The sequence below is a fragment of the Hordeum vulgare genome, chromosome 1H, assembly GCF_904849725.1.
Source record: "Hordeum vulgare subsp. vulgare chromosome 1H, MorexV3_pseudomolecules_assembly, whole genome shotgun sequence".
Taxonomy (NCBI): Eukaryota; Viridiplantae; Streptophyta; class Magnoliopsida; order Poales; family Poaceae; genus Hordeum; species Hordeum vulgare.
The window spans coordinates 394,103,910-394,175,998 of record NC_058518.1 but is presented as its reverse complement, the minus strand read 5'-3'; the positions used below and the strand labels follow the sequence as shown (position 1 = coordinate 394,175,998).

The 72,089-nt window shown below is 40.8% G+C and overlaps 3 protein-coding genes across 8 annotated transcripts; 1 reads left to right on the top strand and 2 right to left on the bottom strand.

Annotated features, from left to right (window-relative positions):
• The first annotated feature begins 32,733 nt into the window (after positions 1-32,733).
• Positions 32,734-33,658, top strand: LOC123399560 (multiple organellar RNA editing factor 2, chloroplastic-like). The gene is made up of 3 exons (XM_045093965.1): positions 32,734-33,068; positions 33,168-33,262; positions 33,627-33,658. Exons 1-3 carry the CDS (start codon positions 32,734-32,736, stop codon positions 33,656-33,658), a joined length of 462 nt encoding a protein of 153 aa, XP_044949900.1.
• An 18,565-nt stretch (positions 33,659-52,223) lies between these two features.
• Positions 52,224-56,920, bottom strand: LOC123439956 (AP-3 complex subunit mu). The gene is made up of 8 exons (XM_045116570.1): positions 56,762-56,920; positions 56,522-56,627; positions 56,135-56,245; positions 54,905-54,994; positions 54,187-54,434; positions 53,398-53,607; positions 53,090-53,297; positions 52,224-52,863 (listed from the first exon to the last, which is right to left on the bottom strand). The coding sequence occupies exons 1-8, from the start codon at positions 56,794-56,796 to the stop codon at positions 52,618-52,620; spliced, it is 1,254 nt and encodes a 417-aa protein (XP_044972505.1). The 5' UTR covers positions 56,797-56,920; the 3' UTR covers positions 52,224-52,617.
• A 911-nt stretch (positions 56,921-57,831) lies between these two features.
• On the bottom strand, positions 57,832-63,646 carry LOC123439926. 6 transcript variants are annotated; one of them, XR_006630231.1, is made up of 5 exons: positions 62,009-63,646; positions 61,306-61,921; positions 60,849-61,187; positions 60,618-60,763; positions 57,832-60,491 (listed from the first exon to the last, which is right to left on the bottom strand). XR_006630231.1 is itself a non-coding variant. In XM_045116540.1 (3 exons), the coding sequence occupies exons 1-2, from the start codon at positions 63,629-63,631 to the stop codon at positions 60,871-60,873; spliced, it is 2,643 nt and encodes an 880-aa protein (XP_044972475.1). In that variant the 5' UTR covers positions 63,632-63,646; the 3' UTR covers positions 57,832-60,763; positions 60,849-60,870. The 6 variants fall into 6 exon arrangements, 3 of the variants coding, with proteins under 3 accessions (XP_044972475.1, XP_044972482.1, XP_044972495.1); XR_006630226.1 differs by having other exon boundaries at positions 61,306-63,646; XM_045116540.1 differs by having other exon boundaries at positions 57,832-60,763; positions 61,306-63,646.
• Positions 63,647-72,089: the final 8,443 nt, after the last annotated feature.

Below are 72,089 nucleotides of genomic sequence, written 5' to 3'. Positions count from 1 at the left end.
GCCATAGGGTTGTCTTTAAACTAACGTTTGTGCTTGCAGATGCTTTTACTATATCGCTAGGTTGTAGATGTAGTAGTAATAGCATAGATAGAAGGACAACCTCAATGGTGGCACGATGATGGAGATCATGGTGCAGCGCCGGTGACGATGGAGATCATGCCGGTACTTTCGTGATAGAGATCAAGAAGCACAAGTTCATGGCCCTATCATGTCACTTATGATTCACATGTGATGTTAATCCTTTTATGCACCTTATTTTGCTTAGAACGACGGTAGCATTATAAGGTGATCCCTCACTAAAATTTCAAGATAAAATTGTGTTCTCCCCAGCTATGCACCATTGCGACAGTTCGTCGTTTCGAGACACCACGTGATGATCGGGTGTGATAGACTCAACGTTCACATACAACGGGTGCAAATCAGTTGCACACGCGGAACACTCGGGTTAAACTTGACGAGCCTAGCATGTACAGACATGGCCTCGGAACGCAAGAGACCAAAAGATCGAGCATGAATCATATAGTTGATATGATCAACATGGAGATGTTCACCATTGAAACTATACTCAACTCACGTGATGATCGGACTTGAGTTAGTGAATTTGGATCATGCGACACTCAAATGACTAGAGGGATGTCTATTTGAGTGGGAGTTTATTAGTAATATGATTAGCTAAACTCAATTGTCTTGAACATAGTCTAAGTAATCTTTGCAAAATTTTATGTTGTAGATCAATGGCTCGCGCAGTAGCAACCCTGAATTTTAGTACGTTCCTAGAGAAAGCTAAGCTGAAGGATGATGGAAGCAACTTTGTTGACTAGGCTCACAATCTGAGACTTATCCTCCAAGCTGGCCAAAAGCAATATGTGCTTGATGCATCGCTAGGAAATGCACCACCCGCTACAGCAGACCAAGATGTTTTGAACGCTTGGCAAGCACGTAAGGATGACTACTCACTAGTTCAATGTGCAGTTTTGTATGGCTTAGAACTGGGACTTCAAAGACGTTTTGAACGTCATGGAGCATATGAGATGTTCCAGGAGTTGAAGTTTATCTTTGAGAAGAATGCCCGAATCAAGAGGTATGAGACCTCCGATAAGTTCTATGCTTGCAAAATGGAGGAGAATTCGTCTTTCCGTGAACACGTGCTCAGAATGTCTGGGTACTCTAACCGTCTAGTTGAGTTGGGGATGGAATTCCCGCAAGAAGCTATCACTGACAGAATTCTTCAATCACTGCCACCTAGCTATAAGAGCTTCGTGTTAAACTATAAAATGCAAGGGATGAATAAGTCACCCGGCGAGTTATTTGCGATGCTGAAAGTCGCTGAGTCAGAAATCCAGAAAGAACATCAAGTGTTGTTTGTCAATAAGACCACTAGTTTCAAGAAAAACGACAAAGGCAAGAAGGGTAACTCCAAGAAGAGTGGCAAAGTTGTTGCTTCTCCAACGAAGAAACCCAAGGCTGGACCTAAGCCGGAAACCGAGTACTATTATTGCAAGGGGACTGGTCTCTGGAAGCGCAACTCCCCCAAGTATCTCGCCGATAAGAAGGCGGCCAATGCCAAACAAGGTATATATGATATACATGTTATTGATGTGTACCTCACCATCTCTCGTAGTAGTTCCTGGGTATTTGATACCTGTTTTGTTGCTCACATTTGCAACTCAAAACAGGAACTGTAGAATAAACGAAGGCTGGCGAAGGATGAAGTGACGATGCGCGTGGGACATGGTTCCAAGGTTGATGCGGTCGCCGTCGGCATGGTCTCACTTCAGTTACCATTGGGATTAGTGATGCACTTAAGTAATTGTTATTTAGTGCATGCGTTGAGCATGAACATTATATCTGGATCTTGTTTATTGCGAGATGGTTACTCATTTAAGTGAGAGAATAATGGTTGTTCTATTTATATGAGTAATATCTTTTATGGTCATGCACCCAATGTGAGGGGTTTGTTCATATTGAATCTCGATTCAGATGACACTCATATCCATAACATTGAGACCAAAAGATGTATAGTTAACAATGATAGCGCCACTTTCTTTTGGCACTTCCGCTTAGGTCATATTGGTGTTAAGCGCATGAAGAAACTCCATGCTGATAGACTTTTGGAGTCACTTGATTTTGAATCACTTGACACATGTGAACCATGTCTCATGGGCAAGATGACTAAGACTCCGTTCTCTACAACAATGGAGCGTACAAGTGACTTGTTGGAGATCATACATACTGATGTGTGCGGACCAATGAGCATAGAGGCACGTGGAGGATATCGTTATTTTCTCACCTTCACTGACGATTTGAGTAGGTATGGCTATATCTACTTGATGAAGCACAAGTCTGAAACGTTTGAAAAGTTCAAACAATTTCGGAGTAAGTTGAAAATCATCGTATCAAGAAGATTAAGTTCCTATGATCTGATTGAGGAGGTGAATATCTGAGTTACGAGTTTGGTGCTCACTTAGGACAATGTGGAGTTGTTTCACAGTTGACACCGCCTGGAACACCACAATGTAATGGTGTGTCCGAACATCGCAATCGTACTTTATTAGATATGGCGCGTTCTATGATGCTTCTTACCGCTTTGCCATTATCATTTTGGGGCTATGCATTGGAGGCAGCTACATTCACTTTAAATAGGGCACCATGAAAATCCGTTGAGACAACACCATATGAGCTATGGTATGGCAAGAAGCCAAAGTAGTCATTTCTTAAAGTTTGGGGATGTGATGCTTATGTCAAAAAGCTTCAGCCTGAAAAGCTGGAACCCAAAGCAAGAAAGTGTGTCTTCATAGGTTACCCAAAAGAGAGAGCTGGGTATACCTTCTATCTCAGATCCGAGGGCAAAGTGTTTGTCGCTAAGAACCGAGCTTTTCTTGAGAAAGAGTTTCTCTCGAAAGAATTGAGTGGGAGGAAGATAGAACTTGATGAGGTTGCGGAACCTCTGCTTCAAAAAGATGGTGGCGCAGGGCAGAAAGAAATTTCTATAGAGGCAACACCAGTTGACGAGGAAGCTAATAATGATGATCATGAAGCTTCAGATCAAGTTATTGTCGGAACTCGCAGGTCGACAAGAGCACGTACTACTCCGGAGTGGTACGGGAATCATGTTTTGTCAATCATGTTGTTGGACAATAGTGAGCGTGCGAGTTATGGAGAAGCAATGGTGGGCACATATTCCAACATATGGTTAGAACCATGAAATCAGAGATAGGAACTATGTATGAAAACAAAGTATGAACTTTGGAAGTACTACCTGAAGGTCGCAAGGCTATTCAGAACAAATGGGTCTTTAAGAGAAGACGGACGGAGACGGTAATGTGACCGTTTATAAAGCTCGACTTGTGGCAAAGGGGTTTTCACAAGTTCAAGGAGTTGACTACGATGAGACATTCTCACCCGTAGCGATGCTTCAGTCCGTCCGAATCATATTAGCAATAGCTACATTTTTTGATTATGAAATCTCGCAGATGGATGTCAAAACGGCGTTCCCTAACGGGTTTCTTAAGGAAGAGTTGTATATGATGCAACCCAAAGGTTTTGTCGATACAGAGAATGCTCACAAAGTGTACAAGCTCCAGCGATCCATTTATGGGCTGGTGCAAACATCTCGGAGTTGGAATCAACGCTTTGATGAGGTGATCAAGGCATTTGGGTTTATACAAGTTTTTGGAGAATCTTGTATTTACAAGAAAGTGAGTGGGAGATCTGTAGCATTTCTAATATTATATGTGGATGACATATTGCTGATTGGAAACAATGTAGAGTTACTGGAAAGCATAAAGGGTTACTTGAATAAGAGTTTTTCAATGAAGGACCTAGGAGAAGCTGCTTACATATTGGGCATAAAGATCTATAGAGATAGGTCGAGACGCCTAATAGCTCTTTCACAAAGCACATACCTTGATAAAGTTTTGAAGAAGTTCAAAATGGAACAATCCAAGAAGGGGTTCTTGCATGTGTTACAAGGTATAAAGTTGAGTAAGACCGGATGTCCAGTAACTACAGAAGATAGAGAAAAGATGAGTGTCGTCCCCTATGCTTCAGCCATAGGGTCTATCATGTATGCAATGTTGTGCACAAGACCGAATGTCAGCCTGGCCATAAGTATGGCAGGAAGGTTTCAAAGTGATCCAGGAGTGGAACACTGGGCGGCGGTCAAGAATATTCTGAACTACCTAAAAAGGACTAAGGAAATGTTTCATGTTTATGGAGGTGACGAAGAGCTCGTCGTAAGGGGTTACGTCGATGCAAGCTTTGACACTGATCCGGATGACTCTAAGTCACAAACCGGATACGTATTAATTCTTAACGGGATGCGGTAAGCTGGTGCAGTTCCAAGCAAAGCGTCGTAGCTGATTCTACATGTGAAGCAGAGTACATAGCTGCCTCAGAGGCGGCTAAGGAGGGTGTCTGGATGAAGCAGTTCATGTCAGATCTTGGAGTAGTGCCAAGTGCACATGATCCAATCAATCTGTTCTGTGACAACACTGGTGCCATTGCTCTAGCCAAGGAACCAAGGTTTCACAAGAGGACCAGACACATAAAGCAATGCTTCAATGCCATCCACGATTACATCAAGGAGGAAGACATAAATATTTGCAAAGTGCACACGGATCTGAATGTTGCAGATTCGGTGACTAACCCTCTTCCACGAGCAAAGCATGATCAACACCAGAACTGTATGGGTGTTAGATTCATTACATTGTAAATGACATAGAGATGTGAAGCTAGATTATTGACTCTAGTGCAAGTGGGAGACTGTTGGAAATATGCCCTAGAGGCAATAATAAAATACTTATTATTATATTTCCTGTTTCAAGATAATCGTTTATTATCCATTCTATAATTGTATTGAATGGAAACATAAATGCATGTGAGCCTCGAGTTGACTAGCATGTTGGTCAAGGATGGTTAAGGTTTCCTAGCCATAGAAAAGTGTTGTCACTTGATGACGGGATCACATCATTAGGAGAATGATGTGATGGACAAGACCCATACTATGAATGTAGCATATGATCGTGTCATTTTGTTGCTATTGTTTTCTGCATGTCAAGTATACATTCCTATGACCATGAGATCATGTAACTCACTGACACCGGAGGAATGCCTTGTGTGTATCAAACGTCGCAACGTAACTGGGTGACTATAAAGGTACTCTACAGGCATCTCCAAAGGTGTCTGTCGAGTTAGCATGGATCAAGACTGGGATTTTTCACTCTGTATGACGGAGAGGTATCTCAGGGCCCACTTGGTAATACAACATCACAAACAAGCCTTGCAAGCAATGTGACTACAGAGTTAGCCACGAGATCTTGTATTACGGAACGAGTAAAGAGACTTGCCGGTAACGAGATTGAAATAGGTATAGAGATACCGACGATCGAATCTCGGGCAAGTAACATACCGAAGGACAAAGGGAATATTATACGGGATTAACTGAATCCTTGACATACAGGTTCAACCGATAAGATCTTCGTCGAATATGTAGGATCCAATATGGGCATCCAGGTCCCACTATTGGATATTAACCGGAGAGCGTCTCGATCATGTCTACATAGTTCTTGAACGCAGGGTCTGCACACTTATGGTCCGGTGACGTTTCAGTATAGTTTAATTATTGATGTTGGTAACCAAATGTTGTTCGGAGTCCTGGATGAGATCCTGAACGTCATGAGGGTTTCTACAATATTCCAGATACGAAGATTCATATATAGGAATGTTGCATTTGGCTTCCGGAAAGATTTCGAGCATTACCAGTAAAGTACCAGGAGTGACGAATGGGTTCCAAGGTTTTACCGGGAGGGGCCACTCACCCGGGAGAGGACCTAATAGGGCTATGGGTGGCTCACCAGCCCTTAGTATGCTGGTCAGGCCAACCCAATAACATATTTCGGCCAAAGCAAAAATAAAAGGAAAAAGGAAAAAAGGAAGGAGGCAGACAAGTGGAAAAGGAGTCCTCCACCAAACCGAATTGGAGGAGGACTCCTCCCTCTTGGTTCGGCCGAACCCTCCTACTTTGAGTAGGAGGCAAAACAACCCTCCCTCTTGTTCCACCTATATATAGTGGAGGTCTGAGAGACTTTTTGCACCCCAAGCCATTGTGCAACCCTCTCTCCCTCCACCACTTCATGACACCCCGTAGCTAGTTCAGTACCGCACGTCGAAGCCTTGCCGGAGTAGCTCCACCACCATCAACGCCACGCCGTCGTGTTGCCAAAGAATTCAACTCCCTCTTCGTCTCTCTTACTGGATCAAGAAGGTGGAGATCGTCATCGAGCTGTACATGTGTTGAACGCGGAGGTGTCGTCCGTTCGGTACTAGATCGGGACGGAGTTCGTGCGACGCTTGCGATTCAGATCGCGAAGACGTTCGACTACATCAACCGTGTTTCTTAACGCTTCCCGCTTAGTGATCTACAAGGGTATGTGAATCCGATCTCCCCTCTCATAGATGATCATCACCATGATAGGTCTTCCGTGTGCGTAGGAAAAAATTTGTTTGCCATGCACCGTTCCCCAACACACCCACTCACTCCAATTGGGGGCGGTGACACACCAGGGTGCCACATGCGCCTGGAGGAGGGAAGCTGTAGCAGGGCTCTGAGGCATCTCTTCACCCACTCGCTAGTGGGAAGAGGCAAGGCATGACCGAACACACCTATTAGGACCAGACAATCGGCGACTCCAACACGACAGAGCACTCGTCAAGCAGCCAACCCCTCCATGGTGCCATTGAGTGAGCGCACTACCCTGTGCCACGTCCACGGGCTCGGCATACTGGGCCAAGAGAGAATATGACGGCCAAGGCGGTGGAGGCCCTCATCCGTCATTTTGACGAGCAGCTGTCTGATGCGGACCTGGCTCCCATCATCATGCTCACCCGCCTCGATGTCGAAGCACTAAAGATTGTGTACGGCATGAACGGTCCTGACAGAGAGGCTCTTGGGGCTGCATCTTCCCCATGTTAGATGATCATAGTAGTTTTAAGCTCCGGTGACGGCCAGCGCCCGGCAGGTTCGAGTTAGGATTAGTTATGTGTTGTAGCGGTAGTGCCTACATATGTATAGATGGTTGTGTAGTAGTTTTCCGGCTGGATTTGGGGCCTCTTGGTGGCCACTGGCGGCCCCTCGCGCTGATGGTGGTGTATTTGTCTTTGATCAATTTAATTATTTGTCGCTGGAGCTACATGTGGTGTCCCCATGAGTAACACATCACCATTGATCATGAGCTAGAACATTAGAGGGCTTAACACACCGGCGAGACATGCAATAGTTAGCAATTTGGCGAAGGTCCACAAGCTCGCGATCCTCTTCCTGCAAGAAATAAAGATTGAAGAATGGAGTCGTGTGATACGTCTCCAACGTATCTATATTTTTTATTGTTCCATGATGTTATATTATCATTCTTGGATGTTTTAGGATCATTTTATAACTACTTTATATCATTTTTTGGGACTAACCTATTGACATAGTGCCTAGTGCCACTTGGTTTTTTCCTTCGCACAAAATCCATATTAGATGAGGTCCAAATGCCACGAAACTTTACGGAGATTTTTTTGGACCAGAAGGAAACTTCGGAGCCAAGAATGAGCAGTAGATAAGGCCCAGGGGGGCACTAGACATCAGGGCGTGCAAGAGGCCCCTTGCACAGCCTGGTGTCTAGTGGGGCCCTCGGGAACCTCCTCCATCGCCTTTGAGCTCTATAAATACCCCAATATTTATAAAACCCTAGAGGAGTCAACGAAAATTCGTTTCAAACGCCACAAGTTTCAGAGCCATTAAATCCAATCTAGAGCCCGTTCCGGAGAGGAACACGATCACGGAGGGGTTCACCATCCTCATTGGTGCTCCTTCGATGATGTGTGAGTAGTTCATATGAAACCTACGGGTCAGTAGGTAGTAGCTATCGTTTTGTTTCTCAATACAATGGTCTCTTGGAGATCCGTATGATGTAACTGATGTAACTCTTTCTTTTGCGGTGTGTTTGTTGGGATCCGATGAATTGTGAGTTTATGATCGGATCTATGAAATCATATTCATGCTTGATTATTATAGCCTCGTATTTCTTCTCCTATATTTTTTTTGTCTGGCCAACTTGATCTTTTATATTGCAATGGGAAGAGGTGCTTTGCGATGGGTTTGATCTTGTCGTGCTCAATCTCAGTGACACAAAGAGACATGACATGCATGTATCGTTGCTATCAAGGATAAAACGATGGGGTCTATTCCTACATGAATAGATCTTGTCTACATCACGTCATCGTTCTTAAGGCATTACTCTGTTTCTCCATGAACTCAATACACTAGATGTTTGCTAGATAGCGGTCGATGTGTAGAGTAATAGAAGTAGATGCAGGAAGAAGTCGGTCTACTTGTCTTGGACGTGCTGCATATATACATGATCATTGTCTTGAATATCGTCATAATTATTTGCTCAACACTAATTTGTCTACCCACCGTTTGCTATTCTCTCGAGAGAATTCACTAGTGAAACCTACAGCCCCCGGGTCTACTTCACATCATCTATTTGCAATCTCTACTTTGCTATTTGCGTTTCTATTTTATTTGCTCTTTTATTTTCATATCTATATTACCAAGCAACCCAAAAATGCCTTGATGCATTATATTTGCTATCACTCTTATTTGCATCTATTAATCTATCCATACTTTACCCACGAGGGATTAACAGCCCCTCCACGCGTTGGGTTGCGAGGATTTGCTATTTGTGTCCTGGTGCTGCTTACATAGTCTTGTGGATCTTCCTATTGGATTGATACCTTGGTATCATAACTGAGGGAAATACTCATCGTCGCTGTCCTACATCACCCTTTAAGCTTGGAGGAAAACCAACACATCAGCAAGGAGTAGCAAGATATGTGGCATCGTTGCCGGGGAAGATCAAGTCAAGATTTATCAGGTTCCTACACACAAGTCTCGTCTCCTTTCAATTACGTTATTTTCCATTTGCCTCTCATTTTCCTCTCCCCCACTTCACAAAAATTTGCCTTTTGTTTGGATTTTTTCCATTTTCCTTTTTCTTGCTTGCTTGCTTCTATTGCCTTCATGTCAATACTCGAAAACAGAAAAATAAATAGGAAAAGTAAAGATGTATGGATCCTCATCCACTTGCTAATCTTTTCAAAAGATCTAATTATCTTGAGTCAATTGCTAGTGAGTTGAGTGCTCTTGATTATTTCTGTGAAGTTTTGCCTGAAAATCCTGAATCTGAATATTGTGATGAAGTGTTAAAAGAAGAAATTTATAAAGTGATTCATAATATCTCCTTGAATGAAAAGCATGATTGCAATGATGTTATTATAAATTCTATTAATGTCAATTGTGCTAAAATATGCAAAACTATAAGATCGGGGATGGTAATTTTGTCATGTCCACTACTCATTGTAATGATCATGATTGGGGTGATGCTTCTTATTATCTTTAAAATTTATTTAATCCTCATGATGAATATGATATTAATAATAATGTTGACAATACTATTAAAAGTGGGTATGGAAGAGTGTCAACTTTAGGTAATAATGATCCCACAATTTTGGAAAATTATCTATCTCGTGAATTTTCAAAGTGGGTTTGTAGAGGTCATGACTTTATTTAATGTTAATCCCACTATCTTAGAAGATTATAAGACTTTTATGCATGTGGATCATGAAGAGAATATTTCATGTGATAGCTATATTGTTGAATTTGAATATGATCCTACATGTAATTATTATGATAGAGGTAAATATGGTTATAGAAATATTCATGTTACTAAATTATCTCTCTTCATGTTGAGATTGTTATTGTTTCTTTCTTCTTCCATGCATATGTTAGATATTTGTTGTCTTGATAATTTGTTTACTTATGAGATTCCTATGCATAGGAAGTACGTTAGACTTAAATGTGTTTGTCTTATGCTACATGATGCTCTCTTTGTGTTTCAACTACTATCTTCATGTGAGCATAAACAAAATCTCAAGCCTATCTTAATGGCTTATAAAAAAAGCGCTTGTTGGGAGGCAACCCAATGAATAAATTTTATTTTTCACTTTTGCTTTCTGTTCTTGAGTGTTTGAATAACTATGCTATTGTTATAATTGTGTTTTTTGTGTTTTATTTAGTGTTTGTGCCAAGTAAATCCTTTAGGATCATGTGGGGGCAATAGTTGCTTTAATCCTGTTGAAAAACAAAAACTTTTGCATTGAGTAGAAAAAATCCTAAAAATCACAAAAACATCAAAACTGTCTCACAAAAGGGGGTCGCAGTGACTAGGCCCGGGAGACTATTTACCAAAAACACTGGTCTCCGCAAAGTCGTAAGACCATGTATGTGGGCTAACGCCTGCCGAGTGTCGAAAGGTCGAAGCGATTTCCTCTTGTTCGAGTGTTAAGCAAGCATGTTGCCTGTTGTTGTTCTAGGGTCAGCAAGTAGGAAACAAGGCTTGTCATCTGTCTTCTGTTCCTATCCCCTTCCAAGTTAGAGGATGGTTCATGCCTTTTGAACACAAGATTGATATAGAAATTCCATACATTGTCCTAATTTTTCACAAAAAATTGGAGTTACAGAAGTATGAGCAAATTCGAGTCTTTACAGACTATTCTGTTTTTAGCAGTTTATGTTTTATTTGCGTTATGTGCTTGTTTTAATGATTCTATGGTTTGCATCACGAGGCATAAGCCAAGGTAAAGTTAGAATACAGTAGGTATAATGCAAAAAAATTGGAATAGGTTTTCAACAGTACCTTAGGTAAAGTTTGGTTTTCTTATACTAACGGATCTCACGAAATTTTTGTTGAGTTTAGTGTGGTTGAAGTTTTCAAGTTTTGAGTGGGATCATGAGGGATGAAGGAATAAGGAGTGATAAAATCCTAACCTTGGGGATGCCCCATGGCGGCCCAAGGCAATGTCTAAGGAGTACAAAGCAACTAAGCTTGGGGATGCCCCGGAAGGCATCCCTCTTTCTTTTAAAAACCATCGGTAATTTTACTTGGAGCTATATTTTTATTTGTCACATATCATGAGTTTTACTTCGAGCATCTTGCATCATTTGTGTCTTTGCTTTCTTTGTTGGTTAGTTTGTCATAATAAACCTTGCTGGACACACCCATTTGAGAGAGCTAAATTATGCTATGATTTGTTAGAATCGCTCTATATGCTTCACTTATTTTTTTTGAGCCATGGAATTGCTCATGTACTTCACTCATATCTTTTTGAGCACGGTGGTACTATTATTTTGAAGAATTTTTCTCTCATCCTTCACTTAGATTATTTTGAGATTTGCTGAAATTTTGAAGAAATCCTCTCTTGCTTCACTTATATAATTTTGAGAGTTGAATATTTTAAAGAAACTTGTGCTCTTGTTCTTCACTTGTATTTGTTTGAGAGCTTGTTATTTTCAATGGCAATTTTCTTTAAATGAAAATTAGTTCCAAAGTGATGAATGTCTAGGAAAGATATAATAAAAACTTTCATTAAGACCATGGGATATTAAGCTTTATTCTTTGCAATAGTTTTAAAATATGAAGATGGTAATATGTGAGTTATGTTGATGAGTAATTATGCTCTAGTAAGAATATTGGTGTTAAGGTTTGTGATTCCCTATGCATACACATGAAGTCAATAATTATGCTATGAAATTACATCCTACTTGTGTTGCATTATTCGGTGTTAGTTATGTTTAATGTTATGATTTTTGTTCCTTGGTTGGGAGCTTCTCAATCATTTGCTAGTCTTCACTTGTACTAAGTGGGAATACTACATGTGCATCCAAATCCTAAACCCAAAGTTGTGACAAATGAGTCCACTATACCTACCTATATGTGGTATTTCAACACTGTTTCAAGTAAATTTGCAAGTGCCAACTCTATTTTTCAAAATAAATTTCTGTTTTGTGTGTTACGTACCACTCATGATGCAGCGAGGGGTGGGCGGTATCTTCCATGTTAAAAAGGTTATTCTCAAGATGAGTGTTTATTCACTTGTAATTGCACGAGAGTATGGCGGTAATAGGGATGCGCAGTCCCAAAATGCAAAAAAATATGTTGTCAAATAATAAATTCCTTGGAAAGTGTTGGTATGGACGGTGCCCATGTATACGGCTAGCCGTGGAATGCGAAAGAGTGGTGGAAAAAAGGAACAAACTTTATTTTCAGTTTGGGAACCGCCTATAATTTGTTTAGCATGGAGAATATTGGGAACTCTTAGTCGTTCTCGTTGACAGGAAACGCATGCCACCCTAAAAAATTATCTCAAAAAATTTCACCTTGAGCTCTGGGACCTCTATAAATCCCTGCTTCCCTGTGCAAAGGGCCTATCTATTTACTTTATGAATTTTTTATTCTTTAATTTGAGTCTCCATCTTCTCTTATAAATCACCAACGAAGGAACACCATTATGATACTTGAGCATTGAATGTAGTTAATATTTGAGTGTGTTGCATGAATGGATCAATGATAGAGCATGTTGGGCTAGAGATAACGTTCTTTAGCATTGATATTTTGAAAAACTTAGTTGCTTGTTGATATGCTTAAGTATTGAAATTTCCATGTCAAACTATAGACTATTGCTTTGCATCATCTATAAGTCCACGCTGAAAGAAAAAGAACATGATGAACATGTGAGGCAACATTCCACATCAAAAATTCTGTTTTTATCATTTACCTACTCGAGGACGAGCATGAATTAAGCTTGGGGATGTTGATACGTCTCCAACGTATCTATAATTTTTGATTGTTCCATGCTATTATATTGTCATTCTTGGATGTTTTATGATCATTTGATAGCAACTTTATATCATTTTTTGGGAATAACCTATTGACATAGTGCCTAGTGCGAGTTGTTGTTTTTTGCTGTTTTTTCCTTCACGGAAAAACCATATCAGATGAGGTCCAAATGCCACGAAACATTATGGAGATTTTTTTGGACCAGAAGAAAACTAGGGAGCCAAGAATGAGCAAGAGACAAGGCCCAGAAAGCCCACTAGACATCAGCGTGCACTAGAGGCCCCTGGCACGACCTGGTGTCTAGTGGGGCCTTCGGGCACCTCCTCCACCGCCTCTAAGCTCTATAAATACCCCAATATTTAGAAAACCCTAGAGGGTTCGACGAAAAATCGTTTCAGCCGCCGCAAGTTCCAGAGCCACGATATCCAATCTAGAGCCCATTCCAGAGAGAACAGGATATCAGAGGGGTTCACCATCCTCATTGGTGCTCCTCTGATGATGCGTGAGTAGTTCATATCAGACCTACGGGTCCGTAGGCAGTATCTAGATGGCTTTCTCTCTCGTTCTGTTTCTCAATACAATGGTCCCTTGGAGATCCATATGATGTAACTCTTTCTTTTGCGGTGTGTTTGTTGGGATCCGACGAATTGTGAGTTTATGGTTAGATCTATGAAAACATATTTATGCTTGATTATTATAGCCTCATATTTCTTCCCCGATATTTGGTTTTTTTCTCGCCAACTTGATCTTTTATCTTGCAATGGGAAGAGGTGCTTTGTGATGGGTTCCATCTTGCGATACTCAATCTCGGTGACACAGAGAGACATGACAAGCATTTACCATTGCTATCAAGGATAAAACGATGGGGTCTATTCCTACATGAATAGATTATGTCTACATCATGGCATCGTTCTTAAGGCATTACACCGTTTCTCCATGAACTCAATACACTAGATGCATGCTCGATAGTGGTCGATGTGTGGAGTAATAGAAGTAGATGCATGCAGAAGTCAGTCTATTTGTCTTGGACGTGATGCCTATATACATGATCATTGTCTTGAATACCATCGTAATTATTTTCTCTTCTATCAATTGTCCAAGAGAAATTTGTCTACTCACCGTTTGATATTTTCTTGAGAGAAGCCACTAGTGAAACCTACGGCCCCGGGGTCTACTTCACATCATCTATTTGCAATCTTTACTTTGCTATTTGCATTTCTATTTTATTTGCTCTATAATTTTCAGATCTATATTATCAAAAAACCCAAAAATACCTTGTTGTGTTCTATTTTCTATCACTCTTATTTGCATCTAACAATCTATCCTTACTTTACCCACGAGGGATTGACAACCCCTCCACGCGTTGGGTTCCGAGGATTTTCTATTTCTGTGCAGGTGTTGCGTACATAGTCTTGTGGATCTTCCTACTGGAATGATACCTTGGTTTCATAACTGAGGGAAATACTTGTCGTTGTTGTGCTACATCACCCTTTAAGTTTGGAGGGAAACCAACACATCAGCGAGGAGTAGCATCGTGATTTCACAAGAGAGGTGGGAGGCAGCATGCTAGGGGACTATGTGGTGCTCCCGGCCATTGGGACCATGGGAGGGGCCGCGATCTTCTTGAACAACAGCACAGTCCACCTAGCCACACATGCAATAGGCTTTTTCTCCATCACCATTAACATCTCAGTAGTTGCGTCCCGAGTTAGTTTTTGGCTCACCACGGTCTATGGACCAATAGATGAAAACAAAAAAGATGAATTCTTAGCAAAATTAGCTAGGGTGGCACTGCCAGCAGGTGAGCCGTGGCTGATAAAAAAGGACTTCAACCTCATATACGAGGCCCGGGACAAGAACAATTGCAACATTAACCGCATAATCATGGGCAAAATCCGGGCGGTCATTGATGCAACAGGACTTAGAGAGATCAAGTGCACGAATCGGCGATTTACGTGGAGCAATGAACATGAAAATCCTACGATCGTTAGCATAGATAAGGCAATTCGTGGGCCAAGCGACCTCAACGTTCAATCAGGATATCTCAAAGGTTTGTCTACGAGGGAAGATAAAGATGTTTGTATGGTTGTGATATGTCTCTATCGTATCTATAATTTTTGATTGTTTCATGCTATTATGTTATCATTTTAGGAGACTATTTACGTACTTATCTACCAATTTATATTATTTTTGAGCACTAACCTATTGATCCAGTCCCCAATGCCACTTGTTATTTTTTTGCGTGTTTTTCGACTATTCAGGTTTTTAGTACCAAACGAAGTCCAATTGACCTAAAACTTTATGTGATTTTTTTGTGGACCAAATCAAAACTGTGGAGCATCGGAAGGAGGCAGGAGGGTGCACAAGGGCCCCACAAGCCAACAGGGAGCACCCTAGGGGGCGCGCCCTGAAGGCTTATGGCCCCCTCATGGCTCTCCTGACTCTGTTCTGTGGCCTATAAATTCCCATCTACCCTAAAAATATCGAGGGAGGCCCTGAAACACTTTTTACGCTGTCGCAAGTCCGTATTCCGATGGGAGGCCATCTAGAGCTCCGATACGACACTCTGTTGGAGGGGGGATCGATCACGGAGGGCTTATTCATCAACCTTGCTACCCTTATGCTGATGTGTGAGTAGTTAACCATAGACCTGCGGGTCCATAGCCAGTACCTAGATGGCAATCTCTCCCCCTCTCTCTCTTTGATCTTCAATACAATGATCATCAGATCTTCGTTTTGATCCATATGATGTAACTCTTTTGTATGGTGCGTTTGTTGGGATCCGATGAATTGTGGGTTTATGTTCAGATTATTCATGATAAACATTTGAGTCTCCTATGATATATAATATGATTCTTATGTGCATGATTATGTTAGCTTCGTAATTCTCTCCGAACTATTGAAATAGTTTGGCCAACTAGATTGATATTTCTTCGGTGAGGGAGGTGTGTTGTAGCAGGTTCAACCTGACGAGTTTCTATATCCCAGTGATAGAAGGGGACACGTTGTGTCATTGTGTTGTTGCTACTAAGGGTAAAATGATGGGGTTTATTCGTATTGGTTGAGTTTACTTTGTCTACATCAGGTCATCTTCTCCAAGCATTACTTCGTTCGTCATGAACTTAATACATAGAGAAGCAAGCATAGAAACACTCTTGAAGTGAAGTAATAGTAATAGGTGGAGGCAAGAGTCGGTCTATTTGTTTATGCACGTGATGCATATATTTACAGGATCATTGCCATGAAAATCTCATAACTATCCGCTCTTCTATCAGTTGCCCAACAGTAATTTGTTTACCCACCGTGTGTTATTTTCATGAGAGATGCCATTAGGGAAAACTATGGCCCCCGGGTCTATTCACAACATATTGCTAAAACCTCCAATACGTTGCTGCCATTTATTTGTTTTTATTTTATTTTGCATTTTACAATTATCTACACACCTCATTTGCTTGCAAATAACGAGACCAAGGGGATTGACAACCCTCTTGCCCGCGTTGGGTGCAAGTTGTTTGTTCTTTTGTGTGCAACCGTTGAGGACAATTGTGGTTGCTATTCCTATTGGTTTGATAAATCTTGGTTTCATAACTGAGGGAAATACTTACTCGCAATTTGCTGTGATAACCCGTTCCTCGTCACGGAAAACCCAACGCGGATCACAAGTATCAGGTTGTTGTTCCAAAACAGGCTATGGTGCAATGACAGGCTACAACGGAGGGGATGTGCCAACAACTATTTTTGCCAGTTGTGTATGCAAAATCTGAGTCAGCCAAGCATCTATTGTGGGACTGCACCGAGGCACATGAGGTATGGTCGAAGATTGGGAAATGGCGGGCATGTTCTGCCTTCATATCAAAAGAGAAGTGGTGCAGCGCCTCCTCCACAGGAATCACCCATAGGATCTACGATGACACGCACCCAGCATGGAAGAAGGGAGCCAAGACCCTACTGCTGCTTGATGACCCACAAGTGTAGGGCATCTAACGTAGTCCTTTCGATAAGTAAGAGTGTCGAACCCAACGAGGAGCAGAAGGATCTGACAAGTGGTTTTCAGCAAGGTATTCTCTGCTAGCACTGAAATTATCGGTAACAGATAGTTGTGTGATAAGGTGATTCGTAGCAAGTAGCAAGTAATAATAGTAACAAAGGTGCAGCAAGATGTCCCAATCCCTTTTGTATCAAGGGACAAGCCTGGACAAACTCTTATAGGAGGTAAAGCGCTCCCGAGGACACATGGGAATTTCTGTCAAGCTAGTTTTCATCAAGTTCATATGATTCGCGTTCGCTACTTTGATAGTTTGATATGTGGGTGGACCAGCGCTTGGATACTGCCCTTACTTGGACAAGCATCCCACTTATGATTAACCCCTCTTGCAAGCATCCGCAACTACGAAAGAAGAATTAAGACAAAGTCTAACCATAGCATTAAACTAGTGGATCCAAATCAGCCCCTTACGAAGCAACGCATAAACTAGGGTTTAAGCTTCTGTCACTCTAGCAACCCATCATCTACTTACTACTTCCCAATGCCTTCCTTAGGCCCAAATAATGGTGAAGTGTTATGTAGTCGACGTTCACATAACACCACTAGAGGAAAAACAACATACAACACATCGAAATATCGAACGAATACCAAATTCACATGACTACTTATAGCATGACTTAGCCCATGTCCTCACGAACAAAAGTAACTACTCACAAAGCATAATAATATTCATGACCAGAGAGTTATTGAATAGCATCAAGGGTCTGAACATATAATCTTCCACCAAGTAATCCAACTAGCATCAACTACAAAGAGTAATTAACACTACTAGCAACCTTACAGGTACCAATCGGAGTCGCGAGACGGAGATTGGTTACAAGAGATGAACTAGGGTTTGGAGATGAGATGGTGCTGATGAAGATGTTGATGGTGATGAGTCCCCTCCAATGAGAGGAGTGTTGGTGATGACGATGGCGATGATTTCCCCCTCCGGGAGGGAAGTTTCCCCGGCAGGACGGCCCTGCCGGAGCTCTAGATTGTTTCTGCTCAAGTTCCGCCTCGTGGCGGTGGCGATTCCTCCCGAAAGCCTCCTCTTGATTTTTTCTGGAACTAAACCCTCCTTATAGCAAAAGAGGGGGGACAGAGGGCTAACAGGGAGCCCACAAGCCCCCTAGGCGCGGCCAGGGGGGTAGGCCGCGCCTAGCAGGCTTGTGGCCTCCTGCTCGCTCCCCTCTGGCACTTCTTCGGCCCAGTATTTTTTATAAATTCCAAAATGTATCCTCATTGATTTTCACGGCTTTTGGAGTTGCGCAGAATAGGTATCTCAAACTTGCTCCTTTTTCAGGCCAGAATCCCAGATGTCGGCATTCTCCCTCTTCATGTAAACCTTGCAAAATAAGAGAGAAAAGGCATAAGTATTGTACCGTGAAGTGTAATAACAACCCATAAAGCAATAAATATCAACATGAAAGCATGATGCAAAATGGACGTATCACTGCTCACCTGCTAGGAGATATGGCAGGAGCGGAACAACTACACTTTTCAAAACAAAGTTCCATGCTCCCGCGAAATCATACAAAGGATCAGGGATTCCATCAAGTTATGAAGGATTCAGGTGCAAAGTGTATCGAGAGCTCCTTCAGGGACCCTCCGTGAGAGATTGGCCATAGATAGGGAGGGGTAAACTAGTGTGGTAAACCCCTCCAACAAAGTTTTTGGCCCCTTCGCTTTTTTTATCCTAGGATCCTCACGACTTTTGTATTCCTAGCGTTTTCTGTTAATGATCATGTGAGGCTCGTAATTGCTAGATCTTTTAAAAAACCTTGTCCCTACTTGCACCATTGGATAGGGGCAGTTCAGAAAGCATTTCTGCCGGACAACAAAATTAACACGGCTGTGCCCCGCGTATTACACCCCTTGTATATGTTACGCGTATTACTCTTTGCGTTACTTAGTAAAAATGAAATACCCCCACTGTTGTACGAGTTATAAGTTGCTTAGCCAGCTAATGCTTTTTCACCAGACATGGAGATGCCTAGTGTGTTCACTGATAGATGCTTGATGAACATACAAATGGTTTCCCCCAGGAAACCAAACAACGAGCGTGTCTATCTTTCATCTATCTATCTACTACGAAAATGCCAAACGAATACCAAGCTTCATGGAGGCCTTTATTTGAAAACATCAAAAATTGAAATTTTCAGTTTCATTTTTTTAAATAAATACACATATACCTAGATACATAATGTACATGTGTGCAAATATTCACGTCGAAATATATAAAAATGTGAGCTACACAAAAAGACAAGTCTTGTACTTTTTAGCATATGTACTATTCATCTTTAGAGTCCACGATTTCTCTTTGAGCAGCTTGCAATAAAGGTATTTTATCCTGAATTTTTTTCACACATATACTTTACATCCTTGCATACATGTCGATTTATTTTAATATTTTTTTGAAACTGAAATTTATGAATTTCGATTTTTTTTCAAAATAAAGGGCTCCATGGAGCTGGGTCTTCAAAATGCCCTACTCCTATCTACGATCTACGACCCCTATAAAAGAAAGAGAGTACGAAGATCCAAACAATTAGGAAGGTTAATTAACAATAGATAAAGGTTGGTAATCCTTTGGTGTTTAAAAGAACAAGCCACACAATTACGAACGATGATCACGATCGCTAACTATACCGCCCTCTCGAAAAAACACACATCCCGCACGACTAGATGATGTCTGCTAGAACTACGTCGGCATTTCCCCAAATTGGAAGGGATGATGCAGTATAGTGACGGTAGGTATTTCCCTCAGTGATGAGACCAAGGTTATCGAACCAGTAGGAGAACCTCCTCACACCACGTAAACAACACCTGCACACAAATAACAAATACTCGCAACCCGACGTGTTAAAGGGGTTGTCAATCACTTTCGGGTACGACACCTCAAGATAGGCAAATAACGTGAGGTAAAAGTGGTAGATATGATAAATAGATCGCGGAACAACTAAATTGCAGCAAGGTATTTTTGTATTTTTGGTTTAATAGATCTGAAAATAAAAGCAAAGGAAAATAGATCGCAAAGGCAAATATGATGAAAAGAGACCCGGGGCCGTAGGTTTCACTAGTGGCTTCTCTCGAGAAAAATAGAAACGGTGAGAAAACAATTACCGTTGGGCAATTGATAGAACTTCAAATAATCATGACGATGTTCAGGCAATGATCATTATATAGCCATCATGTCCAAGATTAGTAGACCGACTCCTGCCTGGATCTACTACTATTACTCCACACATCGACCGCTATCCAGCATGCATCTAGTGTATTAAGTTCATGGAAAACGGAGTAATGCAATAAGAACAATGACATGATGTAGACAAGATCTATTTATGTAGAAATATACCCCATCTTGTTATCATAAATAGTAACGATACATACATGTCGTTTCCCTTTCTGTCAATGAGATCAAGCACCGTAAGATGGAACCCATCACAAAGCACCTCTTCCCATTGCAAGATAAATAGATCAAGTTGGACAAACAAAACCCAAATATCAAAGAAGAAATACGAGGCTATAATCAATCACGCATATAAGAGATCAAAGAAGACTCAAATAACTTTCATGGATAAAAACATAGATCTGATCATATACTCAAAGTTCATCGGATCCCAACAAACACAATGCAAAAAGACTTACATCATATGGATCTCCAAGAGACTATTATATTGATAATCAAGAGAGAGAGAAAGGAAGCCATATAGCTACTAACTACGGACCCGTAGGTCTACAAAGAACTACTCACGCATCATTGGAGAGGCACCAATGGACATGATGAAACCCTTCGTGATGGTGTCTAGATTGGATCTGGTGTTTCTGGACTCTGCGGCGGCTGGAATTGATTTTCGTCCCCCTCCTTAGGGTTTCTGGAATATTGGGGTATTTATAGAGCAAAGAGGCGGTGCGGGAGGCCAATGAGGAGGGCACACCGCACCGGGGCGCGTATGGGCCCCCATGCGCGCCCTGGTGGGTTTTGCTCCCATCAGAGCTCCCCTCAGGTGTGTTCCTGGCCCACTGGATGTCTTCTGGCCCAAAAAAATCCACGAAAAGTTTCGCTGCGTTGGACTCCGTTTGGTATTGATTTCCCGCGATGTAAAAAACATGCAAAAAATAGCAACTAGCACTGGGCACTGTGTCAATAGGTTAGTACCAAAAAATGATATAAAATGACTACAAAATGATTGTAAAACATCCAAGAATGATAATATAACAACATGGAACAATAAAAAATTATAGATACGTTGGAGACGTATCAACATCCCCAAGCTTAATTCCTGCTCGTCCTCGAGTAGGTAAATGATAAAAACCAGAATTTTTGATGTGGAATGCTGCCTAACATGTTCATCACATTTATTTTCTTTATAGCATGGACATTTGGACTTTTATATGGTTCAAAGCAATAGTCTAGTTTTAACATGAAGACTTTAATACTCAAGCATACCAACAAGCAACCATGTCTTTCAAAATATCAACACTAAAGCAAGTTATCCCTAGCCCATTATGATCAATCATTGATCCATTCATGAAACACACTCGAATATTAGCTACACCCAATGCTGAAATACGATCATAGTGCCCCCTAGTTGGTGATTTATGAGACAAGATGGAGACTCAAATTCAAAATAAAAATTGCATAAGTAAAAGAAAGGCCCTTCGTAGAGGGAAGTAAGGATTTGAAGAGGTGCCAGAGCTTAAAGCGAAAATTGAGAGATAAAAACATTTTGGGAGGCATACTTTTCCCACCAACGAAAATGACTTAGAGCTCCCAACACTTTCCATGCTAGATACATCATAGGCGGTTCTCAAACAGGAAAAAGTTTATTCCTTTTTCCACCATTACTTTCACTTTCCATGGCTTGTCTGTATCCACGGGTGCCCTCCATACCAACACTTTCCAAGGAATTTATTATTTGACAACAAAAAGTAAATTCATTTTATTTCATTTCGGGACTGGGCATCCCTAATACCTTTGTCGTACTCTCGTGCAATGACAAGTGAATAAACACTCATCGTGAAATAACACATCTAGCATGGAAAATATTGGCCACCCTCACCGCCTTGCGAGCGGTAGAGCAGAAAAAAGAGAAATTTATTTTGAAAATTAGGGATGACATATGCAAATTTTCTTAGAACGGCATGGAAATACCGCATATAGGTAGGTATAGTGGACTCATATGGCAAAACTGGTTTAAAGGGTTTTGGATGCACAAGTAGTGATCATACTTAGTGCAAAATGAAGGCTAGCAAAATGATTGAGAAGCGACCAACCAAGAAACTAAAAAATCTCATACCCAAGCATTAAGCATAAGTAACACCAAATAATGCACCACAAGTAGGATATAAATTTCATTGCATAACTATTGACTTTCGTGCTTGCATAGGGAATCACAAACCTTAACATCAATATTCTTACTAAAGCACAATTACTCATCAACATGTCTCACATACCATATCGTCATATCTCAAAACCATTGCTAAGAATCAAGTTTATTTTTTCTAATGATCTTCATGGAAGTTTTTATTATATCCTCCTTGGATATCGATCACTTTGGAACTATTTTCATATGTTGCTTTTGATAAGCTTAGGCAAATTTAAGTGAAGAACATGAGCATAATTTTTCTTTCTCTCAAAATAATCTAAGTGAAGCAAGAGCTAATTTCTTAAAAAAATTACTAACTCCAAAAAATAAATCTAAGTGAAGCATGAGAGCATTTCTTCAAAAATAACAAAGCACACCGTGCTCAAAAGGATATAAGTGAAGTACTAGAGAAAATCCATAGCATAAATTTTGGCTCTCTCAAAAAGGTGTGTCCAGCAAGGATTCAAGACTTAAAACACAAAGCAAAACAAGCAAAGACTCATATCATACAAGACGCAAGCAAAACTCATAATATGTGACGAAATAAAATATAGTTTGAAGTAAAATACCGATGTTTGTTAGAAGAAAGAGGGGATGCCACTCGGGGGCATCCCCAAGCTTAGTTGCTTGCTACTTCTTGAATATTACCTTGGTGTGCCTAGGGCATCCCCAAGCTTAGCCTTTTGCTAATCCTTATTCCTTCATCCATCGTAAGATCACCCAAAACTTGAAAAACTTCAATCACACAAAACTCAACAAAACCTTCGTGAGATCCGTTAGTATAAGAAAGCAAACCACTACTATATGTACTGTTGCAAACCTATTAATATTTCATTTTTCCATTATATCTAATGTATTCCAAATTTTGTATGGCAAAAACTCATCAAAGAAAACCATAGAATCATCAAAACAAGCACACAACGCAAATAAAACAGAATCTGTCACAAATAGAACAGTCTGTAGCAATATGACTACTTCAAATACTTCTGTAACTCCAAAATTTCTGAAACATTAGGAAGACGTGAATAATTTGTTTATTAATCTTATGAAAAAATAATCAACACAAAATCACTCTTCTGTTAAAAACTAAAAATATTTTCGTGAGCACAAAAGTTTCTGTTTTTCATCAAGATCAAATCAACTTTCACCCAAATCATCCCAAAGGCCTTGCTTGGCACAAACACTAATTTAAACCACAAAACACATATAACCAGAGGTATAATTGTGTATCTTATTGAAAACAGCAAGAAGACAAAAAAGCAAATAGATACAAGTTGGGTTGCCTCCCAAAAAGCGCTATCATTTTATGCCCCTAGCTTAGCATAACACGTAGGATCTAAGTGTTGTCATCGATAATCTTTGCCACTTTAGTAAGGGTCTTCTCAAATCTGGGAGGCTCTTTGCGCTTCCCTAAATTTTCTGGAAAAGAAACCATCTTGAGATCTAAAATATCAAACCATTTATTGCAAAGGTTAATCAAAGTGTTCATACGATTGATACTACCATTGAGATGTTTGAGAGGTTCACTATATTTTTGCAATTCAACCATATGTTTATGCAAATCACCAAGTTTGTCCAAAATTTGGACTCTCTCTCAAGTGAAAGAGAACCCTTTCTTTTGTGGTGGAACTCCCAAAATCCCTTCTAAAATTTCATAGGCAACATTAACATCAAACTCAATAAAATTCCATTTCGTGGAAAAATCCAAGAGTTGTCTATCATGCAAAGCCAATCCTACGTAAAAAATTCAAAGCAAAATTTTTGCATATCCCTTTAGATTGCAAACACGGTAAGACTCCATAAGCCTATACCAAGCATCTTTCAAAATTTCTCCTTGTCTTTGTTTGAAGTATAGATCTTCAAAATTTGGTACCAAAGGAGGAGCGTTCAAACTAGCCATTGTGACAAGAAAACAAGAACACGAATAGATCTGACGAGAAAACGACGAATGAAAAAGAGTGTGAATAAAAAGGAATTTTTTTGTGAAGAAGGGGGAGAGGAAAAAGAGAGGCAAAAGGAAAATTATGTAAATTGCTAGGAGATGAGAGGAAACTGGTTGATGTTGAAGATCCTCCCCGGCAACGGCGCTAGAAATTCCGTTGGATGTCTGCTAGAACTACGTCGGTATTTCCCCAAAGAGGAAGGGATGATGCAGTATAGCGATGGTAGGTATTTCCCTCAGTGATGAGATCAAGGTTATCGAACCAGTAGGAGAACCTCCTCACACCACGTAAACATCACCTGCACACAAATAACAAATACTTGCAACACGACGTGTTAAAGTGGTTGTCAATCCCTTTCGGGTACGGCGCCTCATGATAGGCAAATAACATGAGGTAAAAGTGGTAGATAGGATAAATAGATCGCAGAACAAATAATTGCAGCAAGGTATTTTTGTATTTTTGGTTTAATAGATCTGAAAATAAAAGCAAAGGAAAATAGATCGCAAAGGCAAATATGATGAAAAGAGACCCGGGGGCCGTAGGTTTCACTAGTGGCTTCTCTCGAGAAAAATAGCAAACGGTGGGAAAACAATTATTGTTGGGCAATTTATAGAACTTCAAATAATCATGACGATATCCAGGAAATGATCATTATATAGGAATCACGTCCAAGATTAGTAGACCGACTCCTGCCTACATCCACTACTATTACTCCACACATCGACCGCTATCCAGCATGCATCTAACGTATTAAGTTCATGGAAAAATGGGGTAATGCAATAAGAACGATGACATGATGTACACAAGATCTATTTATGTAGAAATATACTCCATCTTGTTATCCTTAATAGCAACGATACATACGTGTCGTTTCCCTTTCTGTCACTGGGAGCAAGCACCGTAAGATCGAACCCATCACAAAGCACCTCTTCTCATTGCAAGATAAATAGATCAAGTTGGCCAAAAAACCAAATATTGGAGAAGAAATATGAGGCTATAATTAATCACGCATATAATAGAGAAAAGAAGACTCAAATAACTTTCATGGATAAAAAATCGATCTGATCATAAACTCAAAGTTCATCGGATCCCAACAAACACACTACTACCTCTTGAGCTTGCGTTGGTTTTTCCCTTGAAGAGGAAAAGGTGATGCAGCACAGTAGCAGTAAGTATTTCCCTTAGTTTTGAGAACCAAGGTATCAATCCAGTAGGAGTATCAAGCCAAGTTTCCAAAGTACCTGCGCAAAACAGCAAACTTGCACCCAACGCTACAAAGGGGTTGTCAATCCCTTCACGATTGATTGCAAGGTGAGATCTAAAGGCAGAAAGTGCAACGAAGTAAAAGTGTAAGGCGGAAAATATGATGTGAAGTAGACCCGGGGGCCATAGTGTTCACTAGAGGCTTCTCTCAAAATAGCAAATATTACGATGGGTGAACGAATTACTGTCGAGCAATTGATAGAACCACGCAAAGTCATGACGATATCTAAGGTAATGATCGTACATATAGGCATCACGTCCGAGACAAGTAGACCGATACTGTCTGCATCTACTACTATTACTCCACACATCAACCGCTATCCAGCATGCATCTAGTGTATTGAGTTCATGACGAATAGAGTAACACCTTAATCAAGATGACATGATGTAGAGGGATAAATTCATGCAATAGATATAAACCCCATCTTTTTACCCTTGATGGCAACAACATGATGTGTGCCTCGCTGCCCTTTCTGTCACTCGGAGAGGTCACCGCACGGTATGAACCCAAAACCAAGCACTACTCCCATTGCAATAATCATAGATCAAGTTGGCCAACAAAACCCACAACTCGAAGAGAATTACAAGGATATGAAATCATGCATATAAGAGATCATAATAAACTCACATAAGATTCATAGATAATCTGATCATAAATCCACAATTCATCGGATCTCGACAAACACACCGCAAAAGAAGATTACATCGGATAGATCTCCATGAAGATCATGGAGAACTTTGTATTGAAGATCCAAGAGAGAGAAGAAGCCATCTAGCTACTAGCTATGGACCCGAAGGTCTATGGTGAACTACTCATGCATCATCGGGGAGTTCATGCTGTTGATGAAGAAGCCCTCTGTATCCGAATCTCCCCTCCAGCAGGGCACCAGAACATGCCCCAGATGGGATCTTGCGGAGACAGAAGCTTGCGGTGGCGGAAAAGTATTTTAGTGGATCTCTCCCGTGGTTTTGAATTTTTCGGGAATTTATAGCGGAAGAAGTAGGGCAGACGAGCCACAAGGCGCCCACAAGCCTGCTAGGCGCGGGCCCCCTAGCCACGCCTAGGGGGCTTGTGGCCTCCCCTGGTGGCCTCTGCCTTGGTTCTCATGCCCCCTACGTATCTTGTGTTCCGGAAAAAAAATCTTTTTGGAGGTTTTATTCCGTTTGGACTCCGTTTAATATTCTCCTATGAAAAGGGTCAAAAACACGGAAAAAACAGAAACTGGCACTTGGCACTGAGTTAATAAGTTAGTCCCAAAAAAGATATAAAAGGCATACAAAACATCCAAAGTTTGACAAGATAATAGCATGGAACTATCAAAAATTATAGATACGTTGGAGATGTATCAAGCATCCCCAAACTTAACTCCTACTCGTCCTGGAGTAGGGAAGTGATAAAGAATGAATTTTTGATGTGGAATGCTACCTAGCATATGTGTCCTTTGTAACTTATTTCATGTGACATGAATGTTCAGATCCATAAGATTCAAAACAATAGTGTGCTATTGACATGAAAACAATAATACTTCAAGCATACTAGCAAAGTAATCATGAACTTTCAAAATAACAAGGCCAAAGAAAATTATCCCTACAAAATCATATAGTCTGGCTATGCTCCATCATCCACACACAACTAATTTAAATCATGCACAACCCCGGTATTGGCCAAGTAATTGTTTTTGCACTCTTACTTTCTCAAACCTTTTTCAACTCTCACGCAATACGGCGTGAGCCATGGATATAGCACTATAGGTGGAATAGAGTATGGTGGCGGTTGTGTGACAAAAAGGAGGAGATGGTCACATCGACTCGGCGTATCAAAGGGCTATGGAGATGCCCATCAATAGATATCAATGTGAAAGAGTAGGGATTACCATGCAATGGATGCACTTAGAGCTATAGGTGTGTGAAAGCTCAAAGGGAGAACTAGTGGGTGTGCATCCAACTTGCTTGCTCACGAAGACCTAGGGCAATTTTGAGGAAGCCCATCATTGGAATATACAATCCAAGTTATATAATGAAGATTCCCACTAGCATATGGTGGTGAAAAAACAAGAGACTCTCAATCATGAAGAACATTGTGCTATTATGAAGCACAAGTGTGGAAAAGATAGTAGCATTGTCCCTTCTCTCTCTTTTTTTCTTTTTTGTTTGGGCACTTTGTCCTCTTTCCATATCCCTCTTTTTTGGGGCAACTTTGGCCTCTCTTTTTTATTTCCTCACATGGGACAATGCTCTAATAATGATGATCATCACACTTTAATTTACTCAAAGCTCAATGTTAGAACGATGATGACTCTATAGGAAATGCCTCCGGCAATGTACTGGGATGTGCACCAATCTAGCTTGGCGTATGACATTGAAAACATCTCGCTAGCTATCTTACGATCATGCAAAGGCAACATGTAAGTGACGGCACAAGTCATGAGACGGAACAGTGGGAGTTGGATGGCAATATATCTCGGAATGGCTATGAAAATGCCATAGTAGGCAGGTATGGTGGCTATTTTGAGGAAGGCATATGGTGGGTTTGTGCACCGGCGAAAGTTGCGCGGCACTATAGTGGCTAGCAATGGTGGAAGGTGAAAGTGCATCTATACCATGGACTCACATTAGTCATGAAGAACTCACATACTTATTGCGAAAGTTTTTATTAGTAATCGAAACAAAGTGCTAAACGCATACTCCTAGGGGAAGGGTTGGTAGGTGTTAACCATCACGCGATCCCGACCGCAACACAAAGGAGGACAATCAATAGATCAATTATGCTCCGACTTCCTAACATAGTGGTTCACCATACGTGCATGTTACGGGAATCACTAACTTCAACACAAGTATTTCTAGATTCACAACACCCTACTAACATAACTCTTAATATTACCAAATCCATGTCTAAAAACTATTTGAGAGGAATCAAACTTCTCTTTCTAATCAATGCACATGAAGATGGAAGTTTTATTATATCCTCTTTGGGTACCTATCACCTTTGGGACTACTTTCATAGCACAAGCCAACTACCAAGTTACTCAGAGAGATCACTCTCAAAAAGATATAAGTGAAGATCGAGAGTTCTTATTTCTCCAAAATATAACACCGCCGTGCTCTAAAAGATCTAAGTGAAGCACTAAGAGCAAAATTATCTAGCTCAAAAGATATAAGTGAAGCACACGTGAGCTAAATTGCCTAACTCAAAAGATATAAGCGAAGCTCAAAGAGTATTCTAGCAAATTCACAATGAGTGCATGTCTCTCTCAAAAGGTTTGCAACAAGGATGATTGTGGCACAACAAAAAGAAAAGACTCCTACGATACAAGACGTTCCAAGCAAAACACATATCATGTCGTGAATAAAAATATAGCTCCAAGTAATGTTACCGATGGATTGAAGACGAAAGAGGGGATGCCTTCCCGGGGCATCCCCAAGCTTAGGCTTTTTGATGTCCTTGAATTTGGCTTGGGATTCCTTGGGCATCCCCAAGCTTGATCTCTTTCCACTCTTTATTCCTTTGTCCATGAGAACATCACCCAAAACTTAAAAATTTCACAAGACAAAACTTAAACAGAAACTCGTGATATCATTAGCACAAGAAAACAAACTACCACCTCTTGAGGTATTATAGCAATCTTGATTTCTATTTATATTGGTGTTAGATTAGTGTATTCTCACTTTCCCATGGCTAGTACCCCCCCGATACTATCCATAGTTTCATCAAAATAATAAACCAACACAACAAAAACAGAACCTGTCAAAAACAGACCAATCTGTAGCAATCTGTATACTTCGTATACTTATGTTATCTCACAAATTCTGAAAAATTACGACAGTTTGGACAAAAGTCTTAGCAACCAGCAGAAAAAAGAATCAACTCAAAAGCTCTTTCTGGATAAAAAATAAAAATAATTTAGTGAGCAAAAAGTTCCTGTCTTTTTCCAGCAGGATCAAACAACCATCACCAAACTAGTCATAAAGGTTTTACTTGGCTCAAACACAAAAAGACACACAAAAGACACAATCATAACAGAATTATGATGGTGTGGACGCAAAAAAACAGAAAGCAAAAAAGCAAAGATAAATTCATTGGGTTGCCTCCCAACAAGCGTTGTTGTTTAACGCCCTTAGCTAGGCATAAGGCGATAGAATCACGTGTCGTCGTCTTTGGTACTCAAACCATAAGTAGGGTGAACGCTCATCATCTTAAGGTCTTCATCTCTCTTACTAGATGGTTAACCACTATTTTTAGGAACAAAAACAGACTTGGTGGCTTTATTGTGGGCAAAAATTGGAGTGTTCTGCACAGCTGCAAAAGCGGAACCTAAGTTGGTTATAACATCCTCTAGTTTGCCAATCCTAGCGGAATCATGACCTAGTTTTTCGTTAACTGTGGGTTCCCTCTCCTTTAGATTTTTCAAAGTCATTCCAACCTTGGATCCGTACTGAGTGATTTGATTGTGGATCTTTTTATCCAAATTCTCAATGATTTCAATCCTAGCAACTTTGTTTTCAACGATATCCAGGCTACGCATCACAAGTTCCAAAGTTAAGGTGGTTCCATTAACCATGAGTGGGGGTGAGCCTACCAAATTTATCAAAGCACCGTAAGAATCAACGGCATGGCTACCCAAGAAATCTCCGCCTACAATGGTGTCAAGAACATACCTATTCCAAGGGGAAACACCCACATAAAAGCTACGAAGCAGGATAGTAGTGGATTGTTTACGAGTAGATCTACTCTGAGCATTTCAAATCCTATACCAAGCATCCTTTAAATTTTCTTCCTCAATTTTTTAAAATTGAGAACTTCGCTCTCGGGAGTATCGTTCGAAGTGGTGGGTCTAGCCATCAGGACAGGTAGATTATCCCACTCAAGCAGGCAGAAAGCAAGCGAAAGAAAAGGGCGAACGAAAAAGGCAAATATTTTTGTAAATTTTTGTTTTTCAGAAGTGGGGGAGAGGAAAACGAGAGGTAAAAAGTAAATGCAAGAGATGAGTTTGCGACACTTACTTGGATAAGCTTCACTTAGAATAATCCCCGGTGCCAGAAATTGACACGTTGACGGGAGACTATTCTTGACTTGATCCTCCCCGGCAACGGCGCGAGAAATTCTTCTTGCTACCTCTTGAGCTTGCGTTGATTTTTTCCTTAAAGAGTAAAGGGTGATGCAGCATAGTAGCAGTAAGTATTTCCCTCAATTTTGAGAACCAAGGTATCAATCCAGTAGGAGTATCAAGCCAAGTTTCCAAAGTACCTGCGCAAAAACAGCAAACTTGCACCCAACGCTACAAAGGGGTTGTCAATCCCTTCACAATTGATTGCAAGGTGAGATCTGAAGGCAGAAAGTGCAACGAAGTAAAAGTGTAAGGCGGAAAATATGATGTGAATTAGACCCGGGGGCCATAGTGTTCACTAGAGGCTTCTCTCAAAATAGCAAATATTACGGTGGGGAACGAATTACTGTCGAGCAATTGATAGAACCGCGCAAATTCATGATGATATCTAAGGTAATGATCGTACATATAGGCATCACGTCCGAGACAAGTAGACCGATACTGTCTGCATCTACTACTATTACTCCACACATCAACCGCTATCCAGCATGCATCTAGTGTATTGAGTTCATGACGAACAGAGTAACACCTTAAGCAAGATCACATGATGTAGAGGGATAAATTCATGCAATAGATAGAAACCCCATCTTTTTACCCTTGATGGCAACAACACGATGCGTGCCTCGCTGCCTCTTCTGTCACTGGGAGAGGTCACTGCACGGTATGAACCCAAAACCAAACACTTGTCCTATTGCAAGAATTATAGATCAAGTTGGCCAAACAATACCCACAACTCGAAGAGAATTACAAGGATATGAAATCATGCATATAAGATATCAGAATAAACTCAAATAAGATTCATAGATAATCTGATCATAAATCCACAATTCATCGGATCTCGACAAACACACCGCAAAACAAGATTACATAGGATAGATCTCCATGAAGATCATGGAGAACTTTATATTGAAGATCCAAGAGAGAGAAGAAGTCATCTAGCTACTAGCTATGGACCCGAAGATCTATGGTGAACTACTCACGCATCATCGGAGAGGTCATGGTGTTGATGAAGAAGCCCTCTGTATCCAAATCCCCCTCCGGTAGGGCACCAGAACGTGCCCCAGATAGGATCTTGCGGAGACAGAAGCTTGCGGCGGCGGAAAAGTATTTTCGTGGATCTCTCCCGTGGTTTTGGATATTTCGGGAATTTATAGGCGTAAGAAGTAGGGCAGACGAGCCACAGGGGGCCCACAAGCCTGCTAGGCGCGGGCCCCCCTGGCCGCGCCTAGGGGCTTGTGGCCTCCCCTAGTGGCCTTTGCCTTGGTTCTCACGCCCACTGTGTATCTTCTGTTCCGGAAAAATCTTTTCGGAGGTTTTATTCCGTTTGGACTCCGTTTAATATTCTCCTTGAAAAGGGTCAAAAACACGGAAAAACAGGAACTGACACTTGGCACTGAGTTAATAAGTTAGTCCCAAAAAAGATATAAAAGGCATACAAAACATCCAAAGTTTGAGAAGATAATAGCATGGAACTATCAGAAATTATAGATACGTTGGAGACGTATCACACACCGCAAAAAGACTTACATCATATGGATCTCCAAGAGACCATTGTATTGATAATCAAGAGAGAGAGAGGAAACCATCTAGCTACTAACTACGGACCTGTAGGTCTACAAAGAACTACTCACGCATCATCGGAGAGGCACCAATGGACATGATGAACCCCTCAGTGATGGTTCCTAGATTGGATCTCGTGTTTCTGGACTCTACGACAACTGGAATTGATGTTTGTCCCCCCTCCTTAGGGTTTCTGGAATATTTGGGTATTTATAGAGCAAAGAGGCGGTGCGGGAGGCCAACGAGGAGGGCACAACCCACCGGGGTGCGCCTGGGCCCAGGCGCGCCCCGGTGGGTTGTGCTCCCATCGGAGCTCCCCTCAGGCGCGTTCCTGGCCCACTCGATGTCTTCTGGCCCAAAAAATCCACAAAAAGTTCCGCTGTGTTTGGACTCCATTTGGTATTGATTTCCTACAATGTAAAAAAACATGCAGAAAACAGCAATTGGCACTCGGCACTATGGCATTAGGTTAGTACCAAAAAATGATATAGAATGACTACAAAATGATTGTAAACATCCAAGAATGATAATATAACAGCATGGAACAATCAAAAATTATAGATACGTTGGAGACGTATCACTCGACGCCTCCTCTTCTTACCCAAACTATCGCCATCGACACCTCCCGCCCCCGTGCCCCGCCATCGCGGCCTCCGTACCCAGCCCCGTGCCCCGCCGGCCCTCCTCTCCCCGCGCCCCACCTCCTCCTCCACACGTCTCCTTTCACCAGTGGCCATTCCCGCCATGGCCACCACAGCCTGTGTTGCCGCCCCCGCCGCTCACCCGGTGCTCCTGCTGCGATGCCTCCCGTGCTCACCCGCCTGCCTCGCGCGGGGGCCTCATGTCGGACACGTCGTCGTCCGCTGCATGGCTCGGCGGCCCGATGCTTCGTACTCGCCCCTACGGTCGGGGCAGGACGGGGACCGCGTGCCCACGGAGATGGCACCACTGTTTCCCAGATGTGATTACGAGCATTTGATCATCGTCATGGACAAGCCGAGCGGCAAGGGCGGCGATGGCGCCACCAAGCAGCAGATGATCGGCTGCTACAGCCATACCCTCACCACGGTCGTGGGGAGGTAATCCGCGCGTGTTTGGCTCGATTTCTATCCTCACCGGTCGTGGGTGCTTCACGAAGTAAGCCTAATTTTGGTTTTGTTTGTTGGCCGTAGGTGTAGCATGGAGGCGGAGAAGAGGATGTACAATGTGTCCCGTGAGTGCTACTTTGGGTTTGGGTGCGAGATTGACGAGGAAACATCCAGCAAGCTGGAAGGTACAACCCGGTGAACTGCTTATTTGTTTCCATGTTTGAAGCACACACTGCGCCAATAATTTGATTTGAATAACAGCTTATGTTCGAGTTTCCAATTGATATACACTCCTGTAATTGTTCACGTATCTAGCTGAATAACATGATTAACGCATCTTTTGCTAATTGCGAGCCAAAATAAAGTTTAAGTAAAAATTGTGTGAATGCCAATTGCCAAGGTCCAAGGACGTGCCGCCGTTATCTGCTGCTACTCCAATAAGAATCCTGCTTTGCTGCTTGTTTTGCTGCTTGTTTTGCTGCTTTTCTTCTTTACTTCATGTCGTCTTTGTAGTGCATCATGTTGTGCACTTCATATTCAACTTTTCAGCTGTACTTTTCCAAGGATTAGATGTCAACTGATTCAAATGATTTTAGTACATAACTAATCTGCTGGTAGCATCAAGTTGTGCGCTTTTAAGAGGTAAAACAAGTTGTCTCCTTTTAAGAGGTAAGTAGCATCAGCCTAACTGTGAGGAAGCTAGTGTATTCTCACTCTATACAACTGAAATTTTGGGATCTTGAAAGTTTTGAATTGATATGTTCTGATGGATTCGGAAGTACTTGCAAGTACATTTTCTTATACCATTTTTGTCTGTGCAAATTTAACTTTGGCAATTGATGAACAATCAGGAAACCTCAACTATATATATGCAATATGCATGGTAACAAAGTATAGTAATTGCTCATTGTGGGTGATGTTTGTACATCTAATTTTTACTTTAAAATAAGCACCATAAGACTTCCTTGACGCAAGTTTGAAGAAAAACAAATTGTATACTTGAATTGGTCAGCTTATGCAAGGTGAAAGGGAGAGCATGCCTTTAGATACCCCCACCTTCTTTCTTGTACCTTTCATATGAACTATGGGTTTTGTAAGCAATTATTTATGAAATTGCATTCTGCATTTGTTGCTTAATTTTAGATCCATGAAATCAAAAGCTTAAATGTGTATTTATTTGCATTTATATATATATATAAATGTTGTTAACCTAATCATCTTACTATCCTCTAATATCTGCCTTTTCCTCTCTAGGTGTACTACATTCCTTTGGCTTAGAGTTATATTCTGCTCATTACTTGTAGATTAATTTATGTTAATTCTTACTGTAGCTATGCCATTGTCATGCCATATGTATATCCAACATTAGAAATTATGGTAGAACCATAATTCATTCACTCTAAGAAAGTACGTTGTTCCCGCGCTCTTGTTGGATTGTTTGGAAGTGTGAATGAATTGGAGATGTAGAAATATTTTTTTGTATAATATCCATTAAACTTATATACTATTTGTTATATTATTTTTTTCTCACAATCTGAATGGTTTGACAATGTTTTCTTTTGCGGATTTATGTCTCCCATTTTTTAGGATCTCCTATGCTTTAGCATGCTGAGATTTTTATATTTTTATTATGCTTATGTAATTTTCTCCTACCTTAAGGATCCGAGTGATCTAGGAGTACTAGGACATGATACAATCTCAGCATGAGTGCAAAAATATTCAAAGAAGTTTCTTCATACTTGATGCATGTTATTGTGAGATATTGCTTGCTCCATTTTTAATACCTTATGATTTGTGATATCAACTAAAGCTACTAGATGTTTCTAAATGATGTGTTCTCTAATGATATTCACATCACGAGATATTGATTCTAACTTTGTATCTACTATTAAGGAGATTGTGACGTGTATATTTATATTAGTCGAGACACCCATTGCACGTAGACTATTATTATTTTGATAACTATTTGGTGGCAATCTAGACGCGTGATATGTCTCCAATGTATCAATAAATTTTATTGTTCCATGCTATTATATTATCTGTTTTGGATGTTTTATATGCATTAATATGTTTAATATTATTTTTGGGACTAACTTATTAATCTACATCCTAGTGCCAATTTCTGGTTTTTTTCATGTTTTTGAGTATTGTAGATAAGGAATATTAAACGGAGTCCAAACGAAATAAAATCTCCGGAATGATTTTTCTTGGACCAGAAGAAACCCACAAGACTTGGAGTAAGAGGCAGGGCACCCACCGGGAGGCCACAAACCTGCAGGGCGCGCCCCGTGGCTTGTGGGTCCCCTTCAGGCCTCCTAACCCTATACTTCGGCCTATAAATTCCCAAATATCCCCCCACCGCAAAAAAGAGCCACGAAAATACTTTTCCACCACCGAGAGCCTCTATTCCCGTGAGATCCAATCTGGGAGCCTTTTCCGATAATCTGCCGGAGAGGGAATTGATCACGGAGGGCATCTACATCAACTCCATTGCCCCCCCCCCCCCCCGATGATGCACGAGTAGTTCACCACAAACCTACGGGTCCATAGCTAGTAGCTAGATGGCTTATTCTCTCTCTTTGAGCTTCAATACCATGTTCTTCATGATCTTCATGGAGATCTATCCGATGTAATACTCTTTTGCGGTGTGTTTGTCAAGATCCGATGAATTGTGAGTTTATGTTCACATTATCTATGAATATTATTTGAAACTCTTCCGAATTCTTATATGCATGATTTCATATCTTAGCAAGTCTCTTCGAGTTATTGGTTTGGTTTGGCCAACTAGATTGGTAATTCTTGCAATGGGAGAAGTGCTTAGTTTTGGGTTCAATCTTGCGGTGTCCTCACCCAGTGACATAGTAGGGGTAGCGAGGCATGTATTGTATTGTTGCCATCGAGGAAAAAAAGATGGGGTTTTCATCATATTGCTTGAGTTTATCCCTCTACATCATGTCATCTTAATAAATGCGTTACTCTGTTCTTCTTGAACTTAATACTCTAGATGCAGGCAGGAGTCGGTCGATGTGTGGAGTAATAGTAGTACATGCAGAATAGTTTCGGTCTACTTGACACGGACGTGATGCCTATATGCATAATCATTGCCTTGGATATCTTCATAATTATTCGCTTTTCTATCAATTGCTCGACACTAATTTGTTCACCCATTGTATTTTTTTCCTTTATGAGAGAAGCCTCTAGTGAAACCTATGGCTCCCGTGTCTATTTTCAATATTATGCTTTCAGATCTATAAACCAAAAATACCAAAAATATCTTGCTGCAATTTATTTACTTTTGTTTCCGCAATCTTTTATATCTATCTCTATCAGTTCTCATCCTTGCAAATAACTCTGAAGGGATTAACAACCCCTTTTTAGCGTTGGGCGCGAGTGTTTGATTGTTTGTGTTGGTGCTACAATTGGGGCCTTGCTTGTTCCTCCTACTGGATTGATACCTTGGTTCTCAACAAACTGAGGGAAATACTTATCTACTTTCCAGCATCACCCTTTCCTCTTCAAGGGAAAACCAACGCAAGCTCAAGAAGTACCAAGAAGGATTTTTGGCGCCGTTGTCGGGAAGATACATAGCAAGATCAAGCCTACCAAGTACCCACCACAAACTCATCTCTTGCATTTACTTTATTTGTCATTTCCCTCTTGTTTTCCTCTCCCCCACTTCTAAAACGATTTTCAGAAAATACCAAAAACATTTGCCTTTTTATTCGCCCTTTTCTCCGTTCGTCTTTTTGTTTGTTTGCCTATGTGCTAGATTTATTCGTTGCCACCATGTCTAAATCTGGGGAGGTTTACATTGAAAAGGATAGTAATAATCTTGAAGAGAATAATGATTCTCATAGAGAACCTACTATCATGCATACCAAAAAATTCCGCACAGGTAGGGGCAGTATCATTGGAAAAGGTGTTATTCAAGATTTCTTTACTTTTGCTGGTATGCTACTTACTTTAGGAGGGTCTATCCTCAATAAAACCAATAGTCTTGCGGACACCATAACACTACTAATAATTGAACTTGAGAGACAATTTGTTCATATACATCCTTGCATACAAAAGATTTTTCTTGAGTTCTCTAATATTCAGCTTGCTTCCGTTAAGCGTGCCGCCCTCTATATTTCTAGCCCACGAGTTTAGGTTCATTATGAAAGAGGCTAGTGAAATTTTTGCTCATTATAAAATTAATGGTGTATGTCCCCCCATTGAGGATATCATTTTTAATCAAGAAGAAATAATGAGATTGTAGTCTCCGGATTATGTTGCTTATAATAAAAGTTTGAGAAAAAGGGTTCCTATTGAGGTTTTGGTTGGTAAGATTTCTGAACTCAATGATAATTTTTCTATACAAAATAATGGACTAGAGTTCATACTAAGAGATAGACTTATGACCTTCCACCAGAGGAAAGCCTACAATGATGAATTGATCATACACTATAGAGGGTCGAAGGAGGAACCTATTCCTCCCGCACTTGATCTTAATAATCCTTATCCTATTAAATTTATCCCTTTTGATTACTTTTGATTGCCACAAAGGAAACTTGCTGCTGAAAGAAGGGATTACGAAAAGAGCATTGCTGATCTCTCTTACTATTCTCACAATACCTAGATCTATTGCATTATGCCTAGCTAGGGGCGCTAAACAATAACGCTTATTGGGAGGCAACCCAATTTAATTTTTATGCTTTTGTTTTTGCTTCTGTTTTTTTAGTTCTACACACATTATTAGCTCTGTAATAATTTTATTTTCTTGTTTTAATTATTGTTTGAGCCAAGTAAGACCTTTGGGATGGTGTACGGTGTTTGCAAGTTGATTTTGCTGAAAACAGAAACTTTCTCTCTCAGTCCAGGAATTTTGTGAATTCACTAAAACGTGCTTTTGATCTGAATGTATTACACAAGATTTATTTACAAATTTCCCAGATTGTCCTAATTTTTCAGAACTTTTGGAGTTACAAAAGTATTCTAAGTAAACAGATTGCTACAGACTGTTCTGTTTTTGACAGATTATGTTTTCTTTGTGTTGTTTGCTTATATTGATGAATCTATGGGTTGTATCGGGGGGGGGGTATGAACCATGGAGAAGTTGAAATACAGTAAATATTACATCTATATAAATCAGGAATGAGTTCACGACAGTACCTAAAGTGCTGATTTATTTTTTCTTATACTAACGGATCTCATGAGTTTTCTGTTGAGTTTTGTGTTGTGAAGTTTTCAAGTTTTGGGTAAAGATTTGATGGACTATGGAATAAGGAGTGGCAAGAGCCTAAGCTTGGGGATGCCCAAGTCAAACCAAGCCATATTCAAGGATACCAAAGAGCCTAAGCTTGGGGATGCCCCGGAAGGCATCCCCTCTTTCGTCTTCGATCCATCAGTAAATTTACTTGAGGCTACATTTTTATTCACCACATGATATGTGTTTTTGCTTGGAGCGTCTTGTATGATATGAGTCTTTACTTTTTAGTTTGCCACAATCATCCTTGCTGCACACATCTTTTGAGAGAGACACGCTGAATCGTGAATTTATTAGAATACTCTTTGTGCTTCACTTATATCTTTTGAGCTAGGCAATGTTGCTCTAGTGCTTCACTTATATCTTTTAGAGCACGGCGGTGTTGTGTTTTATAGAAATTATTAAACTCTTATATCTCACTTATATTATTTTTAGAGTTCTTTAAACATCATGGTAATTGGTTTAGGTTATGAATTTAGTCCTAATATAATGGGCATCCAAAAGGGATATAATAAAAACTTTCATATTAAGTGCATTGAATATGATGAGAAGTTTGATTCCTTGCATATAGTTTTGAGATATGAAGATGGTAATATGAGAGTCATGCTAGTAAGTAATTTTGAATTAGAAGAAATATTTGTGTTAAAGCTTCAGATTCCCGTAGCATGCACGTATGGTGAACCATTATGTGATGAAGTCAGAGCATGATTTGTTTAATGATTATCAACCTTTGTGTGGAGGTCGGGATCACACGATGGTTAAATCCTACCAACCCTTCCCCCTAGGAGCATGCGTCTAATACTTTGCTTCCATAACTAATAGGACTTTGCAATAAGTATGTGAGTTCTTTATGACTAATGTTGAGTCCATGGATTATACTTACTCTCACACTTCCACCTTTGCTAGCCTCTCTAGTACCGCGCAACTCTCGCCGGTACATTAAACCCACCTTCCTCAAAACAGCCACCATATCTACCTATTATGGCATTTTCTTAGCCATTCCGAGATATATTGCCATGCAACACCACCGTCTCGTTTTTATGACATGCACCATCACTTCCATACTGCTTATAGAGTCATATTTTGTTCTAGATATCAAGTTGTAATATTTGAGTTGTAAGTCAATAAAAGTGTGATGAATTGAATTATTAGAGCATTGTCCCGTGTGAGAAAAACATGATGGAAGCTATGATTCCCTCACAAGTTGGGATGAGTCTCCGGACTTTACAAAAAAAAGAGAGGCTAGAGAAGCCCATAAAAATAAATAAAAGAGGCCAAAGAAGCCCACCAAAAAAGGGGAAAAGGGAAAAAATGAGAGAAAGAGAGAAGGGACAATGCTACTATCTTTTTCCACACTTGTGCTTCAAAGTAGCACCATGTTCTTCATAGTGAGTCTCCTATTTTGTCACTTTCATATAACTAGTGGAATTACATCTTTCGCACAACCACTTAGTTTCCTTTTTGAGCTTTCATACACTTATAGCTCTAGTGCATTTGTTGCGTGGCAATCCCTACTCACTCACATTGATATCTATTGGTGGGCATCTCCATAGCCCGTTGATATGCCTAGTTGATGTGAGACTATCTTCTCTCTTTTTTGCAACCTCCACCATACTCTATTCCACTTATAGTGCTATATCCATGGCTCACGCTCATGTATTGCGTGAGAGTTGAAAATGTTTGAGAACATAAAAAGTGTGAAACAGTTGCTTGATTTTCATCGGGGTTTTGCATGATTTAGATACTTTGTGTGGTGAAAATGGAGCATAGCCAGACCATATGATTTTGTAGGGATAACTTTCTAAGACCATGCTATTTCGATAGGAAGCAATTTCCTTGTTGATATGCTTGAAATATTATTGTTTTTATGTCAATATTAGAATTTTGTTTTGGATCTTATGGATCTGAATATTCATGCCACAATAGAGAATATTACATGGATAAATAGGTTAGGTAGCATTCCACATAAAAAATTCTGTTTTTATCATTTACCTACTCGAGGACGAGGAGGAATTAAGCTTGGGGATGTGTGATACGTCTCCAACGTATCTATAATTTTTTATTGTTACATGCTATTATATCATATGTTTTGGATGTTTTATATGCATTAATATGTTGTTTTATATTATTTTTGGGACTAACCTATTAATCTAGAGCCTAGTGCCAGTTTTTGTTTTTTCATGTTTTTGAGTATTGTAGATAAGGAATATTAAACGGAGTACAAACGGAACAAAATCTCCGGAATGATTTTTCTTGGACCAGAAGAAACCATAAGACTTGGAGTAGGGGGCAGGGCACCTGCCGGGAGGCCACAAGCCTACAGGGCGAGCCCTAGGTGGGCGCCCCCTAGCTTGTGGGTCCCCTGCAGGTCTCCTAACCCTGTTCTTCGGCCTATAAATTCCCAAATATTCCCCCATCGCAAAAAAGAGCCACGAAAATACTTTTCCGCTGCCGAGAGCCTCTGTTCCCGTGAGATCCAATCTGGGAGCCTTTTCTGCCGGAGAAGAAATTGATCATGGAGGGCATCTACATCAACTCCATTGCCCCTCCGATGATGCGTGAGTAGTTCACCACAGACCTAAGGGTCCATAGCTAGTAGCTAGATGGCTTCTTCTCTCTCTTTGATCTTCAATACCATGTTCTTCATGATCTTCATGGATATGTATCCGATGTAATGCTCTTTTGCGGTGTGTTTGTCGAGATCCGGTGAATTGTGAGTTTATGTTCAGATTATCTATGAATATTATTTGAATCTCTTATGAATTCTTATATGCATGATTTCATATCTTAGCAAGTTTCTTCGAGTTATTGGTTTGGTTTGGCCAATTAGATTGGTAATTCTTGCAATGGGAGAAGTTCTTAGTTTTGGGTTCAATCTTGCAGTGTCCTCACCCAATGACATAGTAGGGGTAGCAAGGCACGTATTGTATTGTTGCCATCGAGGATAAAAATATTGGGTTTTCATCATATCGCTTGAGTTCATCCCTCTACATCATGTCATCTTACTTAATGTGTTACTATGTTCTTCATGAACTTAATACTCTAGATGCAGGCAGGAGTCGGTCGATGTGTGGAGTAATAGTAGTAGATGCAGAATCGTTTCGGTCTACTTGACACGAACGTGATGACTATATGCATAATCATTGACTTGGATATCTTCATAATTATTTTCTTTTCTATCAATTACTCGACAGTAATTTGTTCACCCACCATATTATTTTCCTTTATTGGAGAAGCCTCTAGTGAAACCTATGGCCCCCGGGTCTATTTTCCATATTATACTTTCAGATCTATAAACTAAAAATATCTTGCTGCAATTTATTTACTTTTGTTTCTGCAATCTTTTATATTTATCTTTGTCAGATCTCATCCTTGCAAATAACTTTGAAGGGATTGACAACCCCTTTTTAGTGTTGGGTGCGAGTGTTTTATTGTTTGTGTAGGTACTATGATTGGGGCCTTGCTTGTTCCCTCTACTGGATTGATACCTTGGTTCTCAGCAAACTGAGGGAAATACTTATCTACTTTGCTGCATCACCCTTTCCTCTTCAAGGGAAAACCAATGCAAGCTCAAGAAGTAGCAATGCGCATTGTAACAGGGTATGTTCTGACCTTGTATGTTCAAGATTTATAATCAGTAAAGTTAGATGAAGCAACATGGGTCAATCTTAAAGCCAAATGCATCTTTTGAACTTCACTTTTCTGATACAAGTTTTGGGACCATCCAGGAGAACGTTATTCCATCAAATATTAATGATGTGCAAGACTGCAAGGTGACTGAATTCTTGTAACGGATGGAATTATGTGTTTTTTCAACCAGCCTTCCTCTTATTTTCTCTAACTTCATGCCTATTGAATGGAGTGTAGAAAGTAGCAAGAGTCCATGTTACATAATTTTCACATAAACCTGAAGCATGCTCTGTTTTTAATCCAAACAATCGGTAAAAGCATATGGTCGTTCATCCCTTTACTATGCAAACATCACCAAGAGCACCTTGTTACATTAGGTTCATATAAACCAGAAGCATGCTCTGTTTTTTATGCAAACATGCAAACAAATAGTAAAAGTAAAAGCCTAGAGTGTAGCAGGCAGCAAGAAACTTTGTTAGCCTGTGAGGCTACGAGTGCTCATCCCGTTATTCAGTTGTATAACAGTAAAAACACCTCAACAATTATTTTGGTTGTTAGTTGCTTAATTAGTACCAACAGTATTATGTATCATGTGTGAAATACTAATGACAACATATGAATCAGGCTAGGAAAAATTATTCAGATAAGGAACAACTCAGTTTGCAAACCGATGTCAACCTCAACAATAAAATTCACCAAAAGAGATTAAACAGTGGTGGGTGTTAAGAACTTTTTAGTCACCAACAACTTTATATTAACTTCTTATTTCTAACCTTCCCCGGGTTTGGAAACTTGCAGCAGCACCAGCGTGTTCTTGTTTGTGAATATGTGACGGAAAAGTAAGCACTAGCTTATACAATGCCCTGGTTCAGCTGTACTGCACCATTTATTGTAGAACACCTCAAATCACCAGGGACCAGGCAATACTTGTTTTTGTTTATTTCTAAATTTTCCATTCATAAAGATCTACATTCAGTTGTTTCTGAACTCACAAGCTACAATCTGCAACTACTAGATACATTCAAATTTTGAGTTCTGATCAATACCAAATGACGACGAGGGGGGCGCCAGAGACAGGAGTGTGTCATGCATCATACTGAAGCTACAAGCAGGTAGAGATGACGCTGAACTTAACTTCCTTTCTCCCTCTACACTACTGAAGCACCAGTCATACTATTTTTCATTACCAAATGATACTTGTAAGCATGTACGCATCAACTGACAGTACGAATCATGTAGGAACAATTTAGATTACAAGTGACAATACCAAATGGAGTAAATTGCATGGAGGTACCACAATTGAGGCATTGGAAGCAGATTGGTACCAAGATTGGTAATTTTTCTGGGTCAGTACCATGTCTGGGGCAATACGTTGCAAAATGGACTAAATCAGGGGTTTATACGTATTGATGGTGTATGACGCTGTATCTGACCGGTTGGGCCCGCCCGTCAGGTGCCATCCAGCTTGAACCCTTACTTGCTATGTCTCTCGTCCGGTCGGGTCGTCTCCTCCCTCCCCTCGAGCCCTCCTATCCGCTGTGGCTTCTCTGCTCTATGTGGAGATGACGGCGATGACTCCGGCAGGCGGCGAGGGCGCCGGCGAGGAGGGCGGCATCGACGGCGGCCTCCCCCGCACATGCATCAACGGCTCGGCAGGAGGAATAGACGGCAGTGGTGCCTACTCCACCTCGGAGGACTATAGAAACATCGATGATTTTGCGGAGCTGGTGTTGTCGACGGAGCAGAGGTCGTGGCTGGCGCATATTTGGGTGGCGAACCCTAGCAACGCCCATCAGTGGACTCATGGAATCGATGGTGTGATGTAAGTTCTTTTTTGCTAACTCAATTTGGGGATTAGGGTTAGGGTTTGCTGCCTCCATTTAGTGTTCAATTTGCTACTGAATTATTCAGTAATTAGGATTAGTGGTAGGCAGTCTAGGAGTGGGACTAGGTGTAACCTAACTAGGCAGCATTATTTTGTGTAACTAGGATCTTATGTTAAAATGTTAGGCTAGGTTAGTTTAGGCTGATGTAATAATTATTATAAGGGTAGGTTAAATTGTTAAGCATTATTTTATGTTGTTTTATTTTGCATTTTGTATGATGACATTTTGGAGGTTAGGATCTATTTTGATGTTGTTGACAGGTTAGAGCTGAAGCTCTGCAGTTTAGATGTAACATATTTGAATATAGTTACAGTGATGGAAACCCAAGGATTTAGTGTATATGATCTACTATATCACATTGAGAATCCAGCTTTAGGGGAGAAAGGGTTGGAGATGGTAGAGAGTAATGTTGAGTTGCAACTGATAAAGAGGCAGATTGAGGAGTCAAAGGTTCTAGATTTGCTAGTGAGGGCATGTCCACCTCGTGTCAGCCAGTTTTAGAGGCAAGAATTGTCAACAGTTGTGTATGAAGAGTTTGTGGTATATGATTTTAGTGAGCCACCCATCTATGTTGTTGATGAAGAAGGAATTGTATTTGAAAGTCAGAGTAGCAGCTTCAGTGCAGCTCATGGTACTGGTGTTTGCACACAAGACAACAAGAATGTAAAAGGAAAGCTCAAAGCTATTTTGGAAGAAGATGGATATGGGGGCAGTGGTGGTTTTGATTATGAAGGTGAAGATGGCAGTGATGGAAACCCTTTTTATATGGGTGATGCTGATGACATAGAGATGGAAGAGGGAAAGAGATAGAGAAAGATTGATGAAATAGAAGAGGAAGAAACATATGATGAAGGATCTGAGGAGGAAGAAGTGGTACATTATGAGAGTGACACGGAGGTTGAGGAATTATTTCTACAGGATGAAGATGACAAAGGTTTTTCACAGGATGAAGATGACAAAGTTGTTTCACAGGATAAAGACACTGTAGTTCTACATGAAGAGAAGAAGAAGAAGAAACAGAAGCTTCCAGTTAGGAGAGGGCCTACAACAAGGTCACATTCAAGTGTATTAGAAAAGGAGGAGCCTGAATTCAAACCTTCATCTGATGAACAAGAGAAAGGATTGTTGAAAGACGCTGATGATGATGGTTTTGAGCCATTGTCATTTGTGTTGCCAAAGAAAAGGAAGAGCAGGGCGAAGCAGAGGCCTCCTAGAAAATGGTACAATGGGAAAATGCAGCAACCACATGAGCAATTATGTCTAAAGATGTGTTTCGAGGATCAACATCAATTCAGAGAGGCTTTGTTGAACTTACACATCACTCAAGGCAGATAGTTCAAATATCACAGAAACTCGGATCAAAGGATAATTGCAGAATGCAAACAAGAACATTGCAACTTCTTTATGGTGGCGGCAGTTATAAAAGGTGAAACTACTTTTGTAATTAAGAAGATGAGAATTGAGCACACTTGCCCTGTTAGTACAGAGACAACAAGGGTCAGTGCAAAGTGCCTTGCTGTCAAATATGAGTCACTGTTCCGATCTGATATAACAACTGGTATTCAGACTTTGATTGATGCCTGCATGGATAACTAAGGTGTGGATGTGCCCAAGACAATGGTATATAGGGCAAAGAACCTAGCAATTGAGGCTGTGTTAGGAGAACACAAGAAGCAATACCCCAGGTTGAGAGAGTATGCTCAGACAGTGATGGATACAAACCCTCGGAGTAGTAGTCACAACTGTAACTCCAACACCCACTGCAAAAGTTCCTCATCCAGGCCCAAGATTCCATGCAATGTTATATTGCATCAATGGAGCAAGGGAGGGGTTTCTCAAGTGGTGCATACCATTCATTGGTCAGTTTATTTACCTTCTGCATTAGTTACAGATTGTTTCATCTTTAAATTCATTAAGGTGTTGTTTTTGCTTGCTCATCCAGGTGTTGATGGGTGCTTCATTAAGTTAACTACTAGTGCTCAACTACTTGCTGCCACTGGTAGATATGGCAACAACAATATATACCCACTAGCATTTGGTATTGTTGGGGAAGAGGACACAACTAGCTGGTGTTGGTTTCTACACCAACTTAAAATCTTCCTAGGAAGAGAAGTGGGACAATTTGGACCATACACAATAATGTTTGATAGACAAAAGGTATGTGCTTGCATTACCTCACCTTGTTCTTATATGTTTGTTATCTGCTAGATAGTAGCTTAGCTATTTTAGTTATGTGTCCCAGGGCCTGCTAAATGCAGTCAATGTTGTCTTTCCTAACTGCAACCAAAGTTTTTGCCTTAGGCATATCTATGCAAACTTTCAAAATGCTGGGTTTAGGGGGGAAGATCTGAAGAAGTACATGGATAATGCTGCCTATGCATATAGTGAACACAAATTTAACATTGAAATGACTGACCTTAGAGCTGAATGTGAGGAAGCTTGGAAGTGGCTTTCTGCAATACCCAAGAAAATATGGGCAAGGCATGCATTCGACACAAACTGCAAGACTGACCTTGTAGTTAACAATTTGTCTGAGGTGTTCAACAAGTATGTCCTACATGTTAGGAAGAAACCAATTAGGACAATGTGTGATGGAATAAAGGATAAGCAGATGGTGAGGTGGCATAGGAATAGAGAGAGTGGAAAGAAAGCTAGATGGGAGATAACACCCCATTATAGTGAGTAGCTAGAGGTTGAGAAGGAGAGGGCAAATTTTGCAAACCTATTCAAGCTGGTGTGGACTTATGACAAGTTACAAGTGGGAAGCAAACCCATGCTGTTAACTTGCAACTTCAAACATGTGGGTGCAAAAAATAGGATCTAATTGGCATCCCATGTAACCATGCCATCTCAGCAATAAACAAGGGGAAAAGAAAACCATAGGATTATGTCAGCAAATTCTTCAAGAATTTTTTTTATGTGGCAGCTTATGAACCAATGATCTATCCAGTTCCTGGTGAGCATGATTGGACAAGGACCCCTGGTCCAGACATTGAACCACCTGAATCTAAAGTGAAGAGGGGAAGAAAGAAAGAGAAGAGGATCAAGGGGAAATTTGAAGTGCCAAAGCCAAAGGACACATCAAGAATGGGGACTATAACATGTGGCAATTGTGGACTCCAAGGCCATAGGTATACAAACTGCATGAAATAGTTGAAGCCAGAGCTGGCTTTGAGGAAGAACAAACATGTGGTAATCCCCTTTGAAGTATTATCATGTTTTCCTTCTTGCACATTATCTTCTTGTACTATTTGATACGAGATTTCCATTTTATGTCAGCCTACTTCAAGGAATTAAAATGTTGCTGGTGCTCCTACACCACCACCAAGAGCTTGTAATCCAGCTCCTACACCACCACCTAGAGCTTCTTATCCAGCTCCTACAACAGCAACAACAGCTGGAACAGGAGGTGCTGGTAGAGTTGTTGCTGGTAGAGGTGGTGCTAGAAGAGCTGCTGGAAGAGGTGGAGCGAGAGGTGCTGGGAGAGATGCAGGAAGAGGTGTGGGAAGAGGTTCAAGGGCATTCTATGCCCCAAGGCAATCTGTTGCCTCCACTTCTGCTGCTCCTCAACCTTCACATGGTAGACATAGTGGATGGAGATCCTACTTCTATGCTAGTGGTAACTACTAAATGGCAGATGTGCCATGTAATGTTCAAAACAATGTGGATGGATGTTGTGTGCTGGTGCTCCTGCTTGTCAGTTTAAGAATTAATGCCATATATGACTTTTGTTGATATATTCACTACTCCACTTTTATGATTGATATATTCACTACTCAGCTTTTATGATCGATATATTCACTACTCAGCTTCCTATGGTTGATATATTCACTACTCAGCTTTTATGATTGATATATTCAATACTCAGCTTCCTATGCTTGATATATTCACTACTCAACTTCATATACTTGATATCATCATTTTTAGTCTAACAATCAAAGCAAACAATACTCATTGGAGTTCAACAGATTATAGGCATAAACAACCATTGTTCACAATACCTAGTGGAGTTCAAATGCACCTTTCATCCTTTTCTCACAAAAGGATGAATAGCATAACTACTAGGTACATAAACAGCCAGAGTTCACAATTAGTACAACCCCACATTACACTACCATAATTCTAAGTTACTAGGTCATTGCACAACCATCCTTCCCAAAAGGTCTGCAATGCCCACTAATCTCACATTGATCTTGTTCGGTTATGTAAGATGGCCTGGATCCCCTTGATCTTCTCCTTGAGATCCTCCTCTGCCTTCATGAGCTCAACAATCTTAAGCTTTAGCATGTACTTCTCTTCATTATGCTTTTCCTTTCCCTTCAGCAGATCAGCAGCCTGAAACTTCAACTCTAGCTTCTCTTGCGAGAGCTTCTCCTCAAACTTGGTGAACTCTGCATTCTTCAACTCCAAATTCATCTTAGCCTCACTCAGCAATTCCTTCTCTTTCATATTCTTGAACTTAAAATTCTGGATGACAGTTGCTTGAGCACTTGTCAGGTTGCACAGAATTTCATACTTCTGGTTAAGCTTCTGTTTATCTGCATCTTTCTTGGCCATTTCTGCCTTTTTGCATTCCTGCTGGTATGTGTGGTCAGCCTGCAGATAACTGAAATCTACAACCCTATCCTCCTGCATATCCATAAGTTGATGCACATCTTGGACTAACTTGTCATAATTTGCATCGAGCTTGTTCTTTTCTTCTTTCAGGTTGTGAATAGTAAAAGCACTTTCAAGATTATCATTCACCCTAGCAATCTTGCTCTCTTCAACCATTGTCCAGAGCTTCAACAATGCATTCTCCGTTGTTGGGGGCCACTCATAATCAACCCATTGAACAACCCCACACTTATGACCTTCCTGGAAAATTACAAGGAAAAATTTAGTGATCAACCCATTCAACCATCGCACAAAGCTTCAACTATATATTCAGCAGAATAAAGCTACATCACTGAATCACAGTTATCAAAACAGACTATGTCACTTTAATAAACAGAGTACTCAAATTAACAAAATCATGTGCATAATTCAATAAGGAAAAAATCATATCGGCTTTACACATGCTAAGAACCTTCTCCCAGTGTATATTCCTTCAAATGCAACAAGTCTCTCTGCTGCCTTCCCATGCTTCTCACGGAACGCATCTAGCTCAAGGCCCTTGTAATCCGGGTCCTCAAGTGAGATAAGGATTTGCCAAGCAAAATCAAATTTACCATGACGTGCAGAGGACGAAGTCAAAGCAAATCAAAGGAAATCATCACAACATAGAACACATACAAAGAAAAATCCCCAAAAATTCTAAACCTGACCCTAACCCTAGCTCCAATGAACTCACCTGGTTAAACCCATCGATGGACGAGGACGAGGAATGCATGTAGGGGAGGCTTGAGGTGTCATCGCTGCTTTCGTCCTAAAAAACAATGGCTGCGGCGGCGTGGTGTTGCGGCGGCCGGCGGGGACGCAGGCAGCGATGAGGGAGGGACAAGGAGGAAGAAAGTGAGGAGCAACGGCCCGACTGGATGACCGACCGAGCAAATAACTATTCGAGTCGGGCCTCGTCCGAGTCAGCACGCGGGCCCAACCAGTCAGATACAGCGTCATACACCATTAATACGTATAAACACCGGATTTAGTCCGTTTTGCAACGTATTGCCCACACATTGTACTGACACGCAAAAATCACCAATCTTGGTACCAATCTGCTTCCAATGCCTCAATTGTGGTACCTCCATGCAATTTACTCTACCAAATGAGACTATTTTTCAGCATGAATCATGAAGGAACAACTCAGATTACAAAACCGGGAATACACATTAACAATAGCATTCATGGAAAGAAAGTAAAACAAGCATTTCTGAAGAAGAAAAAATCAAATTCAGCCAGCATCCACCAACAAATTCAGCCACCATCCACCAACAAATTCACATTCACTTGTTTCCAAATTTTACATTTATTTCTTACAGAGGCAAGCATGACAGGAGGGCTGCTTAGACTACCCACAATGAAAGTAACATAGATAATAACATAGATGTCACCCAAGCAAGAAATTTGATGTGACAACTAATTAATGAGAAGAGAGATATTAAGTAACTTAGCATGTTACCCATAGTAGGAGTAACATAGCGGATACTGAGGCAAGATGAGTCTATATGCTCGTAAATGAAAGGTTTAATGTTACTACATCTATGTTACTATCCATTATGAAGGTAGTAACTTAAACTACTTCCTCCGTTCCTAAATATAAGTCTTTCTAGAGGTTCAATTAATGGACTACATACGGATGTATATAGACATACTTTAGAGTATAGATTCATTCATTTTGCTTCGTATGTAGACACCTAATAAAATATCTTAAAAGTCTTATATTTAAGTACGGAGGGAGTAGTAACGTATGTATGTTACTGTATGTTACTCCCAATTGTAAGCAGTCTTACATAGCAGTCGGACGAGACCACGGTGTGCCCGCCGGGGAAAACTCCACTACTCCAGTTAATGTCTGCCCGAGAGACTGCCATCGCTGGGATGTGGTGGCTGTCTCCAGTGTGTCTCCATTGCAGCATACAAAGTGATGCTGCCAGTCACTGGCCTTCGTGGCAGACTATAGTCGCTGGACTGTGGTGGTCGTGGCCACGGTCGCCCGTGGGATGCAGGTTGCAACTTCACTAGGAATTGAGATGAAAACTACTCCCTCCGTTTCTAAATATAAGTCTTTTAAATTATTTCATTATGTGTCTACATATGGAATAAAATGATTGAATGTATACTCTAAAGTATGTTTATATACATCCGTATGTAGTCTACTAATGAAATCTCTACAAAGACTTATATTTAGGAACGGAGGGAGTATTGAATAGTATTGAACTAGAAGAGTTGCCCTCGCTCGGATTCATTTGAAAAAATACATTTTTTGAGACAATTGAAAAAAAATTGCATCTCATAGTCGGTTGGAGGCGGCCATGTTTGTGCAAAAAGAGGGCCGACACACAACATGTACCATATTTTAATCTCACGGTCATGTTTATGCAAAAAGAGGGCCGACACACAACATGTACCATATTTTAATCTCACGGTCATGTTTGTGCAAAAAGAGGGGACACACAACAGGTACCATATTTTAATCTCACGGCTGGCGAGGACAGGATGCAGGAATTCACTGAGACAACTGGATTCACGTGATACGAGACCAACATATATCTTTTATTTACATTATATATATATATATATATATATATATATATATATATATATATATATATATATATATTCCATCCTGGATGAGGAATAGTTATTCTTCACCTCCTCTATTTACACATTAATACACCGTAATTTTATGTTTCGTAAATTTTAGTCTTATCTCATACGTAAAAATAGACGGTAAGAAAATACATAGTCACCGTAAAAAAAATATGTCACATAAAATTACAAACATAAAATGACTTAACTACACAGCGGCGCCGCATGCGAGTCTTTCCATGCGGCGGCTAATTTCATTTCCTTACCATGCATGCATGTAATGACGTCATCAAGATTTTCTCTATTACTTGAAATTTAAAAAGTTTTATCTCTAAAACCGTTAATTTAATTGACAATCCGTTTTCACCGTTGGCTTTGTCGCGACGAGATCTTCAAAACTAGACCCCATGTCGACATGTTTCGAGAACTTTTTTTCTCCATCCATAATTGCCACATTTTTAGACTTACTTGTCTTATTATTAGCCACTTACTTGTCCGAAAAAAATAACTTAATTGCCATTTTTCTCAATGTGAATCATGTGCCGCATATATCCATATTGCAGCACACATCAGCGTGGGCTAGAAGGATATGCAGATGGCATCACAAAAATATGCATTGCATGCAAAGCGTCACACAAAAAATCGATAGAAAAAGTGTCTCACACAAAACATGTGTTGGCAGACCTTATTCACTAGCTAAATGCATCTGGGTATGCACTTTTTTACGTACAAATATATACATATTTCATAAATATAATAAAAAACTATGGGTCAACTTGTAATTTTTTCATGTAACGCACTTTAAAAAATCTTATATATAGTATATGAACGTAATTAAAATGATAAATTTGTATATATACTATCGCACGGTAGTATGTGGAACATGTGGGGTAACTACCATTGGGTGGTAGGATGTATTTTTATATATTAAAACATTTATTTTTAGATGTATTTAATTTGTATATTTTGGAAATTTACTTTTAGATGTATATAGTTTATATATTTTGAAACATTTATTTTTAGATGTATTTAATTTGTATATTTTGGAAAATTTATTTTTAATGTATTTAGTTTATATATTTGAAACATATATTTTATATGTATATTGGTTTGTATTTCAACGCACGTGAAAGCTTACTAGTATAGAAAGAAGGATTTACAGCCAACCCTAATCCTTTTGTTCAGTTGTTCTCAAATTATAACTGCATACAAATAGCTGTAAGCCTGGGAAAAAAAACACCACCCCTTTTCTGACTGTCGGTGGTTACATGACTGAACATAGACAGATTAGCTGATTGTTCTAGCCTAAGTGGATACAGCACAACTCAAAATCTTGATATATCGGCCGCTAAGCACCTACATACAGAGAAATCTTCACGGTCGCCCCAACCAGAATAAATGGATGCATGTCCAATGTTGACCTTGATAGGCATGGCTAGGCAAGTAGGCATGGATGGACAATAGTACCTTGGATAGCCCCACGGTTCTGGGCTATGGCACCTTGTTGTATTAGGGTGCAAAATTTGGTGGCTGAGACTTCTGCAAGAACCTAGGATCTGACCTCATACCTTCCAGCCTGAGTTTGGGCTCGAAAACCTTTGTATGGTGCGCTTGGTGTATTTTTCACGTCCAGTTTATCAATTTGAAGCCCAGACAGCGCAGCCCCCATAATCCTGAATTTCACCTGAAATATTGGAAATGCATGCAGATGAACGAGTCCTTCCTCGAGACGTAGATTTCCAGAAAGGGATGGTGCTTTGTCTTTTGGAATATGCCCAATTGTCCAAACACAGGTCTGCATGAATAAACAAATTCTATGAGGCAGGCATTTCGAGTGTAGAAAACATCATATTTATTCAGTAAAAATCAAGTGGTATATGATTGATTCACCAGCGTACCATTAGATTTTTTTAGTTCCTAGCTTCCTTAAGAAGGAGCTAGGTCATAAGCTTCACGCGTGAAAACAAAAAAACTATTATCAATCGAAGTTATAGAACTTTGGTGGCCAGCAATGTACTGACCTGATCGGCAAGGATGTCGACTGTGCCGTGATTTGCTGTCAAATCAGCAGAAGCAATAAGGGGAGGCAACTGAAACTGCACTACTATAGAATCAATAGGTTTCCCAGGATCATTCCGAATCCCCACCATCACATTAACACGGCAATTCCCAGAATCAGATGATAATTGCGGTTTCACATAAATTGGTGTGGTCTTCAATTTCTTAACCCTGATTATTTGCAATAAAACGATGAGAATATATAACAGGCAACCCAAGGTAGCAAAAACATAGAAGAACCCATAAGATTTGTCAGTGGATATTTATGCACCTATAACTCATAAGCTTGAACTGCCCATCAGGAGGAACAAATGAAAGGATCTGATTGGACTCCCAAGGTCTAAATCGGACACAAGGGTGGAACCTCACATCATTGATAATTGTAGGATTGGCAAATGACAATGTCAACTCTGGCAACCCTGGAAGGCTTGAATTCACTTCAATGTCACCACATGCCTCACATTTCACTAGAACCCCTTCCCTGCAAATCCGATCAACCAATAAAGATGTCAACATCAGAAAAAAAAAAATATTTCAAGGTCATGGATGCCAAAATACAACAAACTGACGTAGATGAATCTACTCATCGCAAAGAAGAAAACATATATGATCTTCTACACTGCTAACCACCACTTCACCTACAAAGTGACGTAGATGGATCTACTCATCGCAAAGAAGAAAACATATATGATCTTGTACACACATAAGTTTGTCTTGCACAAAAACTGATGCACCTTATATTCTGAAATGGAGGGAGTATTTAGTGAGAAGTACAATAGCTAATGGTGGGTTTTGAACACAACATTCAATAGTCAGTATTTTGGATATACTAAAGTCCAGTTTTAGTTTCCTGCAGATAATTTACAAAGTGTTAGTGTGACTTAAGGTCCTAGAAGCCAAAATAATAATTTTGATATTTTTTCTATATACTTAGAAAACTAAAATATGTGAACTGAATACTTGTTCACACATGATCAAGGGATCTGAAAGCCAAAATTATAGATGTGAGGAAATTTACTATATGTAGAGCATCTTCTTAAAAGGATAAAAGTCAGAATACCTGTTCACACATGCATCTAGTTCCTCAACTATGTTAACATAGACTTCATTGCTTGCATCCTTGACAATTGTTGTTCTCCACGGCACAAAAGAAGCAGTTGCATCTGGAAGTTTGCTCCCGATAGTAGAACTCTTGCCAGTCATAACATTCAACATTTTGCTGACCATATTTGGTTGGGCAACCAACTCTTTCAAGATGTTTGGCTCCGTAGTGAGTGGAAAGCCATTGTCCATCATTTCATCTAGAATCTGGAGTAATGTAAGAATAATATAGTTTAGCGAACCTATATAAAAACCACATATTTGGTTTTACCAATCATGAACTACACAAGCAACGAAGGAATCAAATGATCGTTATTAAAGGTTCAAATGCAACACATATTGTGGATTGATGTTGCTTTGACAGAATGAACAGAATGAACTTAACAGTGGGCTGGCATATGCCTTCAGCAATCCATGGAAACAGAGCACTTGGATAGAAGCACCTATTTTTTACGAGTAAATAGATAGCCTTATGTATTGAAATTTCATGAGCTTTGTAGCTCTCTGTATGCAACTCAATTTGTCCACAACAGAACTGCTAGTTCTAATGCGATATCTTATTTTCCAAACGTTAGTTCCTTCATAAATCTAACAAACAAAATCATCCGGACAATAAATTAAAGTGGTAATGCAATAGCGGTTGCATATTTATGATGTGACAGGGGTAAGAAAGATACCTGATAAACAATTACGAAGTTGTCTTTGATTGTGTCTTCATTTATATCTCCAAGGTAATCTGTCAAGACATCAGCCACGCGAGAGAGAAACTGGACACAATGGGATCATATGAGCACACGCGTATAAAACAGAACAAAAACTAGAACTTGGACAATCAGACTATCTGCTCTTTCAGTTTCAGGGATACATAACTTTGGGAAGTTACTTCAATATTGACAATTTCAGGCAAGGAAAGACTCGTGGGTAACAATATCAATTTTTAGCCACAATCTGCAAATCCGTACTGAAAGTGCTTTCAACATCCCAGAGTACTTAATGTCTTTCTGTTTATTATAACATTATATGTCTTATAAAAAATGCACATGGGAGGCAACCTGCGACAAATCCATGTTCAGACATATCTTAAACATAACTACGGCACAGAATGGGGCGCCTGATTCAAGCTGGAGAAATCTAAAATCATATACTCCCTCCATTTCAGTTTATAAGTCCGGCACGTTTATCTAGATCGTCAATTTGACCAATTTAATGATAATCATATATTACAAAAAATATATCATTGAAAACTTAGATGTTCTATTTTTTAATGATATAATTTTTATATTAAACGATAGATTTTATATAAGTCAAATTGACGACCTAGGTACACGTGTGTGCCTTATAAACTGTGACGGAGGTAGTATTGTAGTTAATAAAGTACAACTCTTGGATCAGAATGAGCAGGTTTAACATATCTCTAGTATTTTTCAGCACAAGAACTATCATATGTAACATAGATGATTCCATTAATTTCCTTGCAAAACAGATACCAAGATCAAGTATCATCTATCAGCCTCTATTTTACTTTTACGTTTTAGTATTATACAGGCCACTGGATTTCGTACAGTGAATGTCAATAGCAAGTTCTATAGATATTAGCTATTTCATACATATCACGAATTTAATTATTGATAAACCAGTAAGCTTAATTGTCTTCTAGGCAGTTCTATAGATAAATATCACGAATTAAATTTAGATATTAACTATTTCATACATATCACAAATTTAAGTGTTCTACAGGCTTCTGGATTTCGATACAGGTGAATGCCAATAGCAGGTTCTATAGATAAATACAGTGAATTTAAGTATTAATAAACCAGGTTGTGATTGTGGATGTCACCACACTATGTCTGGGCAAACAAATGACATTGAATTAAAGACAAAAGAGTGTAAGGATATGAACCGTGCACCTCGATAGCCATCAAGGGGGGCATCTCCACCTGGGTGCACGCCAAGAATGTCACACCACTGCGATATACTTGAAACAAGTAGTGTGTTGGGGATACCACAACCTGCAAGACCTTCCGAAGTCCAAGAAACCTAATAAGTGGCGGTCCAGTGAAATAGGCATGAACTCAACACTACAACAGCTCAAAATTCACTAGGTTAGTACTCAGTACTATATTTCTCTACAATAGCAACATCAATGGCACAGGATTGAAACCTTGGACTAGCCCAGGAGTCCCCAGAACATAATTCAGCCAGACATACACAACAAGGGCATCGGGAGTCAAGAACAACTAGAAGCTTCCCAACAAGTACTGAGCAAAGGGGTCCGGGAGCAGAGGCTGTTTCACCTTGGACGGGTCGCCGGCGGCGTGGGCGAGAACGTACTCCCAGAACCAGCCGCAGATGGCGCGGTCCACGCGGTGCGCCGTCATCTGCTTCTCCACCATCACCTCCCTGCCGATCCCGAAAGCCCACCCCACGACTCGCATCAAATTCAGTTCGGATCAGTCAAAGGGCCGGAGGGATCCGGCCGGGAGAAGGCGGGGGTAACGAAAATCTGGAGATTTGTGGCGCGCGGAGGGGATTACCCGGAGTCGGAGAGGAGGAAGACGCACTGCAGCATTCCGCTCCCTTTCGCGGCTGGACGCGGCGGGGTGGTGTGAGGATCTTAGGAGCGGCCCGCTCAAGATGCCGTACTCGAGAAGAAGAAGGAGCAGTCGAACGAAGCCAAACAAGGCTGAAGCTTTAAAGATTCCATTATAGGCTACGCACACTGCATATAGACATACTCGCTGACTTCCTAAATAATTATAGTTGGAAAAACTAGTCTAGTTTTCTTTAATAATTATAGTTGTCGAGAACTAATCTACTTCTCTTCAACTACAATTATTTATGAACGAAATGAGTATTTAGGAACGGAAGGAGTAATATTCTTGGTTTCGTCAATAATCTTATATTATTGTTTGGAAAATGATTCCTTTCAACCGGTCAATTCAATGCGAGTGTCTGTCATCTCTTTGTCAGTTGGATGATTTTTAATCAACGATTCGACACTAACACTTCAATGCCAGCGTTCTGCAATTAGTCCATTGTTTCAAAAAATGGTTCTGCAACTAGATCTTTGTTGCAAAACAAACAAGGACCGGATTCTGTATGGCTCGGACTAGTATGGGGAAGAAAAAAATCTGCAACACGACCCATATTGCAAAAGAAAAAGAATCTTATATTATTGTTTGGGAAATGATTCCTTTCAACCGGTCAATTCAATGCGAGTGTCCGTCATCTCTTTGTCAGTTGGATGATTTTTAATCAACGGTTCGGCACTTCAATGCGAGCGTTCTGCGACTAGTCCATTGATTCAAAAAAATGGTTCTGCAACTAGATCTTTGTTGCAAAACAAACAGGAACTGGATTCCGTAATGGCTCGGACTAGTATGGGGAAAGAAAACAATCTGCAACACGACCCATGTTGCAAAAGAAATCCCGCAATATGACTCATGTTGCAAAAAAAAAAATCATGCAATACCACCTATGTTAAAAAAAAACCGCAACAAAAGTTCGATTACAAATGTTTTCGCAATAAGACCTTTGTTGCGAAATAGATAAAGAAGTTTGGCTGATACATTGATCCGCCGGCCCATGCGTAGCAGTCCTCATATTTTTAACAGTGAAAGGCATCCAAGGCGCCACATTCATTCAGCTCAAAAGCAGTGTACAACATGAAATACAATGCCTTCAAGAATTATGGTAGAGAGAAGAGGGATTTAAGAAAAGGCAAGTGCTATGATCATGAGCGGAGCACAACTGAAGACAGGTTCTAGAGACGTGCTTACAACCTGATGAGCTATATTGTGAGCTATGCCGTTAATTTCCCTAGATATGTGGAACACCTGCGAATGCAGATCTTGAGTGGTCATGTAGAATTTGGCAAGAGAATTCCTAATTATCCACTCCTTGGATGGAGGCTTGGATTTGAACTTGTACACTCCTTTGAATTTGCAGCCCCAGCCGGCAAACCTGGAATTTTAGAGCATTTGAAAGCCGCATCTGAAAAAATTTAGGCCCTGAAATAAGCAGGTCAGTTCTAATACAACCTTGTTGCGCAAAATACTAGGAATTAGAGTATCTTGCTGCTGTGAATTCAAGCTTGCTTTCTGAGGAGAAACAAAATGAATTAAGCTAATGTCAGCAGGGGCAGCAGCAGAATGAAAGATCTGATGAGGATCAGCAAATTTCCTAGCAAAGAGACAATAATTCCTAGGTTTCCATATGCGCCAGAGAAACTAAAAATATTGGAATAGATGCATATGGGTGATTCATATTAAGCAACACTTGGAAAAATTTCTGCATAGATTGTTGATCTTCAGTAAGAATATTAGTCCTAAGGTACCATGGATGAGCAAACCACGAGCTCTAGCAAAATTACAGTTAAAGAATAAATGTATTTCATCTTCATCAAGGTTGCAACAACAACATTGTTTAGCAGTATGAACCAAGAAGCGACCTGTTCTCAAACCTGTGGGAAGAGCTTTGTGAAGTAATCTCCAAGATGAGCGACTTGCCTGGGTTGATTGCTTGGTTGAGTTTGAAGTTCCTGGAGACACAATCTTCAAGAATTATTTTAGTTTGTAGGATAGTAGTGGTTGTTGGTTCCTCAAAAAGAGAACTAACAAGCTCATTGTTCCAAGCTTTGTGTGCTGGGATCCAAAGGTCATTAACAGTTTAACCTGAGCAGGATAAATAGAATTGGCAGGCCGAATAATAAGATGGTTGTGCATATTGGTCCAGGGTGGGCACCAAGGGGTGCTCCAAATTGAAAGATTACCTTGTGCGATATGATATGATACTCCGTTTTTGTATACAAGGCCATTCGTTTTTTCTGTCAAACTTTGACTTATAATTTTGGTCAACAAAATATGGGTTATACGTCATAAATGTTAGATCGTTGGAAAGTTCTTTGAAATGTGCATCCAATGACATGCTTTTTGTGGAATACAACTCACATTTATTGGTAGAACTAATTGTAAAAGGTAGACATAAAAATATTAAGTGGGCTTGTATAAAAAACGGAGGGGGTAGAAAGAATGAGCCTTGAGCTCAGGAAGCAACTTTAGGATGGAGGCCCAAAAGGCAGACTCTGGAGCATTTGAACTAGTAGTCCAAAAAGAAGAGTCCCGGAAATATTTTGATTCAAGAACAAAGGTGTAGTTGGGAATTGGAGAATTTGCAGTTCTCCAGGCCGAAGCCAAAATGAGACCTTGATGATGGCCTGATGATTTCTAATGCCGGCCCTCCCTCTTTCTTTGGAGTGCAAATATCTTCCTAAGCCCTAAGACAAAGGCTTCTGGTAGCAATAAACTTCTTAGTGAACATGATATTAGACATGTAATAAACAGGGATAGCCGAGAAGACAGATCTAATAAGCTCCAATATAGACGCATGAGAGAGAATGTCAGATTTATATTCTGGAAGCTTAACCATGGATTTATGAAGCACAAAGTTGTAGGCAACTGTCCTGTTCTTGGCAGGGGGAATGAGAAGATGGGTAGATTTGCATCCATGGAAGGAACAGGAAAGATAGTTCTAATGTTTGAAATGGTACCCTGATCAACATGAGCACTGAAGAGAATGACAGCATATAATTGGTCCATCAACCAGACAACATCATTCCGAAACATGCTGCTAGTTAAAATAGACAAAGAGGTTACCACTATCTGATAAAAGCTCAGAGAGCAATTTCTCACATGCTACAGTTATACATGAACTTCATCAGTAGTCACAAATCCTAATAAAGCAGTGAGGACGAGCAGCATCAATTTGTGCAATCAGTTCAAGAGAGAATTAGCATTTCACAGTGACCCCAGCTTTACATGAGGCTTGGAAAAAGACTCACAATTGAAAACAAAATTAGTAATAAACATGGACTAAGGTAGAATTTCATAAATACAACAGAACGTTCAGGTAAATCATTAGTAAGCTGATCCAAGCAATCATGATATCATAATAATATCAAAAACACATATGCACCTAGCTTGTTAACTTGCAGTTTCTAAGCATAAGCTGTCCTTGTATCTTTTTTTCTTTTTTTGAAAAGGAGCTGTCCTTATATCTGTATGACAATGTCATTCTCAGCACAAAGCTCTTGTTATCTCATGCACGAAAGGCAAACAGCCAAACAGGGCCAGCTTTTCATTAAAGCCATCAAGCAGAACACAGAACTACAGATAGCATTACCATCTACCACTACTGCTAATTTTTACTCTCCTTTGTGCATACCCTAATTTCAACCTCTGGGTCTGGTCATTGATCCTTCCAGAACTGCAGGAAGAAAACCATTTTGTGTCAGTAAGATGTGAGTACTTTCGGTTGTGAGACACAACCACATGAACCGTATGAACCTCACTACGTCATGTGAGCAGCACTAAACGTACGAGATGGCCGCACCCATCAACAGGTGCCGACCAATGCTTAATGTCTGCAGGCGCTGCCTCGTAGATAGTCATGTTCCTTCTTTGCCAGCCTTGGAGCATTCATCCATCCTCCCTCCCTCTCTCCCCGGATGCGTATGTCGGTTTCACCACATGGACAGACTACGATAAAGGGCCCAAGGAACCAAAGTTAATCTAAAGGCCAAGAAAATCAGCTTATGGCTGATACAGAAGTCTAGCAACAAACCTGTACCAACTAGAGTCACACCTCAACTTTTTGAGGGGCTTCTATCCCTCAACCGTGCCTGTGCTGCTGCAATCTCTTCCTTCAGAGAATCAATTACTTTTTGCAACGCAACCTTTTCAGCTTCTCGAGCAGCAGAAGCGTCTTCAATCATTTCCCTCGTCCCAACTTCACGTCTTGGTAGGTAAGCTCTTTGATCCGTATTCTTTCCAGTTGCATCTCTTTCCTGAGCATCTTTCACGGGCCTAATTGGTCTAAGGTAGTAAAGTGTTTTAGTTGAAACCCTCTTACCAAGTTCAGGATTTGCATCTACTGGATTGCTAGAATACATCTTATTGTTTCCTACAAAAAGATTAAGATAAAAGAAAGGAAGGCTGCATTAGCACTAGTTTGTTGTGATGTTTAATTTGCCTGTTGTCTGGATTGATAAATAGAACTGTCACTTCATGAATTCTCATACCTGAGCTCTTCCTGTTGACCACTATGCAATCTTCCATAAGGGTATCTGATTGTTGGTTTAATGCTGATGCATCTTTATTAGCTTTTTCATTACCTTCCATCGGCATTGCACCCACCTCGTGTTCCTTGCCAACTGAATCATCAAACTCTTCATCACTGATCACCATGATGTCTTCAAGACTTGGCTGCACATGACCTACAGTTGCACCCACCTCATGTTCCTTGCCCACTGATTCGTCAAACTCTCCATCAAGGATCACCACGATGTCTTCAACACTTGGCTGCACATGACCTACAGTTGCCCCAATAGCCTTTCTGTTGGTTGTGTTTACTGCTCGCTTGACAAGGTGACGGAAAGCTACTTCACCATGTTCTGAGCTGCTATTCTGTTTAGTGAAGACATTAGGTGCTTCAACTTTACGGTGTTTACGAGGCAAGCCTTGTTCCATGACCGACACCCTAGATGATTCATCAACTGCACTCACCAAGACTGCCTTCACATCAGGTGAAGCTTGTTTCACACTTCTTGTTTTTGTGCCCTTTCTTACACATCTCAGGGCCGAATCATTCGCAATTTGTGCTGGCTCGGCACCTTCCGCAAGATGCTCCACGGTAACCTGAATAGTGTCCAGGCCATCGAGTTTTTCAACAAGAGGGATATCAGTCTGTGAAACCTCGAAAGTATTTAATCTCGAAAAAAATACCTCGAAAGTATCTGGCGGAGACATCCCTGGTTGCACATGCTGCTTCTTGCCCGAATTACCATCATGAAGCACCTCCATGTTTTTGTCCCTTGGGCTAACTAAAACAGGAAATTCTTTCAAATTTACATTGTTGTCGATGGAAGTATCACACCCAAAAGCATACGGCTTCCACCATTGTGCATACTCAAACGTCACAGCCAGCATATACTGTGGAACGATGAAGGCGAAATTTCTAGGCTCCATAAAGTATGTTCCCCAAGCAATCTTCCAGTCTGAGTTGACACGGGCAACAGACCCAGGCACGTCCTGGTCGAAGCCAAGCTGCCTTGCAACACGATGAGGATTGTACTGCTCAATGCAGCGCATGCCTACAAGTTCACAAGCACGCAGACACTGCGCAAAGGATAGCAGTTGTATACTTCTTGCCATGTCCCGGCCATGAACCCAAGAGCAACTCTTCTTGGGAGACGGAGCAAAGGTGCTTCTTCCATAGGGCCTCCACTCAAACTCCCTTGGCGACATGAACACTCTGTGAACATCTATGGTGTCAGTTACCTTGTGGACTCGATGCCACCGGGCAGCCCAAGGCTGGTGACGAGCAACGAGGTCAAGAGTGGTTGCCATTTCAGGGCGAAGCTCCGGGAACCTGGCCAAGACCCACAGCTGGAGGATGTGCAGCGGCGCCCACCCCACGAACGGCTGGTATCTCTTGTCCAAATTGATGTAGCGGTTCAGCGCGGAGAGGTCCCTGTAGATGCTGGCGAGAGCAGCAGGTCCGAGCGCAACGCAGCTGCCGCGCGCCAGCCGGGCAGCGATAGGGAGGACCTCCGCCCGGACCACGTCGAACGGCGGCGCCGGCAGCACGAAGAGCGACAGCCACATGGCCAGGAACGCCCCGTGCTCTAATAACCCGGCGGCGTCACCGTCGCCCGCTGCGGGCCCCTCTCCTGGCGAGGGCTCGAGGAATGGCATCGCCCACGCGCGGTGGTCGGGTTTCTGGCTGTCGCTCCGGTAGAGCGCGCGGCGGACGCCCTCGAGCGCCTCCACATCCTCGCGAGGCGCGCCCTTGAGCGACGCGCGCACAGGCCTGCCGAGCAAGGGCAGCCCCCCGAGCACGGCCACGTCCTCCAGCGTCACCGTCGCCTCCCCCCAGGGGAACACAAACGTGTTGGTCTCGGCGGACCAGATGGCGGCGAGCTGAAGCATCGCGCCCTCGTCGCGCCGCACCCGGTAGGTGGTCGCCAGGACGGCGTCCTGGATCCCAAGCTTCCGCCACAGGGGCTCGCACCGCGGGCGGAGCTTGGCGACCCACCGCGTCCACAGATTTGGAGATTCCGCCCAGCCCTTGAACTCGACCTGGAGCCCGTCGGCGAGAATAGGGCCGGCGTTGCTGGGCGGAGAGGGTAGAGGGGGGCGCTGGGCGCCGCCCGCGCGGGGGTGGAGGAAGTGGGCCAGTCGAACGGCGGGGGGTGACGGGTCGGTGGCGCTGGAAACGACTGGGACAGTGGACTCTTGGACAAGGAGCTTCTCGCCGCCGGCCATGGCGATGGCGATGGGGTTGGTGGTCCGGTTTGGGGTTCTGGGCTTTGAGGAAGGGGCAGGCGCATTCATCATATCGCCCATGATTGCGGCTGTTATAAATGCTTTTTTTTTGCCTAAAAAGGTAAAGTTTTAAATGTTTTTCACAGAATTTTTGGCGGTTAGAATACTCTTTTGATCTGCAGCACTGGATCTATGTTCTAAAAGAGCAGTCCGTATGTGGTTTTGTCGGTATTTATCGTCGGTATTCAGTCATTAATACAAACATAATTTAAAAATAAAGAACCAAATTAATTAGCTAGGGATCAGACTACAGATCCCTAGCATCGCATCAGACTAAGCTAGAGCCGTTGGATTAGAGAGATTAACTAGACGGTTTGATTTGATGCTTACAACGTGGGCCTAGAAGAGAGTTTGCTTCCATACAACAAGGTCTGTTATTTCAGTTTGCTTCCTACCAAAACTACAGGTGATTGCTTCCTACCCAAACTGCACCCTACAATCACGTGATTTGAGTTTGCTTCCTTTTCTGTTGTCGAAAAGAAAACAAAAGTGTGCTTCCTACCATAACTCCATCCTAAAATCACGTGATCATACAATTTTAGGTCCGATTGTTCTTAACATCTCGGTTTCATATTTATTTTTTATTTATCTAAAAATGTTAAAAGAAAATTTGCTTCTAATATTACTTAAGTGTGCTTGTGATGAATCCCTATTATTTAGTTATGCTTCCGACTCCGATTGGATTTGTATTGTCATATGTCCCACATACACCATATAATACTTGCCCAATTTGCTTTCATTATATGAGCCATGTTTCCATGACAACAAACCATTTTTCCTTAAAAGAACATTTTGACCCCAACACATTAGATGCTTCCTCACTGTATTAACATTGCTTCAGAAACACTATTGGGTGCTTCAATACTGGAATGGTAGTCAGTAATTCAATTTGTTTTCTTGAATCAAGATTAAATTCTATTCAAACCTATGAAAGATACACCGTTTATACATGATGCAAATGAATAGAAGGTATTCAGCGATAACTCATACTGCATCTACAATATAATACTGACGAAGAAAGCTAAGGTGTCCATGTAAGCATGCGCGCCTCGTGCCTGATTTGCCGCACCGTCGTTGCGGTCCCTTTTCTATCTCTCCCTTGCTCTATTACATCCACTGCGTTCATACTACCCTTGATGACCCCAAATTAGGGGGTGTCTGTGCATGCGCGCCACACGAGGGATCCATCGAGGAGTTGTGAGCTCTCGACGTGCATGCACCCACAAAATGTGCACCTTGCTAGTTTTCTCCTAGCTGATGATGAGAATACTAGGAATGGATATACTTGATCTCATCTCATGTTGTCCACCATCTTGATAGCATGTCTTCCGATTCACTCCCACCCTGAATACAGGATGACCGAAATACACTATATATGAAGCATGGAATGAAGCAAACTGAACAGTATATAATCACATGTATAATGTATATGAAGCAAATTTTACACACGGAAGGAGCACAACTATGGGGAGTATGAAGCACAGTGTAGAATCACGTGTATGAAGTATATGAAGCTAATTTTACACACCGAAGGATCACCGCTATGAGGCGTATGAAACAAATTGTACATCATGAAGAAGAAGCGCACAAGCATATGACATCTGAAGCATGAAAATTTGGAAGCGTCATATACACCAAGCCTCAAGTAATTTCAGCATAGTGGAAGCATATATTGTTGAAGAATCTAAATAATCAGCGCTTGCTTGCTGCCAATATGCGGGTGCACAATTTGGTTATCTAGAAGAACGATTTCATCAAAACAAAATTGGTGCTTTGGGAATAAAACTAATCGTGGATGGAGCAGACATGAAATTTTGAAAATTATAATGAAAACTACAAAAGATTGAGATGTAAATTGTTGTCATTATTTGTTATGTTCTTACGACATTAACTAAAATTTGTATATGATATATATAATGATCAATTACATCTGACAGAACCATGAAAATTTAACAAAAATCTATAGATAATATGGTGATTAATTATACGTAGGATGGAAGCATGATTAAAAATAAATAAAGATTGAAGGACTCAATACCTAGGTCAGAACCTTGTATGCTGCCTATGAGGGAAATTAAGGTCCCGAATCTGGGAATCTTCCTCGCATGCTGGCTTCGCACCACAACCGGGACGACGATCCACTTGCTGGACAGAGGATTGAGAGTGCGCTCATGCTCGTGGTGGATAATGTGTGGCGCGATCACTGTACGACGCACCTGTGCAACATATATGAGAAAGGTAAGAAGCAACAACTAAATTTGCAACCAGATTGTACCCAATTGGAAACAAAAAAAGTCGAAGTTGTGGACTTGTATCATAAGCAACATATATGAGAAATGTAGGAAGCAAGATGACATTCTTTAAATACAAACAATTCTCTTGATAGTGTAGCAGCAAGTTAAAAAAATAGAAACATCTTTATATTGCTGCAAATTATATGGATTGAAAAGCGCATAAAGCAAAGCATAGATATTGCAAAACATCAAACTAATTCTATCTCAATGTAAGTATGTAACGCATACCTACTGGAAGCATACAATTTTGAAACTGTAATTTACAAATGCACGGTCCCAACATGTGTGTTCATCGATCCTTTGTGATGTACAAATTTATTGTTATCTACGGAGGCAAACAAACAGGATTGAATAAGCACGTACATGATGCTTATGAAGCATGGTTCTACTGATGTCAATAAACTGAACTGGAAAAGCAGTGCTTCCGAAGCATGGATATGGAAACCATTACTATGCAGAAGCATTAGGGCTCGACCCCCTAATGCTGGGATAGTGTACCTGCGATTTGGCCCGGGAATTGCATCGGTGGTGACTGGTGAGGACGATGTGGAGTGGAGTCTGGAGAGGAGCAGGGAACGAATATGGGTGATGAGAGCTGGGTGTGTTGCTCAAGGACAAAGTGGGAACGGGCTGCTGGTGTGCGCTGGAATTGGAGAGGACAGGTCGGCCGGTGCGTTTGACGACGAACTCGGGGGAGGTTCACGCGAGGCGAGAGCGGAAGGGGATCTGTGTTGTGAGGTGGTTGTGATGATCGACGACGAGGTGAGATGGGGCCAGGAGGTGAAGCACGAAGTCAAAGACGACGGGGTGTTGGTCGGCGGCGAGGTCGGGGGAGAGAAGGGTGGAGGGATATGCGTGAGTTAACTAGGGCGGGATATGCGGGTGATTAGCCCCTGGTCTTTGGGATTTGTTTTTCATTAGGAAGAAAAATCTGTGGAGAATCAACAGCAACCGACAGGTCCAATGATGTACTCGTATCAGACTACAGATAGAGAGTATTTCCCATTAATTGGATAGAAACCAAGCCATTAATCCCAATTAATCAGATATATAAAATTAATTACACAAACAAATAATTAAATTCATCTAATTACACAAACAAATAATAATCAGATATATAAAATTAATTACACAACCAAGTATGAATTTTTTGCGCCAAATCAATTATGAAATCGAGTCATTAATGCAATTTATTAATTAGTCACACACTTAATTTGGGATGCAAATAATTAATAGTAGGAAGTTCTTTCCAACCGCCTCACCACTCTTTCTTTATAAATCAATACTTTTTTAATATACAAAAGATCATAAATCTAACTTTTTAAAATTAATCAAATTAAAATTTTCTTTAGAAAATCCTCTGATTTATTTCCTTTTCACCCTTTCCTTACAAATCGGTACTTTCCTACCGTACAAAAAATCACGGATCTAAATTTCCTAAATTAATAAAATCAGTCGATCCCTTCATTAGTATCATATTCTTTATAAAATCTACTGATTTATTTCCTCTCCACTCTTTCCTTACAAAAGTATCACGGATCTAACTTTCCTAAATTAATCAAACTAGTCGATCCCTCCATTAGTCTCTTAAAGGGGACTTGGTTGCTTCCGTTTTGGGGTTTCTTCGTCTTCCCTTTCACGTGCTTTTTTCGTCTTCCCTTCTACCTGGTATTTTTCGTCCTTTCTTTTGCTCCCCACGTTCTCGCTCGCAAAATAAACGAAGGGGGCTGCTACGCATCTACCGACGGATGTTTTATATACATCCGTCACCTGCACGACCGTAAGATCGTGGCGAGCAGCCATCCGATCTGCAGATGGGTGCTCCGTCGGGCATCAAATTTTTCCTGAAACGACGGTCAAGTTGCAGAAACAATCGTTTTGTTGCAAAAAAAAACTTTTGACCTAACAATTCCTGAAACAACTGTCGAGTTTCAGAAACAATTTGCTTGTTGCAGGATTTTTTTTCTTCGTTTTGCGGGAGAATTTTTTGCAACAAAGGTCATGTTTCAGGAATTTTTGCAACAAAGGTCAAGTTGCAGAAGCACTACCTAGCGAGCAGGAAAGCTCTTGGCGGCGGGGCGGCCAGCGGGGCGGCCGGCGAGCTCTTGGCGGCGGGGCGACCGACGATCTCTTGGCTTGCTTCCGGTGGAAGCCGTCATCGCCATGCCTGGGTTCCCTCCTTCTGCAACTACTTCCAAGTTGCACTACTTCCAAGTTGCAGGAACAACGTCCTGAAACAATGGAGTTGTTTCAGGAAAACGGGTCACGGCTCGTCCGCCCAGCCACGTGGCAAACAAAGGAGGCGGTGGACGCGAGAGCAGGATCAGTCGGTTGAAAGGTAACGTTTCTCATAAATGAACCACGGAAGAAAACCCAACAGACCCACCTAACAGAAAACCAATGAACATGTCCCCTTTCCTCCAAGGCCGCTCGCGCGGGCGGCTCCAGAGGAGCTAAACCCTAGCTAGTAGCCCCTATCCCATGCTCATCTGGTTGTCACCGCTGCCGCCGGTATTGGCGGTGCCCGACCGTCAAGGGCGGCGGGCGTGGTGGGTGCGCCCCGTCCGACGGGCTTCCCTTGCGCGTGGGCGAGATGTCAAGCGGGCGACACAGCAGGATTCTTCCACCGTCGCCTGAAACCCTAGCAAGCCCCTCTTCCACCCATGGCATCGTCTCCTAGAGGTGCGGCAGGTCAGATCTCCTCCAAGAGACGTGTTTCAACTATGGTGGGTAACTGGGTATGCGCATCCAGCCTCCCCTTCATGTGATTTTCTTCCACTCTGCATCTGATGTGTGAGTGTGTACAGACAGTTGCTCTCATCTCAGTTCATCTACTTGTGTGAAGCAAGGGGTGCGAGCCATGGAGAAGCTGCAGCAGGTAGGTGGCAAGCCACCACTTCCACTCCTCTCCTCTCCCCTCTCATATGCTCCCTCTCTTTAACCCCTATCTCTTCTCTGTAGGTACAACATTCAGAGGAGAGGAGGTGGAGCAGCAAACCAAAATCCATACATCTTCACCTCCCACCCAACACCAATGTAGTGAGCTTCCCCTGTACTTGTTACAATTAAGTAGGCCTGCACTTTGTACATTTTTGTGCTTCAGTCTTGGATGACATTCAGTTTTGTAAAGTTCAGTCCCCTTTTCCTCTCTCTGATTTAAACATGAACAAATTCCACTCCACTAGACCCGTCATGTTGCCGCAAAGAGGAGTGGCACCCCCCCCCAATTACCCGTTGTTTTGAGTGAATTGCCCTTCAGGTTTAGACTTGCCATTAGTAGAGATATTATCACTCATCCTTTTAAAAAAATTATTCCAACAAGATAGTTCTTCCTCATGGAGATGCTTTGCATGAATTATTTAGAAAACAGAGAACGTGTCAAGTTTGTCCTTGTGCTTGTGACTATATATGTTCTATAATGGTTGTCAAAATGGTATGCAGGAGCAAGAATTGCATGATCAACACAAAGACTTGAGGAATATGGTCGTATTATTGAGCTTACATGTTACACTTTCTGTGTGTAACATAGTTTTTTACAATTAAATTAGGTCTTCTCTTTGTTGCCAACACAAATTCTAGACCTGATTGATGAAGTTTATGAATTGCACGGAATAAAAGGAATATTCTTTCTAATATAGAAAGTCCTTTGTAGAAATAAAGCATATCATCTCTCTTTTCTTACAAGACACCAGGTGTGCTAAGAATGATCTCTATATGTCCTCGCAAGATAGATGGCAAAGTAGCTCAATTGTGCATGTCGATGAGACTTACCCGAGACTTCTGTAACACTCGGAAGATGATTCATCCATTCAAATTGGATATGGCTTTCTACATGGCATGCAGTATAACCTGCCAAATCACTCATAGGCATAAGTGTTTTTAAGTACGGTACCCAAATGATTCACCCATGACCTATTCTTGAAATTTATTTATAATAACTACTCAGAACACGAGTGGTTGATTTTGTAGGGTGAAAATATGACGATGAAGCTGAGAGAAGAGAGACTGACTATGATCCATGAACATGATGTGCATCAAGAGATGGTATGACTTCTCCAGAGAACCATCTTGATTGTTCCTTTTTCTCCATATATGGCTGACCATTGGCAAGGTTATTCAACAGTGACAAAACACACTATCATGTTCCCATAATATCTTGGTCGTTTTTTTATTCTGTAAAACAAATCATTATTTAAGTGATGATAAACTAAAGTTGAAAACATATACAAAGAAGTAAAAAAACTAAAAGTTCCTTCAAGGCCATAACCCCTGCATGTTACATTCCCCTCATGTCTTTGTCAATGACCATGAAGGTCATGCACTTCAGTTGCATAAGATACAATGAGCTTTCATATTAAACCTTCAACAAAACAAAATCTAGGCGACAACTCTAGGTTTATTTGTTTGTATATGATTCCATATGATGGTTTATAAAAGTAACCAACAAGGTATATTTCGTACGTGGTCGAGAAGGAGCTACCATCACGATTGATTATGTTCGTCCTGGACTAATCATGACCAATTTGAGAAGGAGCTACCATCGCGGTTTCAATTAGGCGGTTTATTGTAGTTTTATCAATAGACATAGAAGTTTCTTACCACAATGTCTTTGTATCGAAGATTAAGATGCTAGTTTTATATCCATTGTCTGCTTGGCTCAACATTTTTTGGATAAAAAATTGATGGAACTTGTACATATATTCTGGTCAAAATCGGTGAAGTAAAATTAACGGCCCTTTAACCAATTACCATTTGACCATTGGTTCATTTCTATATATTTGTCAGCCTGTGGCAATGCGCGGGTACTATGCTAGTCATATACAAATCTGGTATATTTTTCTTAGGAACCATTTGTACTACTCCTTCCGTTCCTAAATTTAGGATTTTTTGAAGGATTGGAATCCTTAGGATTTTTTCCTCTATAGATCTTTTAATTCATAGGATTGGATCCCATAGAATTTTTTCTATGGAATTTGTTTTTAGATTTTGTTGGAAATCTAACATCCACTTCAACTTTTTTTTTTTGTTCTTTCTATGACATCGGACACTCTTTGCTAATCCTATAGGGTTTAAATAGAAATGTCACTCCAAACCTATATTTTTTCCATTCCTGTGTTTACAAAATTTCACGAATCAAAGAGGCCTTAAGTCTTTTTTAATATTACACCATGGACTACATACATACTGATGTATATAGATATATTTTATAGTATAGATTTATTCATTTTGCTTCATACGTAATCTATAATGAAATTAAAAAAACTTATATTTAAGAATAGAAGGAGTACAACACCCGATAAAAAAATTATATTTTTTAAAAAGGATCTTGGGCTTGTTGGTAGACAGGCCAAATGATGATGTCGCTGGCCCTGGCTCGCTTGCACAAGCTTCGGGGTCCGAGACTCACGAAGAGCATATCCGACAGATCCCGCAAAACTGTTGTAAAATATTTATCATAAACGCAAATATGTGATACTGTAAACATCAAGTAAAGTAGATTTAGCAAACAACGCAAACACATATGGCATAATTTGAACTAGCAGTTCGCGCCTCATATTACATCGTCGGAGTTTCTACGAAAACATTGTTCATACTCCATGGTGAGTTGGAGAGCATGAACACCATGTCGTACTCATCATTTAGGGTCTCCACCCATGTTGTGGCTGTTGGAAATATGCCCTAGAGGCAATAATAAAATGGTTATTATCATATTTCCTTGTTCATGATAATCGTCTATCGTTCATGCTGTAATTGTATTAACAGAAAACACTAATACATGTGTGAATGAATAGATCACAATGTGTCCCTAGCAAGCCTCTAGTTAGCTAGCTCGTTAGTCAATAGATGATCATGGTTTCCTGATCATGGACATTGGATGTCATTGATAACGGGATCACATCATTGGGAGAATGATGTGGTGGACAAGACCCAATCCTAAGCCTAGCACTAGATCGTATTGTTCGTATGCTAATGCTTTTCTAATGTCAAGTATCTTTTCCTTCGATCGTGAGATTGTGCAACTCCCGGATACCGTAGGAGTGCTTTGGGTGTATCAAACGTTACAACGTAACTGGGTGACTATAAAGGTGCACTACGGGTACCTCCAAAAGTGTCTGTTGGGTTGGCACGAATCGAGATCGGGATTTGTCACTCCGTGTGACGGAGAGGTATCTCTGGGCCCACTC

Coding starts and splice junctions, on each gene's coding strand:
- LOC123399560 (XM_045093965.1), top strand. CDS start 32,734: ATGGCCACCACAGCCTGTGTTGCCGCCCCCGCCGCTCACCCGGTGCTC. Junction 33,069..33,167: donor CTCACCACGGTCGTGGGGAG/GTAATCCGCGCG, acceptor CCGTAGGTGTAG/CATGGAGGCGGAGAAGAGGA. Junction 33,263..33,626: donor AACATCCAGCAAGCTGGAAG/GTACAACCCGGT, acceptor TCAACTTTTCAG/CTGTACTTTTCCAAGGATTA.
- LOC123439956 (XM_045116570.1), bottom strand. CDS start 56,796: ATGCTGCAGTGCGTCTTCCTCCTCTCCGACTCCGG. Junction 54,995..56,134: donor CCCCCTTGATGGCTATCGAG/GTGCACGGTTCA, acceptor CATTGTGTCCAG/TTTCTCTCTCGCGTGGCTGA. Junction 54,435..54,904: donor ACTTCGTAATTGTTTATCAG/GTATCTTTCTTA, acceptor ACATTACTCCAG/ATTCTAGATGAAATGATGGA.
- LOC123439926 (XM_045116540.1), bottom strand. CDS start 63,631: ATGGGCGATATGATGAATGCGCCTGCCCCTTCCTCAAAGCCCAGAACC. Junction 61,188..61,305: donor GGTCAACAGGAAGAGCTCAG/GTATGAGAATTC, acceptor ATCTTTTTGTAG/GAAACAATAAGATGTATTCT.